Source organism: Equus asinus, chromosome X (assembly GCF_041296235.1).
Source record: "Equus asinus isolate D_3611 breed Donkey chromosome X, EquAss-T2T_v2, whole genome shotgun sequence".
In the NCBI taxonomy this organism is placed as follows: Eukaryota; Metazoa; Chordata; class Mammalia; order Perissodactyla; family Equidae; genus Equus; species Equus asinus.
This window is the reverse complement of record NC_091820.1, coordinates 48,880,245-48,952,333: the sequence shown is the minus strand read 5'-3', so window position 1 is coordinate 48,952,333 and position 72,089 is coordinate 48,880,245. Positions and strand designations below refer to the sequence as shown.

At 37.1% G+C, this 72,089-nt stretch overlaps 3 protein-coding genes across 3 annotated transcripts; all 3 read right to left on the bottom strand.

Moving 5' to 3' along the window:
* Positions 1–2,049: 2,049 nt before the first annotated feature.
* On the bottom strand, positions 2,050–4,328 carry LOC139042773 (ferritin heavy chain-like). Its single transcript, XM_070502930.1, has one exon. The coding sequence runs from the start codon at positions 2,965–2,967 to the stop codon at positions 2,419–2,421; it is 549 nt and encodes a 182-aa protein (XP_070359031.1). The 5' UTR covers positions 2,968–4,328; the 3' UTR covers positions 2,050–2,418.
* Positions 4,329–30,586: 26,258 nt separating this feature from the next.
* Positions 30,587–32,496, bottom strand: LOC139042602 (ferritin heavy chain-like). The gene has a single exon (XM_070501755.1). It carries the CDS (start codon positions 31,133–31,135, stop codon positions 30,587–30,589), a length of 549 nt encoding a protein of 182 aa, XP_070357856.1. The 5' UTR covers positions 31,136–32,496.
* A 25,885-nt stretch (positions 32,497–58,381) lies between these two features.
* LOC139042770 (ferritin heavy chain-like) lies at positions 58,382–60,660 on the bottom strand. The gene has a single exon (XM_070502910.1). It carries the CDS (start codon positions 59,297–59,299, stop codon positions 58,751–58,753), a length of 549 nt encoding a protein of 182 aa, XP_070359011.1. The 5' UTR covers positions 59,300–60,660; the 3' UTR covers positions 58,382–58,750.
* Between the last annotated feature and the right edge of the window lie 11,429 nt (positions 60,661–72,089).

The window sequence follows — 72,089 nt, the reverse complement described above, 5'->3', positions numbered from 1 at the left end:
ATCTGCACCTAATATTGTTTATTTATACCTTCATTTTCTTGTCTTGTCTTTACTTTTTTGAGGACTGATTGGACTAGGGTTTGTCATTTTAATAGTCTTTTCAAAAACTTGAGTTTTGACTTTACTAATCCTAGTGTTCTTTTTCTCTATTTCATTAGTGTTTTCTCTTATTGCAATTATTTCCCTCTTTCTTTTGTCTTCATGTTTAGTCCATTATTATTCTTTTAACTCTTGTTTTGAAAGCTCATTTTATTAAGTTTTAATCCTTCTTATTCTCTAATACATTCATTTAATGCTATAAATTTCTCTCTAAAGACTTGCTTTAACATCATCCTGACATTTAAATATGTATTATTTTTGTTTTTATATTTAGTTCTTAATATTTTATCATTTACCTTAGGGTTTTTATTTTATCCATAAAATATTTATGTGAGTGCTTTTAGTTTCCAAGTGTTTTGGTGTTTGAGACTGTTTTTTGCATATTTATTTTTACTTTTATTGCCTTTTGTTTAGAGAATTTGCCCTGTGTGGGGTTTTTTGTGTTTCTTGTGGCCTAGCACATGGTCAGCTTTTTAAGTGTTCCTTGTATGCTTAATAATAACTTACATCCCCTCAGTTTTGGGGGTTCAGAGTTCTATTTATGTTTTTTAAGGTCAATTTTACTAATTTTATTATTCAAATCATCTTTTTCTATTAAATTTAAGTCTGTCTCATCCGTCAATTTCTGAGAGAAGTATGAATTTATCAATTTCTGTGATCCATTTTTTCAAACTTTGCATTATTTATGTTGAGGCTCCATTATTAGATATACATAGGTTCAGAATAATTTTATTTTCCTAATGAATTATTTATCATTAAGTAAAAACACTTAATACTCCTAAATATGTTTTTGTCTTAAAAATCTCTCGGATAGTAATTTAGTTATACCAGCCTTCTTTGGCTTAGTATTTGCCCCAGTATATCTATTTAGAGTCTTTCATGTTTTTTAATTTTTTTTTATTCTCTAAACGTTAGCTGCCCTACGCTTGGGGGTGGCTGTGCCACAATCTCCCTAAACTCTCTTTCTGGTGAGCTTATCCTGTCACAATGCCTCCCATGTTTCCAAACCTGACATCCCACTTGAACTCCAGATGCATTTTTTTCAGCTATCTGAATGACACTAATAGGCATCTCAGATTTTACATGCCATGCGTTTCCCACCCTTCCTCCCCAGATGTGCCCCTGGCAAAATCCCCAGACTAAGAAATAGCACTACCATCAACCCAGGTGTTCAAGTCCAAACACCAGAACCGAGATTATTTTCATTTCCCATTTCTCACCTCTGGTCCATGAGCAAATCTTCTTGATTCATGCAAATGCATCTGGAATTTGTCTAGGTCTCTTCATTTCCTCTGTCACCACCACAGTTCCAGCTACCGTCATCTCTCTTCTGGACTAGCTACATTATCTCCTAACTTGTCTCCCAGCTTCAACTCTCCTGACCCCTCTACATTCTTCTAAGCAGCCAGAGTCACTGACAACACTCAGGGAGAATTATTGTACGTTATAGTCAATATCACAAATTTGACTTTCAGCCTTGACATTATATTTTTCACTCCTTCTATTGATGTAATTTGGGGTTTTGGGTACCATGGTACTTTAATGGAAGAAAGGGGACAATTGAAGGAAAAAACAATATTTGGATGTTTTGTAAGGGCAATATGCAGGTCCAGCTCGGTGACCTGGGAAGTCACTCCCGTGTCTATGGGAAAGTCAGCCTAAGGCTCAGTTACCATTATCACTGTTGCCCAGGGTGAGCTTGTCAAAGAGATAGTCTGCCAAGCTGGCTTTTGGGGTCTCCACTTTGCTATCTAGTTAACATTAACAAGCAATAATATTTGCATATTTTATTAATCAAAAAAATTTCAGGTAAAATTTAAGAACCCTTTGTTTTAATCCCTGCCCAATCCCATTCCCTTCACTCCTTCCCCAGAGGCAATTGGGGAATCACAATTGTGATTTTCAGGCCACGTCTTTAGGCTTTTACCATGCACAGGTACCCACATTCACCAGGGTCCCAGACCAGCCACCCCACACCCCCACTTTGTTTATGAGGGGAAGATTGATTTTGTGTTTCCCAGGGTCCCATGGAATACCTTCTCCCTCCATCCACAGAGATCCCGAGCTGCATGTGGATGGGACATGGGTGGGCGGAGAGACTCCTGGATACCTGACTTAAAACTTAAAAGATGAGATCTGCACACATGAAATCAAGGACAGAGCTTTATTTATTTAGGAACCACATAACTGTATTGGAAGAAATGGCAAAACTGGAAGAAAAAAAAAGTGAACGTTTTGCAAGGGCAATATTGCAATATGCATGCTCGGTATGGTGATCAGGGGAAGTCACCCTGTGGCTCTGGGGAAAGCAGTCCAAACTCAGTTCTTACTGCCGTCCCCCAGGGTGAGCTTGTCGAAGAGGTACTCTGCCAGGCCGTCTGCTGGGGCCCCCATCTTGAGCAGGTTGGTGAGATGGTCCCCCAACTCCTTCATGGACTTGACTTCCTCGAGCAGGAGGTGACTCTCCAGGAAGTGGCACAGATGGGGATCCGCCTTGTCGGTGGCCAGCTGGTGCAGATCGAGCAGGCTCTGGTTGACGTTCTTCTCCAGCTGGAGCGCACACTCCATGGCCTTCAGGCCGCTCTCCCAGTCGTCGCGGTCTGGCTTCTTGATGTCGCCAAGGCGGAGGCGGCCTCCGCGCTGGTTCTGCAGCTGCATCAGCCTCTCGGCGTGCTCCCTCTTCTGGCGCGACTGCTGCAGGAACAGCTGGAAGAAGTGCTTCAGGGCCACGTCGGCCCTGTCGAAGTAGTAGGCCATCGACATGTACACGTAGGAGGCGTACAGCTCCAGGCAGATCTGGCCGTTGATGGCGGCCTCGCAGTCGGGGTGGTAGTTCTGGAGCACCTGCGAGGGCTGCGCGGTCGCCATGGCTGGAGGCGCGAAGGCGAAGGCGACCTCAAGGTGTTCCCAGAGTAGGTGATGAAGGCGCCGTTGGGTGAGCTCTGGCTCAGTGGCAGTTCTGGCTCGCGACCAAAATGGCGTCACACCAAATTGGGAGTGTCCGTTATTTTACGGAGGTGGGGGAGATCCGTTTTACGTTACGTTACGTTACGTTGCGTCACGTCACATTGTGTCACGTTACGTTATGTTATATTACTTTACGGTGGGCGGGGTAGCTGGGAGGGGCTCAAGCGTGGTGTTCTAGGTTGGATCAGGGCTTGGATGAATCCGGGAGACTGTGTGCTAAGCGTCAGCACTATATGATATTTTAAAACTTTATTCATGAATATAGATGCAAGCATCTTAAGTTAATCATTTGCATGATTTCTTTGAGCAGCTTAATTGAATATTGTCCTAATGTGATTGTTTCATTAAATATAGTGCTTTTGAGGTCTCATTAGTTATGTTTAATATCGCACAGTTTTATTTGAATGTTAGATAAATCAGTGATTTCAACATCCATACTGATGACACTTCTGATAGCCTCCTCACTCGGTTCCTAGACTTAGTAAGTCCAGTGACCTCCGCTTTTCTCTTTCTAGTCATGGTCTAGTTCACGCTCCTCTGACAGGAGAGCACCACCTCTAGAGCCTCAGTGAATCTTTCCACCTCTCCGTCTTTCACTCTTTCTGAGCTTGTTCTTCACTCCCTTTTTTCTCTCATCTCTTAATCTTTCAGCACAGTCCTAGAAGCACGTTCCTTCTGCCCTGTCTGGAGCCCGGTAGGACAGATTCAATGATCTCATCGCTGATATCCTAGATTTGCTCTCCCCCTTCACCTGGCTTGTCAATTACCTTCCTCTTGGCTACGTACACACTTCCCTTTTCTCTGGCAGAAAACAAAAGGTTTAGGTGCATTCTTAGAGAAAGCACTTACCCACGGGGATGTATTCATTCCCTCCAACCTCATTTGTTCTTTCGCTGACACTCAACAAGTCTCTTTGTAAGCCCAATTATGTTGTATGGAATGAGCCACCGTGGTAGGGAATACCACTGATCTCAAATGGCCTTTCCTTCATTCATTAATTCATTCAACAAATACTTATTGATTACCTGCTATGGCCCAGGCGCTGGTCTAGGATTTGGGCATATATGAGTAACAAAGAGAAACAAAGTCTCTGTTTCCTTAGTGTTGTATTCTAGTGGAGAAGCAGACAAAAACAAAACAAAACAAAAAAACTACCATTTTTCCCCCTTATTGTCTCAAGTAAATACATACAAGATATTACACATGTGCATGGAAATAAAAAAGACGAAATATGTTCATAGAATTCAAGGATATTATAGTGGGAGACAGAAGATCAACCTAGGTATTTATAATTAATTTGTGCATTAATTCAACAACCATTCATATACTCCAAATATGTGTCAGACGCTGTGTTTGATTCTTGAGATGTGCAGAAGAATCAAATGTGGTCTGTGTTCTCAAGTTATAAGACAGAATGACAGAATATTATAAGTACTCTCAGGTAAAGTTAGGATAAAATGCCTAATTTCACATAAAGATTTAATCCCATAGCTTTGATTAATGCACCTTTTTTGGTCTCTGTTTCTCTTTTGGAAGCTTATCCTATTTTATGATCAGAGTTTATGAAGAAAGAAAAGGATCACATATCAAATGTCATGATGTAAACTTATTTAAACAGTTCTAGAGACATTTAATTGCTGATTCTGTAAAGAAATAAAATAACAACAGTGTCTATTTCATAAGTTGATTTTAATGATAAAATCACACACTAGAGATGGAAGAGAATTACGTGGTCAGTTTCTGAGTGAGATAATGTTGTGTTCTGTGTTTTCTTAACACCAGTGTTGAGTCTTAATGTAATTGTAGACTTTCAAAGTTTCCTTGGGAGATTTCAATTTAGACTTGATTGTAAGAATCTATTTAAGTAGGAGTCTTGATGTTGTAGAGCATTTTCTCAGTATTTCCCAAGATTATTTAATAATTAATTTCTACCTACAATTTTACACTTCAAATACTTGAAATAATAAGACTATTGAATGGTTATGTGTATACTAAGGAATGATAATGGTGTTTCTCAGATATTTCATCCCTCATCATTACCTCCTAGGGAAGAAAGTAATGGTAAAATATTTATTATAACTGAGAGAAACCCAAGGTTTAAAAACTAACTTTTCTGAGGGAAATCAATAAGCAAGCATGAGCTGGGACCTCAGATTTCCATGAAGAAAATATACATATATATAAGCAAAGCATTCCATTCAGTTTTTCTTTCGTGAGAAATATAAAACTATATATAAACATAGAATGAGAAAACTTCAGAGTAGATCATGTTTTTTAAAAATATGAATATAGGACTATAAGATAAATATTTCTTTGAAATGTTTGTGGTCAATGTTTGTATTATATCAGTGTTAGTCATGGTTCACCAGAATAACAGAACGAACAGGAAGTGAACCATATATACATCTATCTATCTATCTATCTATCTATCTATCTATCTATCTATCTATCTATCTATATGGAATTGGTTCATGTGATTATGAAAGCTGACAAGTCCCCAAATCTGTAAGGAGCAAACTTGAGACCCAGGAATGCCGATGGTGTGGGTCCAGCCCAAAGGCCAGCAGGCTGGAGACCCAGGAAGTTCAAGTTGAAGGCAGGAAAAAACCAGTGTCCCAGCTTGAAGGCAGTCCAGCAGGAAGAGTTCCCTCTTCCTCAGAGGAGGGTCAGCATTTTTGTTCTATTCAGGCCTTCAATTGATTGTGTGACGCTCACCCACATTCAGGAGAGCAGCCTGCTTTACTCAGTCTACTGTTTCAAATGTTAATCTCATGGAAAACCACCCTCACAGGCACACACGGAATAAGATTTGACTAAATATCTGGCTAGCCCCTGGCCCAGTCAAGTTGACATATAAAATTAACCATCACAGTATTATTTATAATAAATTCAGGTCATCAAATAAAAAATCTAGTTATATAATCTGTAAAAACTCTTTTGACTTTCAGTTCCCTTCATCATTTAAACCTGTTACAGAACTAACAGTTACACAACTGATATTAGGCAATAAGTTCTGACTCAGTGTCAGTGATTATCTCTCATTCATTCAGTATATTTCTACGGAACATCTATTATATGCCAGGTATTTTTATTCATCCTAACACAAAAACTTGTTCTATAAACTCCTCACATTTGCATTTTTTTTGCAGCTGAGTGCTGTTCAATGTTCCATGTAATCCCATCTTTAAAAATTAGTGCATGCGCTAGGCTTGATGATGTATTCATAAGGAAGTGGACCATGAGTAGCAGCAGTTGGTGGCTTATCTCACTCTCCATATATGTATGTGTGTGTGTGTGTGTGTGCATGCATATGTATAAATTAATCATTTAATGAGGGGTCATGAAAAGTGATATATCAATCCAAAATCAATATTATCTATCAAGTCAAAATCAATATTATCTGTCTTTGAGCTGTTCACTCTACATTATCTCATTACAGATACCCTCTGAGTTAACTTTTATTGTTATCACCCATATTTTACAGACAAAGAAATTGTAAATTAGAGAGGATGTAACATGCTCAAGTACACATCTTGTAAAGCAGAGAGTGACACTCTGAACAGGATTCCTCTCTAGATAGTTTGGAAAATTTGGCTGGACCATGAGGTCCTTTAGTCCAAAGACTGTTTAACTTGTTTGATGCTAAATTTCACATAGAAGGGGCTCAAAAATATGAATTAAAGTATTGAGTGGTCCATTAAAAGCTTTAGTCTCGTTATTTCTCCAAATTAAAGCAATGAATGGGAGAGATGTTGAATGTGTATTTAAACTGTTTCCTTTAGAAGGAGAAAAAAATCAAAGACACCCAATGGTGACAAATTACTATTATAATTTTACTTAAAATGCATAAACGTAAAGCCAGGTATAAAAATCTCTATGCTTAAGGGCATGCGTTTATAACTGTGAAACTAACAATTTATAAGTATATGCAGATACAACTATAAAACTAATAAAATTAAAATTAAGAAATTCCAATTAGGCATCAGATTACGCTTTTTGCCTTAAACACAATTACTTCTCGCTGAGAATAGATCTAGTTGCCAAGATGCAAGTTTTCTTTTGAGTGTGCCGTGCTCAATATACATTCTTCTTGACTGAAATGATTGACACGCTTTAGCTCATATGATGATTCATATGAAGAGGGTTCATAGGGAAGAGGCTGTTGAAACTGCTTTCAGGTAGTGGAAGCCATCACTTAAATACTGTCTGTCCATGTTCTTTTTTATTAATTTGTGAAAAGTCAAGTGATAATTTATTCTGATGTTGTTTGTTGATTTCGTGAAGTATCATTAAAATCTCAATACCTTTCATAAGTGAAGGTGCTGAAGTGTTGTTCTATCAAACTACTTTTCATATTCCAGTCATCACTTTGAAAGGAAATTTTAGTCTTTGCAGCTGGTAAAATAAATCAATAGGACCATAAGGATGGACATGGGACGATTGTCATTTTTACACCAGGACATGCCAATCTAGCAGCAATCACACTCAGTGTAACTCAAAACCCACATGCAAATGTGGACACTGTATCTGTGTGGTTGTATTGAGCTATAAAGAGATCAAGATAATCCTGAAAATGCGTCCGGTAATTTTTCATTTAGATGTAAACACAAGAACGGATCCATGGAATTCACAGATACAGATAGAGAACATTGAGTTAGAATGGCAGGGACATGCCAAATATTTAATCAATAACTATTTAGGACATGATGCGTGTCCAGCTTTGTGCTGAATGATTGCAACAGACATTGACTTTAATCTCAGGGGCCCAAGAGTCTGTTTAGGTTCACTTTGTTCACTGACAGAATGCTTATATGACCAATGAAAAATTAGCTGCTAATGGGTTGATATTAGAATATATATTAATATCTTTACTTTGAAATATTCATATGTATTCAATGATGTTTTGTTTGAGATCTTTACTTCTGTTGTCACAGATACAGAAATTGCTGGTTCTCACCCCTTTTCCTACATAGCAACTATGTTTAGGGAAAATATATTTGGTGGAATTATGTTAGTTAACCTAAAGATCCAGAATTCCTTGGTTGAAGCTGATATTTTGTTTCACTAAAATCAACTGTAAGTTTTTCCAGTCAAGTTAGGAAAAAAGTATAATCCTTGTAAAATGTTCCTGTGATTCTATACCTTGCTATAACGTTAACCCAGAGTGTTAATAGAATAAACGTATTTAATGTGATCATTATTCTTCATAATTTGACGTGAGTAATGTGCTCTCACTTTTTAATTTTCTAAACTTTTCTTCCACACTCTCAGTGGCTTATTTGCTGATAAGCCTCTTTCATAAAAATATGATAATTACCTCAACCAGCCAGTGTTAAAAAACACAATTTCTCAAGTAGAAGGTTTGTAAAGTGTTTTCTGTGTATTATTCACACTTATTGCCTTCCCTCTGACGTTTTCATTCTCCAATTCTTGCTCATACATTAAAAATAAACAATGTCCTCTTGAGTTATTTTCTTGAAGGCTTTTGCCATTTTCTGAATACATCTCTGAATAGTTAAGGTCAGTTAAACATATTTAGAGAGTTTCAAATTTCTAGGAAATACTGACATTTTGTTGCTTTCTTCCCAAATGATTTTAAACCTCATTTATCATAAAGCGAATCAATGGTTCGGGATATATTCTTTACGTAGAAAGATTATTGCCATTTCACTTTTGCTAATGCAGATGGCACTCTTAAGTTCTGATTTCTTACACGACAAACAACCCATGAGGAAAGGCTCATTAATAATCTGTCAGAATGTCTATCATTAACAAGACAGGAAACAATAAGTGTTGGAGAAGATGTGGAGAGAAGGGAACCCTTATACGCCGCTGGTGGGAGTGCAAAGTGGTCCAGCCACTATGGAAAACAGGATGGAGATTCCTCAAACAATTAAAAATAGATTTACCATATGATCCAGCTATTCCACTGCTGGTTAGTTATCCAAAGAACACGAAAACACGAAGGCGTAAAGATACATGCACCTCCATGTTCATCGCAGTATTATTCACAATAGCCAAGACTTGCAAGCAACCAAGGTCTCCATCAAGGGACAAATGGATAAAGAAGATGTGGTATACATACAGAATAGAATACTACTCAGCCATAAGAAACGATGAAATCCGGCTATTTCTGACAACGTGGATGGACCATGAGGGCACTGTGCAAAGTGAAATAAATCAGAGGAAGAAAGTCAAATACCATATGATCTCACTCATGAGTCGAAGATAAAAACAACAATAAACAAACACACAGAAACAAAGATTGGATTGGTGGTTACCGGGGGGAAAGGGGGGAGGGAGGAGGGCGAAAGGGGTGACTAGGCACATGTCTGTGGTGATGGATTGTAATTAGTCGTTGGGTGGTGAACATGATGTAATCTACACAGAAATCGAAATATATAATGATGTACATCTGAAATTTACATAATGTTATAAACCACTGTTACCGCAATAAAAAAAATAATAATCTGTCAAATGCTGTCGGCTGTATAACTCCATTCTCCATTAGTAATGTTATCCCTTAATTTTCTCCTGCTGGAAAAGTGCTGATTCTTCTAAACAATTGGCAGTAATATGAATGTATCCAGTATATACATATACCTGAAGAGGGATTATGTGCAGATACCTAACCTAGCATTCCTTTACAGGACATGAATTGAAGATGTGTTGTGGAGTGACTGGTGGACTTGATGAGGCCAAAAGCATCCCATTAGAAAGGGAAGAGGCAGTAGAAACTGGAAATTGAGGGGAAGAGAACTACTGGAAAGAATTCTTGAAGGATAATACTCCTCACTTTGATTGTCTATGTGCTCAAGTCGCTGGCTTGGGGAGAGCTGTGCTGAGAGCAACTTCTGGTGGCAGGCAATATTATTATCTAGTACATGCAGCTATTGAAACATTGCTTATCATTCCTCAGATCTTAACTGTCAAGGACTAAAAACAGTAATGGTAACTGGAATTGTCAGTTTTGTGTTCAAAATAGTCTATTTACAATTGCTTTCCTATTTCACTAGATCTCTATCAATTATCAATGCTTTTATTCCCTCCTGCATCATCACTTTGGTCCTTAATCAAATGTATTCCTTAATTATGCTGCAGGGAAATCAATTTTCTCTATGTGGCCCTTCCCCCTTAATTCTTTTTTCTTTTCCACATTAATAATCCCTAATATTTAGAAAAAAGATAATAGTTTATGAATGAATCAAGGTGCTCAACTCCCAAAATTATGAAAATCAACTCCTACATCATTATAGATTGACAAATATATTGATCACATTAATGTAGGTATTTCAGTTAATCAGTTTGTGTATAGAGATTGCAGCTACAAGATGAAAAAACATATTCAGTTTAATCAGTTGTTATCAATGTAGGAGGGGGAAATGGAAATAGGAATAATAAGATTCTGTGCAGAGCCAAGAGTCCGCTTCCTTTTCTCCAGAGACACTGTTTTATAAACCATGGTGGTGATTTTCCTAGCCACGCTATTAAATATATTTGGTTGGGTTACATTCTGAATTAAAGCAGGTCATTGGAGTAAGTGTCTGTATGGGACACCTGGTTTTATAAAACTACTTCATAGCTGGATGATGTAGAGCATCCTCAGATTATCCTGTTGCAAAGGAGAGCTGTTGGGTCAAATGAACACAAGAAAACAGGTAATATAATATTAGAACTTTTTTTAATAAAATAACATCTTAATTCACACTTTGTGATAGCTTCAATAGCATCTTAGAAAGCCATGCAGTGTACATGTGTATTGAATGCATGCGTTTGTATGTACATATCAGGCTTTGATAGCTAATGTTAATGTTAGCTAAAATTTGGACCTTAATTTGGATTGTGGTAATAAGATAGTATAGTAGTAAAGTAGTACATATTTTAAATTATTTAAAGAGTACACATCTTACTTTACTCTATTGAATACAGATCCACTAAACACTGGTACTGGTGTTCTGTACTGTATTGTGAAAAATATGATAGTTCACAAAGCTAAATATATTTTTATTTAAGGCAATGAAGGAAAAACTGTAAATGTGCAATGTCTGGTAGATTTGAGTGAGTTTTAGAAGTTACTACTTCCCCCTGGATGCTAGAAAGAGAGTCTGGTTGGGAGAGTGAAATCAACAAGATAGTTGAATAGGAGGTTCCCAGCATTAGTTTTCCTCACAGAAAGACCAACTAGCAACTATCCACAGACAAGAATGCCTTTGGAAAATCTCAGAACCTGGGAGTGAGGCTGAAGAACCCACCTTGGACCACAAAAACTGAGAAAAACAACATCAGAAGTATAAGAAGAGCAGTTTCACTTTGACCACAGAGCCCCTCCTCCAGGCCGGCAGAAAGTCACACCGAGAGGGTTCTCCAGTGGGGAAGAGAGACCTCAATGTGAACATCCAGGTTCCCCAGCATTCTGGGAAGCTTCTTGCAAGGCCCACTTCTATCCTGTCTCATGGGGAACACTGGAAGAATCAGGAGGGCTAGACCACCTGGGATCAGGTAGAAATCAAGAAGGAGGGTGGGGCTCACAGCAACCAGCAGGTGGATCTTGGTGGACTGTGTACCAGATGGCAGTGGTGCCCTATCAGAGAGCACAGCCAACAGTTCTGCCCACCTGTGGAGTGGAGCCAGTGGTCTCATCTAGCCGGGGAGCACATTGGCAGGTCTACCCAGATTGGATCCTAAGCAAGCAGTCCAGCCCAGCCATGGAGCCCATCCTGTAGCCCTACACAGGCAGAGTGGTGAGCCAGCAGGGCATCCAACTGCAGAACATAGCTTCTGGGCTTGCCCAACCAGGAAGCCCAAACAGTGACCCTGCAAAGTCTTGGAACCCAACCTACCTCCACGTGGCTGTGGAGCCCAGCATATAGCCCTGCTGGATAGCCGAGCACAGCCTGCAGCCTTGCCCAGGCAAGAAGCCCAGACAGCAAAACCCACCCAAATGTAGAGCACAGCCAGTGGCTTGCCCAATTTCAAAGCCCAGCATGCTGCCCTGCCTAAATTCAGAGTCCAGCCAGCAGCACCGCCCAACTGAGGAACACAGCCAGTGACCTTGCTTGACTAGAGGAAATTGCAGAGCCCAGTCACTGGCCCCACCTGGCCGTGGAGACCAGATGACAGACCCACTTGACTATGGAGCCCAGCCAGCGGGCCCTTTGGACCTCAGAGCATGGGCAGTGACCTCATCCAAACAAAGACCCCGACAGTAAGCACCACTTGCCCATGGATGGTACCAGTTGGCCTGTTCAGAACTTCAGGCTGAGATGACTGGTGATGGTCCTTCCTTGCCAAATGAAACTTATAAATCCTGGAAGAAGAGAACACTTGCTCAAATGTGCAGATGCCAGTGTAAGGATATGAGGATCGTGAAGAATCAAAAACATTACATCAACAAAGGAAACTAATAAAGGTCCAAGAACTGATCCTAAAGAAATGTAGATCTGTGAACTGTCTGGACAAAGAATTCAGAATAATCCCAAATAGGGCTACACCAAGACACAATATAATTAAACTGTCAAAAGTCAGAGAAAGAGAATTTTGAAAACGCCAAGAGAAAAGAGATTTGTCACATAAAAAAGTGCCTCCCCTATAATCTTCTGTGAATAGATTTATCAGCAGAAACTTTGCAGTCCAGGAGAGAGTGGGATGATACATTCAAAATATTGGGGAAAAAACCTGCCCAACCACAAATACTATACCTGGCAAAGCTGTCCTATAGAAATTAGGGAGGAGATAAAGAATTTCCCAAAGAAACAAAAGCTGGAAGAGTTCGTCATCACTAGATCTGCCTTACAAGAAATGCTAAAGAGAGTTCTTCAAGATGAAGTGAAAAGATTCTAATTAACAACATAAAAACATGAATATACAAAGCTCACCAGTAAAAGTAAACGTATAGTCAAAGTTAGATCTCTAATATTGTAATGGTGGTATGTAAATCACTTTCAACTCTAATATAAAAGATAGAAAACAAAAGTACTAAAATAACTATAATTACAATAATTTGTTATTAGATGCATAATATAAAAAAGATGTAAATTCTAACATCAATAACTGAAAATGTGAGGGGGAGAGAAGTAAAAGTATAGGGTTTTGGTATGCTATCAAAGTTAAGTTGTTACCAGCTTAAAGTAGGATGTTATAATTAGAAGACCTTTTATGTAAGCTTCATGGTAACCATAAAATCAAAACCTTTAGAGGATATAAAAAAAGATTAGGAGAAAGGAATCAAAGCGTACCACCACAAAAAGTCATCAGATCACAAAGGCAGACAAAAGATGGCAGGTGCTGGCAAGGATTGGAGAAAAGAGAACCCTTGTGCACTGTTGATGGGAATGTAAATTGGTACAGCCGTTATGGAAAAGAGAACGGAGGTTCCAAAAAATTTAAAAATAGAACTACCATATGATTCAGCACTTCTACTTCTTTTAAAGATTTTATTTTTCCTTTTTCTCCCCCAAGCCCCCCGGCGCATAGTTGTGTATTTTTAGTTGTGGGTCCTTCCAGTTGTGTCATGTGGGATGCCGCCTCAGCATGGGTTGATGAGCAGTGCCATGTCCACACCCAGGATTCGAACTGGTGAAACCCTGGGCCGCTGAAGCAGAGTGCACGAACTTAACCACTCGGCTGTGGGGCCAGCCCCTCTACTTCTGCTATATATCTATCTGAAGGAAATGATAGCAATATCTCACCATATGTGCACTCCCATGTTCAATGCATTATTTACAGTAGCCAAGACATGGAGACAACCTAAGTTTCTGTCAATGCATGAATGGATAAATAAATTGTGGTATAAGTATACAATGGAATATTATAGACCCATGAAAAAGAAGGAAATCCTGCCATTTGTGACAACGTGAATAAACCTTGAGGGCATTCTGCTAAGTCAGGCAGAGAAAGACAAATGCTGTACAATCTCACTTATGTGTGGAATCTAAAAAAGTCAAACTCATACAAACAGAATAGAATGGTGGTGGTCAGTGGCTGGGGGTGGGAGAAATGGGGAGATGTTGGTCAAAGGGTGCAAATTTTCAGTTATAAGATGAATAACTTCTGGGAGCCTGATGCATAGCACGGTGACTATGGTTAACAATGCTGTATTACGTACTTGAAATTTGCTAAGACCATAGATCTTAAATGTTCTCACCACACACACACAAAAGTAACTATGTGAGGTGATGGATGTGTTAACTAACTTTATTGTACTAATCATTTTACAATATATATGTATATCGACTCATCACATTGTACACCTTAAATTTATACAATTTTGTTTGTTAATTGTACCTCAATAAAGCTGAGAAAAGTGGATTTTTAAATGTAAAGTTGAATTTCGTTTTGTGATCATTGATGTTACAATTATCATTTGCATTGCATCTCTTGTCATATTTACACATTTAGAAATAAATTGTGAAAATTATACAATACAGAAAACAAAGTCTGGTTGATAAGGTATAATTAGAATTACACGTAGCTGTCAACTGTTCTCATGAAAGAGGATTAGAGATTAAGGTCACAAAATGTTTTTTTTTTAAGCAAATGTTTAAGTAATTTGCAAGCTAGAATCTCCACAAGGGACCAAACCTAAATTATGAATTTAGGGACCAATAAATAATTCTTTTAAAATATTTTCATCTGGTGTTTAGGCAGTTGCTCCGATCCTTACCCCACTCTGCCAGGTGCCTACAATAATATTTACTCCACCTTTCTCATATCAAATTTGTTAATTATATGAGAATTGAGCCTGTTTCTGCAAGTGTTTATTGAGAAAGGAAACCTAACACTGCTGCCTTTGCTGTAGGTATTGTGTCGTCATAAGGAACTCTTCAACTGCCATATATATATGGAGACTAGCTCCTGAAAGCTAATAGAAATGTGACTATTTTCATTGTATTAAATAATCTAATCCTTTATTTTCTCTGGTTAAGAATTTATTTTAGGGTTGAAAAAAGTCATTTTGCATTGTGCCTCTCTAATGCTATAGAATGGATATGTTTCTGCATACATTTAGATCACAAATGCCCTTAACAGGGGTGATGTGTATCCTGTATTTTGATGGCACTCAATAATTGCCAAATATTGTATAATTTATGATAGTCACACCATGTTCTTATTTTCCTCGTTACTCACCCCTGTCAGGAAGAATGTGAAATTGGGAAAGTAAATGGTCACTTTTTAGATTACAATGACACGAAACTGCGATTAAGTTTTTTAACTCCAGGGCCAATACCCAAGAGTATGTATAATTGAATATTAGCAAAGGACATATTTCTGATATCATTTATTTTGTGATGTTCATCAAGGCACACTTCAGTCAGTTCCCATTGAGCTCAGAACTATTGTTACATAGAAGAGTAGTGTTCTTTTCCATGGTGCTTGGGAGCAATTTTCTTTTTCAATATTTTCTACATGTCCTAGTCTAATTTTAAGATATGACTGAATGGGGGGAGGTTATTGATAGAATATTCCAATTCAATCCAGTAGTTCCTTGGTCATACACATTGGGTCTAAACATTATAATTATAGAAATTAATCAAACTTTGCCTGAGGTTTCCTTAAGTTTCCGCTGTACACTTTGGAAATTTCAAGCAAAGAGGTATTGTACATTTGGCACAACATCCCTCTGGTGAAGAGTAAAGAGAGAAAATTGACAACCAAAACTTTTACAAACACATTTACCAAATATAAAATCTTAAATTTTAAAACACATTTACCAAATATAAAATCTTAAAAACCTTTGTCAAATATGTGATGGGGAAGACAGTTGATAACATGTCCCTAAATCTAAATTATAGGCAATATGTCATGCTTTTTTCGAAATTGCTGATGATTTAATTGGATACCTAAATAAATAGATAAATTGATATAGACCTATAAAGAATAATAACATGCAATGTTAATACAATAATATCTAGATCATAATAATACACAATAATAACATATAATAATAATGTAATAATATAACCATTACTACTAATACATAATAATGATATACTATTAACATTTTTAAAGTTTTCAATATTAAAAGACTATCACAGGCTTTTTAGAGTTCTAGATTAGGAGTTTGTAAAGGTGTTAAAGAGTAAATATTCTAGGCTTTGTAGGCCACATGATCTCTGTTCAGTTACTCAGCTCTGCCATTGTAGTATAAAAGCAGCCACAGACAATATGTAAGGAAATGAGAATGGTTGTGTTCCAATAAAATTTTGTTTATGGATGTTGAAATTCTAATTTCATAAAATTTTTACATGTCACGCAATACTACTGTTTAACATTTTTCCAGTCATTTAAAAATGCAAAAGCCATTCTTAGCTTGTGGGCTATACAAAAACAGACGGTGGATCAGATTTGGCTTGTAAGCCATTATTTGCTGACCTCTGTCCTAGATGACATACATACTCTTAAAATTTATAAAAATGAATTACTACCAAGTACATAAAAATTTACAATTGAAATTGACTGATGAACACAGTAAGGAATAACGCATTACATGGAGCATGATCATGCAGCATTAATTTACTGCACACCATTTCAAATACTTATCTGGCTCTCAGTTTATATTTGACTCTGTCCATATTGGTTGCCAGTGGAGAATTTCTTCCCAAATTGAAAATTTGTTAAACATGATTTAAGGTCTACAATATCACGAAAATATAGTCTCACCCAATGGCGATTTCTATAGAATAAGACACAGTTACAAATAAATATTGGGGTTGCTGTAATAAATTTATTTTCCAAGGAAGAATGATGTGTAATTATCTTAAACAAATTACTGTTATAATTAGTTGACATTCTTAATTATTGACTTTACAATTTTGAATTTTGTAATATTTTATGCTCCATAGTTTGATTTGTGAATTTTGTAAAGAATGACTTTTAATTTGTTGTAGATGTTATGTGAGAAATAAACAATATATGACTTAAAAAAATTAACTCAAAACGGATCACAGTCCTAGCTGTAAAGTACAAAACTATAAAACCTTAGAAGAAAACATAAGAGACAACTTAGATGACCTTGGGTGTGGCAATGACTTTTTAGATACAAACCAAAGGCACAATCCATGAAAGAAATCATTGATAAACTGCACTTCATTAAAATTAAAAACTTCTCCTCCGCAAAAGACATTTCCAGAGAATGAGAAGACAAGCCACGGACTGGGAAAAATTTTTTTTTGTTTGTTTGCAAAAGATACATCTGATAAAGAACTGTTATCCAAAATATACAAAGAATTCTTAAAACTCAACAATAAGAAAACAAGCAACCGAATTAAAAAATGAGCCAAAGACCTTAACAGACACATCGCCAAAGAAGATATACAGGTGGCAAATAAGCATATGAAAACATGCTGCACATCATATGTCATCAAGGAAAGGCAAACTAAAACAATGAGATACCGCTACACACCTAAGAATGGCCAAAATCCAGAACGCTGAAAACACCAAGTGCTGACAAGGATTTGGAGCAATAGGAACTCTCGTTTATTGCTGGTAGGAATGCAAAAATGGTACAACCACTTTTTGAAAGACCGTTTGGCAGTTTCTTACAAAACTAACTATGCTCTTCCCAATGTGAGTTAGCAATTGTGCTCCTCAGTATTTACTCAAAGGAGTTGAAATCATAAACAAAAACTTGCATATGGATGTTTATAGCAGCTTTATTCATAATTGCCAAAACTTGGAAGCAATCAAGATGTCCTTCAGTAGGTGAATGGATAAATAAACGGTGGTACCTCCAGACAATGGAATATTATTCAGCACTAAAAAGAATAGAACTATCAAGCCGTGAAAAGACAGGTAGGAACCCTAAATGCATGTTATCTGTGAAAGAAACCAATCTGAAAAGGCTAGATACTGTATGATTTCAATTATATGACATTCTGGAAAAGGAAAAAGTATGGAGAGAGTAGAAAGATCAGTGGTTGCCAGGGGTTAAGGAGGGATAGAGGGATAAATGGATGAATAGGTGGAACACGGAGAATTTTTATGGCAATGAAACTATTCTGTATGATACTATAATGGTGGGTACATGTCATTATGCGTTTGTCCAAACGCATAGAATGTACAACACCAAGAGTGAGACCTAATGTAAATTACGGACTTTGGGTGATAATGATGTGCCAATGTGTTTTCATCAGTTGTAACAAATGTACTAAATGTATCACTCTTTTGGGGGCTGTTGATAATGGAGAAAGCTATGCATGTGTGTGTGCAGAGAGTATATGTGAAATCTATGTACATTCCTCTTAATTTTGCTGTGAAACTGAAACTGCTGTAAAAAGAAAATTGTGTTTAAAAAAATAAGGAAGAAACCAAGACTTGACTTGATGATTTGGGATATTCTTAACCTCTTCACAATGCAAAAGATGCTAAAATTAGGAGATTTACTGTTAGAAAAGCATGCTGTGGAGAGAAAGCCGAGATTGTTCCTGGGCAACCTTTTGCTAGTTCTGAAATTAGATATACAATTCATGGATCCTTCAATCATAGAAGCAGAAGCTAGGAATAGAGATGTGATTTTCCAGGAGGGATCTGTGAATGACCCTCCTGTCTAGTTGAATATATCCCTATGACATACCTCAGAGACCCACAATATTTTTGAGAATGTTATACCAGAAGAAATACTGCCATCTTGGACTGAAAGAGACAGAGAGAGGATGAAACAAAGGAATGCCATCAGGCTTCCAAAATTCGACAGCAGGAAACAGTCTAATACAACTACTCAGATACAAATATATCCTACCTTTCAAGAAAAAATGAAGAATAACTCCTATGGCAGAACCTTGGGTTCAGAGCCTGGAGCCATGAGCCCAGAGGGTGAAATCTCAAGCCACAAAGAATTGCTCCTGGGCCTGGAAACCTAGCGGAATTTTTCCTACTGGGTATCAAAGTCACTTCGGACCGGTGCCCTCTTTGTTCTTTCTATTTTCTCCCTTTTGGAGTGAGAATGGCTAGAACTCTTATAATATGCCTGTACATTATTTTTTGAGAAAAGATAGCTTGTTTTCTAGTTTTACAGGTCCAGAGATGGACAAGAATTTTGTCCTAAGATTGATCATACTCAGAGTCTCACTCACACCTGATTTAGATGACTTTGATGATTAGATCTGGGACTTTTGAGCTGATGATACTTACGTGAGATTTTGGACTTGAATTGATGCTTTAAAGGGTTGAGACTTTGGTGAATGTTGGGATGGATGAATGCATTTTTTATGTGGGATGGATGTGAATATTTTGGGGTCAGAGGGAAGACTGAAGTAAGCTGAAAAATGTACCCCCCCCCCAAAGATATCCACAGGTAAATCCCTGAAACCTGTGAGTGTTATCTGGCAAAAATAAGAGTTTCTTCAGATGTGATTAATTTTAGGATCTTGAGATTGGGACATTATGCTGGATTATCCAGGTGGGCCCTAATGCAATTACATGCGTCCATGTAAGAGGGAGGCAGAGGGAGAGTTCACACTCAGAGGAGAATGTGATATGAAGACTGAACAAAGTGAAATTTGAAGATGCTGGCTCTAAAGATTGGAGGAATGTAGCCACAAGCCAAGGAATGCTGGCCGCCACAAACACTAGAAGAGGAAAGGAAGATTCTCCTCTGGATCCTTCAGAGGGAATATGGCCCTGCTGACATCTTGATTTTGGACCAGTGAAAATATTTTGGTACTTCTGGCCTCCAGACCTCTGAGAGAATATGTGTTGTTTTGAGCAATCAATTCATGGTAATTTTTACAGGAAACTAATCACAAGTGGAAACAACCCAAATGCCCATCAAGTGATGAATGGATGTAGAAAATGTGATATATCCATCTAATGAAATGTTAGTCAGCAATAAGAGGAATAAAGTACTGATGCATTCTGTGACATGAATGGACCTTGAAAGCATCATGCTAAGTGAAAGAATCCAGTCAAAAAGGACCACATATTGTGTGGTTTCATACCTATGAAATATCCAGAATAGACAAATCTATAATACACAGAAAGTAGATTAGCAACTGCCTAGGCTTGGGCAGGTGGGGAGACTGGAAAATGATAGCTAAGTGGAGCAGGGTTTATTTTGGGGGCAATGAAAATATTCCAGAATTTATTGTGGTGATGGATGCAGAACTCTATGAGTATGCTAAAAGCTATTGAATTATAAATTCAAAGGGTAAATTGTACCGTATGTGAATTATATTGCAACATTTATTTTTTTTAAAAAAAAGAAGACTCTAAAGGGTGCTGAGAAAAAAGCAGACCAACTAGAGACCTTGGAATCTGAGGAATGACATAGTAGTGAGTGGGCTTCATCCAATCAATTAAAGGCCCGAATAGAATAAAAGAATGACCTCCGCTGAGCAAGAGGGAATTCTGCCAGCAGACAGCCTTCAGACTTGAACTGCAGCATCAGCTCTTTCCTGGGTCCCCAACCTGATGGCGCTTGGATTTGCCACCCTCTATGATCACATGAACCAATTTCTTAAAATAACTCTCTCTCTCTCTCTCTCTAAACATCCTATTGATTCGCTTTCTTTGGAGAACTATAACGAATACATAGAAGGTCAGGACTTTCACCATAGCCCTGTGGTAACTAGACCACCCTCACTTTGGTATCAGTGGAGAACACACGGGGAACGGGAACTCCAGTCCCCACCCAGTAGCAATAAGGAGCCCAGCCCTCTTTGGATGTCAGTGGTAGTCAACTAGAGAACCTGGACTTCTGCCCACACCTGGCATTAACAAATCAGCAACCCTCTCCTTCCCCTGTCAGAGCAGTGTCAGAAAAAAGCCATTTAAGACAAAGATTATGTAAGATCCAGAGTCTTGTAAGATAATATGAAAATATCTAGATTCAGTCAAAAATCACTCATCCTACAAAGAACCAGAAAAATCCCATTCTGAATGAAAAGCAAAGACAATCAACATGTCCCAACACCGAGATGACATAGATTTTAGAATTATCTCACAAAGATTTTAAACCAGTCATGATAAAAATATGTCAAAGAGCATTACAAACATGCATAAAACAAGTGAAAAAAAAGTAAATCTCAGAAAAGAAATTAAGGTGTCAGCAAATAAACAGAAGATAGGAAGATGGACTAAATGAAAATTTTAAAACTGAAAATTATACTAATTGAAATAAAAAAGCTCAGGGGACAGGCTTAACAGCAGAACGGAAGGAAGAGAGGAAAGTGTCACTGAATTGGAAGACAGAAAAATAGAAATTACCAAATCTGAACAACACAGAGAAAACAGATTGAAAAAAATGAAAACCTAGGGGCTCTATAACACTATAACAAAAGTCCTAACACCCACGTCATCAGAGAACCAGAAGGAAAGCATAAAGAAGGCAGGTCTGAAAAAGTATTTGAAGAAATAATGACTGTACCAAATTTGTCAAGAGACGTAAACTTACAGATTCAAATTGTTGAGCAAATGCTAAACAGGAGAACGCAAAGAAATCAACACCAAGACAAATCATAATTAAACTGCTGGAAACTAAAGACAGGAAAACAATTAGAATGGCAGTGGATTTATCTTCAAAAGCGTGGAAGCCAGAAAGAAGAGGCAAAATATTTTTTTAAGTGCTTGAAAATTACCCCAAAAAACTGTTAACCCACAATCATATATCCAGTGAACATATCCTTCAGGAATGAAGTGGCAATCAAGACATTTTCAGAAGGAAAATTAAGAGAATTTGTGGCTAGCAGATCTACCCTAAAAGAATGGCTAAAGAAGTTTTCTAAATGAATATAAAATAATAAAAGAACAAACCTTAGAACATCAGGATAGAAGAGAGATCAAGGTAAGCAAAAATATAGGCAAACACCAATAGGCTTTCCTTTTCCTCTTGAGTTTTCTAAATTATATTTGATGGTGAAAACCAAAATAATAATACTGCCTGATGTGGTCCTAAATGTATGTATGTAGAGGAAATATTTTAAACAATTATATGATAAGTGGAGGAAGGTAAAGAGATGTAAAGGGAGGTAAGGCTTCTGCATGTCACTAGAACTAGTAAAATAGCATAGGTGGACTGTGAGATGTTATGTATATATAATGTAATACTTAAAGCAATGATTAAAAGAGTCACACAAAGTGACACACTCAAAAGCACTATAGAGAAATCAAAATGGAATTCTGAAAAATGTTCAAGTAACCAACAGGAAAGCAGAAAAGAGAAAACAGCAAAAAAGCAGAATCTCAGACTTAAGCCCTAATATATAAGTAATTACTTTAAATGGAAGCGGTATAAATGTAGCAATTAAAGGCAGGGATTAACAGAATCAATTTAAAAATATGACCCAACTTTTACACTGTCCACAAGAAACTCATTTCAACTACAATGATATAGGCAAGTTGAAAGTAAATTGATGGAAAAAAAGATGTATCATGCAAATCTTAATCACAGGAAAGAAGGAGTGGCTATATTAATATTAGATAAAGTAGATTTCAGAGAAAAGAAATTTTTTAGAGACAGAGAGGGACATTTTATAACGATAAAAGTGTCAATCCACCGGGAAAACATAGAAATCTTAAATGAGTATGCACCAAACAAAGGAGCTACAAAATATGAGAAGCAAAAACAGAACTGAAAGAAGAAATAGAAAAATCCACAATTATAGTTGGAGACTTAAACACCCTTTTCTTAATAGTTGATAGAACAACTAGACAGAAAATCGGCAAGGATATAGAAGGATTTAACAACATCAGCTAAAGTGATCTAATTGACATTTATAGAATACTTTGCCCAACAACATCAGAATACACATTCCTTTTGAATACCCACAGAAGATATGCCAATATAAAGTATATCCTAAACCATAAAGCAAACCTCAACAAATTTAAAAATTTAAATCATATGGAGTATATTGTCTGACCACATGGAATCAAACTACTAATTGATAACAGAAAGATGAGGATAATGTGTAAACATTGAAAAACTAAACAACACACTTCTAAATAATCCATTAGTCAAAGAGAAAGAATCGAGGGAAATAAAAAATATATTTAACAAAATGAAAATACAGTATATCAAAATTTGTGGGGTGCAGCTAACCCAGTGCCGATTAGGAAACTTATAAAGCTAAATGTTTATATAATAAAGAGGAAAAGCTTCAAATCAATAATCCACGTTTCCACCTCAAGAGCCTAGAAAAAGAGGAGCGAAATAAACCCAAAGGAAACAGAATGAAAGAAATAAAAGAAAGGAGGAGAAAACAATGAAATGGAAAACAAAGAAACAATAATGAAAAAAATTAAACAAAGAGCGAGTTCTTTGGTAAGATCAATATTTTTTATTTTATTTCTTCCCTAACTTTATTGAAAGATAACTGACATATAACATCGAGTAAGTTTAAGGTACACAACATTAAGATTTGATAAACGTATATACTGCAAAATGATTACTACAATTAGGCTAGTTAAGACATCTTTCACCTCACAGTTACCATTTTTTTGTGCATGTGGTGAGAACTTTTTTTTTTTTGAGGAAGATTAGCCCTGAGCTAACTACTGCCAAACCTCGTCTCTTTGCTGAGGAAACCTGGCCCTGAGCTAACATCCATGCCCATCTTCCTCTACGTTATTCGTGGGACACCTACCACAGCATGGCTTTTGCCAAGCGGTGCCATGTCTGCACCCGGGACCTGAACTGGCGAACCCCAGGCCAGCGAGAAGCGGAACATGCGAACTTAACCACTGCGCCACTGGGCCAGCCTCGGTGAGAACTTTTAAGATCTACTTTCTTAGCATTCTTCAAGTATACGGTATAATATTGTTGACTATAATCACCGTGCTATACATTAGATCCCCAGAACTTGTTCATCTTATAACTGCAAATTTGTACCTTTTGACCACCTTCACCCATTCCCCCCCACCCCACCCCCACCCCCACCCCTAGCTATCCCCAATCTACTCTCTGTTTCTATGAATTTGGTGGGGTTTTTTTTTTTTTTTTTGGTGAGGAAGATTTGCCCTGAGCTAACATCTTTTGCCAATATTCCTCTTTTTTTTTTTCCTCCCCAAAGCCCCAGTACATAGCTGTATATTCTAGTTGCAAGTCCTTCTAGTTTTTCTATGTGATCCACCACCACAGCATGGCTACTGACAGACGGGTGGTGTGGTTCCGTGCCCAGGAACTGACCTCAGGCCACCGAAGTGGAGCATGCCAAACTTTAACCACTAGGCCATCAGGGATGGCTCTGGTGGGTTTTTTAGGTTCCCCATATAAATGAGATCAGACAGTATTTGTCTTTCTCTGACTTATTTCACTTAGCAAAATGCCCTCAAGGTCCATCTGTGTTGTCACAAATGGAAAGATTTCTTTATGCTTATGGATGAATAATATTCATATATATATATCACACTTTTTAATCTAGTCATCCATAAATAGACACTTAATTTGTTTCCATGTCTTGGCTATTATAAATAATGCTGCAATGAACATGGGGGTGCAGATAGCTCTTTGAGATGATGATTTCATTTCCTTTGGATGGATGTATACCCAGAAGTGGGATTGGTGGATCATATGGTAGTTCTACTTTTGCATTTTTTGAGGAAGCTCCATACTGTTTCTCATAAAGGCTTTACCAATTTACATTCCCATCAACAGTGCCTGAGTTCCCTTTTCTCCAGCACTTGCTATCTCTTGTCTTTTTTATGATAGCCATCTTAACAGGTTTGAGGTGATATCTCATGGTAGTTTTAACTTGCGTTTCCCTGATATCAATTGATGTTGAGCACCTTTTCACGTACCTGTTGGCCATTGCAGATCTTCTTTGGAAAAATATCTGTTAAGGTCCATTTGTACATATCTGTTAGTTCCATTTAGTCTATAGTTCAGATCCATTGTTTCCTTATTGATTCTCTGTCTGGATGGTCTAGCCATTGTTGAAAGTGGGATATTAAAGTTCCCAACTATTATTATATTGCTGTTTATTTCTCCTTTTATTTCTGTTAGCATTTGCTTTTTATATGTGGGTGCCCTGATGTTGGGTTAATAAATATTTACATCTGTTATATCTTTTTGATGAATTGACCCCTTTATCTTTATGTAATGACCTTTTTGTCTCTTGTAACAATTTTAGCTTAAAGCCTGTTTTGTCTGATATAAGTATAGCTACTGCTGCTTTATTTTGTTTACCATTTGCTTGGAATATCTTTCTTTCCCTTCATTCTCAGCCTATGTGTTTCCTTAAAGCTAAAGCGAATCTCTTGTAGGTAGCATATTTTTGAATCTTGTTTTTTTCTCTCGACTCAGCCGTTATATGCCTTTTGATTGGAGAATTTAATCTGTTTATGTTAAAATAATTATTTATAGGTAAAGACCTAGCATTGCCTTATTAATTGTTTTCTGTTTTATAGATCCTTTGTCCCTTGCTTTCTCTCTTGATGTCTTCTTTTGTGATTTAATATCTTTTTGTGGTGGTATACTTTGTCTCTTATAATCTTTTGTGTATCTATTACAGGTTTTTCTTTTGTGGTTACCATGAGGCTTAAATAAAATATCTTATAGTTATATCATACAATTTTAAACATAAGAACAACTTGAAGAGCATACATAAATGTCACTTTTCTTTCTCCCCCCATCACACTTTAGGTTATTTATGACACAATTTACATCATTTTTATATTGTCTATCCAATAACAAATTATTATAGTTATAGTCATTTTTAATACATTTGGTTTTTTTCAACTTTTAAACTACAGTTGTAAGTGATTTACATAGCAGCTTTACAATATTAGAGAATCTGGCTTTGACTATATATTTACTTTTACTGATAAGTTTTAGACATTCATGTTTTTATGATGTTAATTAGCTTCCTTTTATTTCAGTCCGTAAAATGCCCTTTAGCATTTCTCGTAAGGCAGGTCTAGTGGTGATGACCTCCGTCAGTTTTTATTTGTTTGGGAAAGTCTTTATCTCGCCTTCATTTCTGAAGAACAACTTTGCCAGGTATAGTATTCTAGTTTGCCAGTTTTTTTCTTTCAATATTTTGAATATATCATTTCACCCTTTTCAGGCCTGCAGAGTTTCTGCTGAGAAATCTGTTTATAATCTTATGAGTGCTCCCTCATGTTTGATGAGTCTCTTTTCTCTTGATGCTTTCAAAAATCTCTTTGCCATTGACTTTGGACAATTTAATTATAATGTGTCTTGGTGAAGCCCTTTTCAGGTTCAATCTGTTTGGGGTCCCTTGAGCCTCATGTATCTGAATGTCCATTCCTCTCCCAGTGTTTGGGAAGTTTTCAGCCACTATTTCTTTAAATAGATTTTCTGTCCCTTCTCATTCTCTTCTCCTTCTGAGATTCTAATATCGAGTATGTTGTTTCTCTTCATTGTGTCCCATAATTCTGGTAGGCTTTCTTCACTGTTTTTCATTCTTTTTTATTTTAGCTCCCCTAAATGGTTAATTTAACATGACCTGTGTTTGAGTTCAGGTTCTTTTGCTTGGTTGAATATGCTCTTGAAGATTTCTATTGAATTCTTTCGTTCAGTCATTAAATTATTCAGCTCTAGATTTCTGTTAGGCTTTCTTTTTTTTGATGGATTCTATTTCTTTGTTGAACTTCTCATTTTGGTCATGCATTGTTTTCCTAATTTTATTTAGTTTTCTGTCTGTTTGTTCTTTTAGTTTGCCGAAGCTCTTTAACAGTATTATTCTGAATTCTTTGTCAGACAGTTCATAGATCATACGCCACTCATCAAGCCATGTTGTGGTGGTGACCCACATACAAAATAGAGGAAGACTGGCACAGATGTTAGCTCAGGGCTAATCTTCCTCACCAAAAACAAAAAAGTAGCATGAGAGATACTTGTGATATGGAAATGTTCTGTATCTTGAAACTGAGTGTGTATTCATTTGTTTACAGTCAATTCAAGTTTGCCCTTTTGTGAATTTCCTGCTATCATCCTTGCTCATTTTTAATTGGATGATTTGTTTTCTTATTGATTTAATTTGTTGCATATTCAGGATTAATTATTTTATGGTTATAAGCATCAGAAATATCTTACTCTAGTTTTTGGCTTGTTTATAAACTGTCATGTCAAATGTACTAATCTTTTCCTTTTGTGTGTGTATGCTTTTTGTATCTTAAGACATCTTCCCCTGCTGTGATGTCATAGAAGTATTTCTTTTAAATATTTAATTTTTTATATTCAGGTTTTTAATGTATTTGAGCCTAATTTCTGTACATATAACTTTATTTTCTTTCTCCACATGGTGAGCTCTCCATTCTGAGCTGTTCTGTTTCTTTGATCCATTTGTCTATGCCTGTGCCAATACCGCCCTTTTTGAATAGATATCGCTTTATGAGTCTTGATAATGGTAGGACAGATTTTTATCTTGCTGCTCTTGCTAGAATCTTCAGCACTTATAAGAAGTATCCTGTTTTTCTTCCAGGCTGAAGAGGAATGCTTGTAACATTACAGCATTAAGTTTGATGTTTGCTCTGAGTATTTGGAAGGCATTGTTTTTAAAGATACCATGAATGATTAATTGATTGATTTTATCATATGCTTTTCCTGCACTTATCATGGTTATCATATGATACTGTTCTTTTAATTTGTTAATGTGATGAATTCAATTAATAAATTGTCTATTGTTAAATCTTCTGCAAGGTTTTGGGATAAATCTTACTTGATATGACATTATTTTAAAATGCTTCTTTAGATTCAGTTTGCTAATATATTATTTAGGATTTTTGCATCTATATGCATTAGTGACATTTGCCTGTAATTTTTCTGTTTTGTACCATCTTTATGTGGTTTTAATAATCAGGGTTATATTTGCTTCATAAAATGAGTTGGGGAGTCACCCCTCTCTCTTTTCCGGAGGAGTTTTTAATAGATAGGTATTATTTGGTTTTTGAAGTTTTGGCATATTTTAGCTAGCAAGCTGAAAATGTATTTTGGGGAGAGAGTAGGTAGGGAGATGTTTGACTACCAGTGCCATTTTGTCATCATTATAACTCTATTCTGGTTTTTCACCTCATTGAACTTATTCTTCAGTTGTATATGTTTTTCTACAGAATTATCTATTTCATCTACATTGTCAAATTTATTTGAATTGCATTGTTCATAGTATTCACTTATGATTTTTAAAAACTACTTCATCTCTAATTCTGTATCTGCACCTAATATTGTTTATTTATACCTTCATTTTCTTGTCTTGTCTTTACTTTTTTGAGGACTGATTGGACTAGGGTTTGTCATTTTAATAGTCTTTTCAAAAACTTGAGTTTTGACTTTACTAATCCTAGTGTTCTTTTTCTCTATTTCATTAGTGTTTTCTCTTATTGCAATTATTTCCCTCTTTCTTTTGTCTTCATGTTTAGTCCATTATTATTCTTTTAACTCTTGTTTTGAAAGCTCATTTTATTAAGTTTTAATCCTTCTTATTCTCTAATACATTCATTTAATGCTATAAATTTCTCTCTAAAGACTTGCTTTAACATCATCCTGACATTTAAATATGTATTATTTTTGTTTTTATATTTAGTTCTTAATATTTTATCATTTACCTTAGGGTTTTTATTTTATCCATAAAATATTTATGTGAGTGCTTTTAGTTTCCAAGTGTTTTGGTGTTTGAGACTGTTTTTTGCATATTTATTTTTACTTTTATTGCCTTTTGTTTAGAGAATTTGCCCTGTGTGGGGTTTTTTGTGTTTCTTGTGGCCTAGCACATGGTCAGCTTTTTAAGTGTTCCTTGTATGCTTAATAATAACTTACATCCCCTCAGTTTTGGGGGTTCAGAGTTCTATTTATGTTTTTTAAGGTCAATTTTACTAATTTTATTATTCAAATCATCTTTTTCTATTAAATTTAAGTCTGTCTCATCCGTCAATTTCTGAGAGAAGTATGAATTTATCAATTTCTGTGATCCATTTTTTCAAACTTTGCATTATTTATGTTGAGGCTCCATTATTAGATATACATAGGTTCAGAATAATTTTATTTTCCTAATGAATTATTTATCATTAAGTAAAAACACTTAATACTCCTAAATATGTTTTTGTCTTAAAAATCTCTCGGATAGTAATTTAGTTATACCAGCCTTCTTTGGCTTAGTATTTGCCCCAGTATATCTATTTAGAGTCTTTCATGTTTTTTAATTTTTTTTTATTCTCTAAACGTTAGCTGCCCTACGCTTGGGGGTGGCTGTGCCACAATCTCCCTAAACTCTCTTTCTGGTGAGCTTATCCTGTCACAATGCCTCCCATGTTTCCAAACCTGACATCCCACTTGAACTCCAGATGCATTTTTTTCAGCTATCTGAATGACACTAATAGGCATCTCAGATTTTACATGCCATGCGTTTCCCACCCTTCCTCCCCAGATGTGCCCCTGGCAAAATCCCCAGACTAAGAAATAGCACTACCATCAACCCAGGTGTTCAAGTCCAAACACCAGAACCGAGATTATTTTCATTTCCCATTTCTCACCTCTGGTCCATGAGCAAATCTTCTTGATTCATGCAAATGCATCTGGAATTTGTCTAGGTCTCTTCATTTCCTCTGTCACCACCACAGTTCCAGCTACCGTCATCTCTCTTCTGGACTAGCTACATTATCTCCTAACTTGTCTCCCAGCTTCAACTCTCCTGACCCCTCTACATTCTTCTAAGCAGCCAGAGTCACTGACAACACTCAGGGAGAATTATTGTACGTTATAGTCAATATCACAAATTTGACTTTCAGCCTTGACATTATATTTTTCACTCCTTCTATTGATGTAATTTGGGGTTTTGGGTACCATGGTACTTTAATGGAAGAAAGGGGACAATTGAAGGAAAAAACAATATTTGGATGTTTTGTAAGGGCAATATGCAGGTCCAGCTCGGTGACCTGGGAAGTCACTCCCGTGTCTATGGGAAAGTCAGCCTAAGGCTCAGTTACCATTATCACTGTTGCCCAGGGTGAGCTTGTCAAAGAGATAGTCTGCCAAGCTGGCTTTTGGGGTCTCCACTTTGCTATCTAGTTAACATTAACAAGCAATAATATTTGCATATTTTATTAATCAAAAAAATTTCAGGTAAAATTTAAGAACCCTTTGTTTTAATCCCTGCCCAATCCCATTCCCTTCACTCCTTCCCCAGAGGCAATTGGGGAATCACAATTGTGATTTTCAGGCCACGTCTTTAGGCTTTTACCATGCACAGGTACCCACATTCACCAGGGTCCCAGACCAGCCACCCCACACCCCCACTTTGTTTATGAGGGGAAGATTGATTTTGTGTTTCCCAGGGTCCCATGGAATACCTTCTCCCTCCATCCACAGAGATCCCGAGCTGCATGTGGATGGGACATGGGTGGGCGGAGAGACTCCTGGATACCTGACTTAAAACTTAAAAGATGAGATCTGCACACATGAAATCAAGGACAGAGCTTTATTTATTTAGGAACCACATAACTGTATTGGAAGAAATGGCAAAACTGGAAGAAAAAAAAAGTGAACGTTTTGCAAGGGCAATATTGCAATATGCATGCTCGGTATGGTGATCAGGGGAAGTCACCCTGTGGCTCTGGGGAAAGCAGTCCAAACTCAGTTGTTACTGCCGTCCCCCAGGGTGAGCTTGTCGAAGAGGTACTCTGCCAGGCCGTCTGCTGGGGCCCCCATCTTGAGCAGGTTGGTGAGATGGTCCCCCAACTCCTTCATGGACTTGACTTCCTCGAGCAGGAGGTGACTCTCCAGGAAGTGGCACAGATGGGGATCCACCTTGTCGGTGGCCAGCTGGTGCAGATCGAGCAGGCTCTGGTTGACGTTCTTCTCCAGCTGGAGCGCACACTCCATGGCCTTCAGGCCGCTCTCCCAGTCGTCGCGGTCTGGCTTCTTGATGTCGCCAAGGCGGAGGCGGCCTCCGCGCTGGTTCTGCAGCTGCATCAGCCTCTCGGCGTGCTCCCTCTTCTGGCGCGACTGCTGCAGGAACAGCTGGAAGAAGTGCTTCAGGGCCACGTCGGCCCTGTCGAAGTAGTAGGCCATCGACATGTACACGTAGGAGGCGTACAGCTCCAGGCAGATCTGGCCGTTGATGGCGGCCTCGCAGTCGGGGTGGTAGTTCTGGAGCACCTGCGAGGGCTGCGCGGTCGCCATGGCTGGAGGCGCGAAGGCGAAGGCGACCTCAAGGTGTTCCCAGAGTAGGTGATGAAGGCGCCGTTGGGTGAGCTCTGGCTCAGTGGCAGTTCTGGCTCGCGACCAAAATGGCGTCACACCAAATTGGGAGTGTCCGTTATTTTACGGAGGTGGGGGAGATCCGTTTTACGTTACGTTACGTTACGTTGCGTCACGTCACATTGTGTCACGTTACGTTATGTTATATTACTTTACGGTGGGCGGGGTAGCTGGGAGGGGCTCAAGCGTGGTGTTCTAGGTTGGATCAGGGCTTGGATGAATCCGGGAGACTGTGTGCTAAGCGTCAGCACTATATGATATTTTAAAACTTTATTCATGAATATAGATGCAAGCATCTTAAGTTAATCATTTGCATGATTTCTTTGAGCAGCTTAATTGAATATTGTCCTAATGTGATTGTTTCATTAAATATAGTGCTTTTGAGGTCTCATTAGTTATGTTTAATATCGCACAGTTTTATTTGAATGTTAGATAAATCAGTGATTTCAACATCCATACTGATGACACTTCTGATAGCCTCCTCACTCGGTTCCTAGACTTAGTAAGTCCAGTGACCTCCGCTTTTCTCTTTCTAGTCATGGTCTAGTTCACGCTCCTCTGACAGGAGAGCACCACCTCTAGAGCCTCAGTGAATCTTTCCACCTCTCCGTCTTTCACTCTTTCTGAGCTTGTTCTTCACTCCCTTTATTCTCTCATCTCTTAATCTTTCAGCACAGTCCTAGAAGCACGTTCCTTCTGCCCTGTCTGGAGCCCGGTAGGACAGATTCAATGATCTCATCGCTGATATCCTAGATTTGCTCTCCCCCTTCACCTGGCTTGTCAATTACCTTCCTCTTGGCTACGTACACACTTCCCTTTTCTCTGGCAGAAAACAAAAGGTTTAGGTGCATTCTTAGAGAAAGCACTTACCCACGGGGATGTATTCATTCCCTCCAACCTCATTTGTTCTTTCGCTGACACTCAACAAGTCTCTTTGTAAGCCCAATTATGTTGTATGGAATGAGCCACCGTGGTAGGGAATACCACTGATCTCAAATGGCCTTTCCTTCATTCATTAATTCATTCAACAAATACTTATTGATTACCTGCTATGGCCCAGGCGCTGGTCTAGGATTTGGGCATATATGAGTAACAAAGAGAAACAAAGTCTCTGTTTCCTTAGTGTTGTATTCTAGTGGAGAAGCAGACAAAAACAAAACAAAACAAAAAAACTACCATTTTTCCCCCTTATTGTCTCAAGTAAATACATACAAGATATTACACATGTGCATGGAAATAAAAAAGACGAAATATGTTCATAGAATTCAAGGATATTATAGTGGGAGACAGAAGATCAACCTAGGTATTTATAATTAATTTGTGCATTAATTCAACAACCATTCATATACTCCAAATATGTGTCAGACGCTGTGTTTGATTCTTGAGATGTGCAGAAGAATCAAATGTGGTCTGTGTTCTCAAGTTATAAGACAGAATGACAGAATATTATAAGTACTCTCAGGTAAAGTTAGGATAAAATGCCTAATTTCACATAAAGATTTAATCCCATAGCTTTGATTAATGCACCTTTTTTGGTCTCTGTTTCTCTTTTGGAAGCTTATCCTATTTTATGATCAGAGTTTATGAAGAAAGAAAAGGATCACATATCAAATGTCATGATGTAAACTTATTTAAACAGTTCTAGAGACATTTAATTGCTGATTCTGTAAAGAAATAAAATAACAACAGTGTCTATTTCATAAGTTGATTTTAATGATAAAATCACACACTAGAGATGGAAGAGAATTACGTGGTCAGTTTCTGAGTGAGATAATGTTGTGTTCTGTGTTTTCTTAACACCAGTGTTGAGTCTTAATGTAATTGTAGACTTTCAAAGTTTCCTTGGGAGATTTCAATTTAGACTTGATTGTAAGAATCTATTTAAGTAGGAGTCTTGATGTTGTAGAGCATTTTCTCAGTATTTCCCAAGATTATTTAATAATTAATTTCTACCTACAATTTTACACTTCAAATACTTGAAATAATAAGACTATTGAATGGTTATGTGTATACTAAGGAATGATAATGGTGTTTCTCAGATATTTCATCCCTCATCATTACCTCCTAGGGAAGAAAGTAATGGTAAAATATTTATTATAACTGAGAGAAACCCAAGGTTTAAAAACTAACTTTTCTGAGGGAAATCAATAAGCAAGCATGAGCTGGGACCTCAGATTTCCATGAAGAAAATATACATATATATAAGCAAAGCATTCCATTCAGTTTTTCTTTCGTGAGAAATATAAAACTATATATAAACATAGAATGAGAAAACTTCAGAGTAGATCATGTTTTTTAAAAATATGAATATAGGACTATAAGATAAAGATTTCTTTGAAATGTTTGTGGTCAATGTTTGTATTATATCAGTGTTAGTCATGGTTCACCAGAATAACAGAACGAACAGGAAGTGAACCATATATACATCTATCTATCTATCTATCTATCTATCTATCTATCTATCTATCTATCTATATGGAATTGGTTCATGTGATTATGAAAGCTGACAAGTCCCCAAATCTGTAAGGAGCAAACTTGAGACCCAGGAATGCCGATGGTGTGGGTCCAGCCCAAAGGCCAGCAGGCTGGAGACCCAGGAAGTTCAAGTTGAAGGCAGGAAAAAACCAGTGTCCCAGCTTGAAGGCAGTCCAGCAGGAAGAGTTCCCTCTTCCTCAGAGGAGGGTCAGCATTTTTGTTCTATTCAGGCCTTCAATTGATTGTGTGACGCTCACCCACATTCAGGAGAGCAGCCTGCTTTACTCAGTCTACTGTTTCAAATGTTAATCTCATGGAAAACCACCCTCACAGGCACACACGGAATAAGATTTGACTAAATATCTGGCTAGCCCCTGGCCCAGTCAAGTTGACATATAAAATTAACCATCACAGTATTATTTATAATAAATTCAGGTCATCAAATAAAAAATCTAGTTATATAATCTGTAAAAACTCTTTTGACTTTCAGTTCCCTTCATCATTTAAACCTGTTACAGAACTAACAGTTACACAACTGATATTAGGCAATAAGTTCTGACTCAGTGTCAGTGATTATCTCTCATTCATTCAGTATATTTCTACGGAACATCTATTATATGCCAGGTATTTTTATTCATCCTAACACAAAAACTTGTTCTATAAACTCCTCACATTTGCATTTTTTTTGCAGCGGAGTGCTGTTCAATGTTCCATGTAATCCCATCTTTAAAAATTAGTGCATGCGCTAGGCTTGATGATGTATTCATAAGGAAGTGGACCATGAGTAGCAGCAGTTGGTGGCTTATCTCACTCTCCATATATGTATGTGTGTGTGTGTGTGTGTGCATGCATATGTATAAATTAATCATTTAATGAGGGGTCATGAAAAGTGATATATCAATCCAAAATCAATATTATCTATCAAGTCAAAATCAATATTATCTGTCTTTGAGCTGTTCACTCTACATTATCTCATTACAGATACCCTCTGAGTTAACTTTTATTGTTATCACCCATATTTTACAGACAAAGAAATTGTAAATTAGAGAGGATGTAACATGCTCAAGTACACATCTTGTAAAGCAGAGAGTGACACTCTGAACAGGATTCCTCTCTAGATAGTTTGGAAAATTTGGCTGGACCATGAGGTCCTTTAGTCCAAAGACTGTTTAACTTGTTTGATGCTAAATTTCACATAGAAGGGGCTCAAAAATATGAATTAAAGTATTGAGTGGTCCATTAAAAGCTTTAGTCTCGTTATTTCTCCAAATTAAAGCAATGAATGGGAGAGATGTTGAATGTGTATTTAAACTGTTTCCTTTAGAAGGAGAAAAAAATCAAAGACACCCAATGGTGACAAATTACTATCATAATTTTACTTAAAATGCATAAACGTAAAGCCAGGTATAAAAATCTCTATGCTTAAGGGCATGCGTTTATAACTGTGAAACTAACAATTTATAAGTATATGCAGATACAACTATAAAACTAATAAAATTAAAATTAAGAAATTCCAATTAGGCATCAGATTACGCTTTTTGCCTTAAACACAATTACTTCTCGCTGAGAATAGATCTAGTTGCCAAGATGCAAGTTTTCTTTTGAGTGTGCCGTGCTCAATATACATTCTTCTTGACTGAAATGATTGACACGCTTTAGCTCATATGATGATTCATATGAAGAGGGTTCATAGGGAAGAGGCTGTTGAAACTGCTTTCAGGTAGTGGAAGCCATCACTTAAATACTGTCTGTCCATGTTCTTTTTTATTAATTTGTGAAAAGTCAAGTGATAATTTATTCTGATGTTGTTTGTTGATTTCGTGAAGTATCATTAAAATCTCAATACCTTTCATAAGTGAAGGTGCTGAAGTGTTGTTCTATCAAACTACTTTTCATATTCCAGTCATCACTTTGAAAGGAAATTTTAGTCTTTGCAGCTGGTAAAATAAATCAATAGGACCATAAGGATGGACATGGGACGATTGTCATTTTTACACCAGGACATGCCAATCTAGCAGCAATCACACTCAGTGTAACTCAAAACCCACATGCAAATGTGGACACTGTATCTGTGTGGTTGTATTGAGCTATAAAGAGATCAAGATAATCCTGAAAATGCGTCCGGTAATTTTTCATTTAGATGTAAACACAAGAACGGATCCATGGAATTCACAGATACAGATAGAGAACATTGAGTTAGAATGGCAGGGACATGCCAAATATTTAATCAATAACTATTTAGGACATGATGCGTGTCCAGCTTTGTGCTGAATGATTGCAACAGACATTGACTTTAATCTCAGGGGCCCAAGAGTCTGTTTAGGTTCACTTTGTTCACTGACAGAATGCTTATATGACCAATGAAAAATTAGCTGCTAATGGGTTGATATTAGAATATATATTAATATCTTTACTTTGAAATATTCATATGTATTCAATGATGTTTTGTTTGAGATCTTTACTTCTGTTGTCACAGATACAGAAATTGCTGGTTCTCACCCCTTTTCCTACATAGCAACTATGTTTAGGGAAAATATATTTGGTGGAATTATGTTAGTTAACCTAAAGATCCAGAATTCCTTGGTTGAAGCTGATATTTTGTTTCACTAAAATCAACTGTAAGTTTTTCCAGTCAAGTTAGGAAAAAAGTATAATCCTTGTAAAATGTTCCTGTGATTCTATACCTTGCTATAACGTTAACCCAGAGTGTTAATAGAATAAACGTATTTAATGTGATCATTATTCTTCATAATTTGACGTGAGTAATGTGCTCTCACTTTTTAATTTTCTAAACTTTTCTTCCACACTCTCAGTGGCTTATTTGCTGATAAGCCTCTTTCATAAAAATATGATAATTACCTCAACCAGCCAGTGTTAAAAAACACAATTTCTCAAGTAGAAGGTTTGTAAAGTGTTTTCTGTGTATTATTCACACTTATTGCCTTCCCTCTGACGTTTTCATTCTCCAATTCTTGCTCATACATTAAAAATAAACAATGTCCTCTTGAGTTATTTTCTTGAAGGCTTTTGCCATTTTCTGAATACATCTCTGAATATTTAAGGTCAGTTAAACATATTTAGAGAGTTTCAAATTTCTAGGAAATACTGACATTTTGTTGCTTTCTTCCCAAATGATTTTAAACCTCATTTATCATAAAGCGAATCAATGGTTCGGGATATATTCTTTACGTAGAAAGATTATTGCCATTTCACTTTTGCTAATGCAGATGGCACTCTTAAGTTCTGATTTCTTACACGACAAACAACCCATGAGGAAAGGCTCATTAATAATCTGTCAGAATGTCTATCATTAACAAGACAGGAAACAATAAGTGTTGGAGAAGATGTGGAGAGAAGGGAACCCTTATACGCCGCTGGTGGGAGTGCAAAGTGGTCCAGCCACTATGGAAAACAGGATGGAGATTCCTCAAACAATTAAAAATAGATTTACCATATGATCCAGCTATTCCACTGCTGGTTAGTTATCCAAAGAACACGAAAACACGAAGGCGTAAAGATACATGCACCTCCATGTTCATCGCAGTATTATTCACAATAGCCAAGACTTGCAAGCAACCAAGGTCTCCATCAAGGGACAAATGGATAAAGAAGATGTGGTATACATACAGAATAGAATACTACTCAGCCATAAGAAACGATGAAATCCGGCTATTTCTGACAACGTGGATGGACCATGAGGGCACTGTGCAAAGTGAAATAAATCAGAGGAAGAAAGTCAAATACCATATGATCTCACTCATGAGTCGAAGATAAAAACAACAATAAACAAACACACAGAAACAAAGATTGGATTGGTGGTTACCGGGGGGAAAGGGGGGAGGGAGGAGGGCGAAAGGGGTGACTAGGCACATGTCTGTGGTGATGGATTGTAATTAGTCGTTGGGTGGTGAACATGATGTAATCTACACAGAAATCGAAATATATAATGATGTACATCTGAAATTTACATAATGTTATAAACCACTGTTACCGCAATAAAAAAAATAATAATCTGTCAAATGCTGTCGGCTGTATAACTCCATTCTCCATTAGTAATGTTATCCCTTAATTTTCTCCTGCTGGAAAAGTGCTGATTCTTCTAAACAATTGGCAGTAATATGAATGTATCCAGTATATACATATACCTGAAGAGGGATTATGTGCAGATACCTAACCTAGCATTCCTTTACAGGACATGAATTGAAGATGTGTTGTGGAGTGACTGGTGGACTTGATGAGGCCAAAAGCATCCCATTAGAAAGGGAAGAGGCAGTAGAAACTGGAAATTGAGGGGAAGAGAACTACTGGAAAGAATTCTTGAAGGATAATACTCCTCACTTTGATTGTCTATGTGCTCAAGTCGCTGGCTTGGGGAGAGCTGTGCTGAGAGCAACTTCTGGTGGCAGGCAATATTATTTTCTAGTACATGCAGCTATTGAAACATTGCTTATCATTCCTCAGATCTTAACTGTCAAGGACTAAAAACAGTAATGGTAACTGGAATTGTCAGTTTTGTGTTCAAAATAGTCTATTTACAATTGCTTTCCTATTTCACTAGATCTCTATCAATTATCAATGCTTTTATTCCCTCCTGCATCATCACTTTGGTCCTTAATCAAATGTATTCCTTAATTATGCTGCAGGGAAATCAATTTTCTCTATGTGGCCCTTCCCCCTTAATTCTTTTTTCTTTTCCACATTAATAATCCCTAATATTTAGAAAAAAGATAATAGTTTATGAATGAATCAAGGTGCTCAACTCCCAAAATTATGAAAATCAACTCCTACATCATTATAGATTGACAAATATATTGATCACATTAATGTAGGTATTTCAGTTAATCAGTTTGTGTATAGAGATTGCAGCTACAAGATGAAAAAACATATTCAGTTTAATCAGTTGTTATCAATGTAGGAGGGGGAAATGGAAATAGGAATAATAAGATTCTGTGCAGAGCCAAGAGTCCGCTTCCTTTTCTCCAGAGACACTGTTTTATAAACCATGGTGGTGATTTTCCTAGCCACGCTATTAAATATATTTGGTTGGGTTACATTCTGAATTAAAGCAGGTCATTGGAGTAAGTGTCTGTATGGGACACCTGGTTTTATAAAACTACTTCATAGCTGGATGATGTAGAGCATCCTCAGATTATCCTGTTGCAAAGGAGAGCTGTTGGGTCAAATGAACACAAGAAAACAGGTAATATAATATTAGAACTTTTTTTAATAAAATAACATCTTAATTCACACTTTGTGATAGCTTCAATAGCATCTTAGAAAGCCATGCAGTGTACATGTGTATTGAATGCATGCGTTTGTATGTACATATCAGGCTTTGATAGCTAATGTTAATGTTAGCTAAAATTTGGACCTTAATTTGGATTGTGGTAATAAGATAGTATAGTAGTAAAGTAGTACATATTTTAAATTATTTAAAGAGTACACATCTTACTTTACTCTATTGAATACAGATCCACTAAACACTGGTACTGGTGTTCTGTACTGTATTGTGAAAAATATGATAGTTCACAAAGCTAAATATATTTTTATTTAAGGCAATGAAGGAAAAACTGTAAATGTGCAATGTCTGGTAGATTTGAGTGAGTTTTAGAAGTTACTACTTCCCCCTGGATGCTAGAAAGAGAGTCTGGTTGGGAGAGTGAAATCAACAAGATAGTTGAATAGGAGGTTCCCAGCATTAGTTTTCCTCACAGAAAGACCAACTAGCAACTATCCACAGACAAGAATGCCTTTGGAAAATCTCAGAACCTGGGAGTGAGGCTGAAGAACCCACCTTGGACCACAAAAACTGAGAAAAACAACATCAGAAGTATAAGAAGAGCAGTTTCACTTTGACCACAGAGCCCCTCCTCCAGGCCGGCAGAAAGTCACACCGAGAGGGTTCTCCAGTGGGGAAGAGAGACCTCAATGTGAACATCCAGGTTCCCCAGCATTCTGGGAAGCTTCTTGCAAGGCCCACTTCTATCCTGTCTCATGGGGAACACTGGAAGAATCAGGAGGGCTAGACCACCTGGGATCAGGTAGAAATCAAGAAGGAGGGTGGGGCTCACAGCAACCAGCAGGTGGATCTTGGTGGACTGTGTACCAGATGGCAGTGGTGCCCTATCAGAGAGCACAGCCAACAGTTCTGCCCACCTGTGGAGTGGAGCCAGTGGTCTCATCTAGCCGGGGAGCACATTGGCAGGTCTACCCAGATTGGATCCTAAGCAAGCAGTCCAGCCCAGCCATGGAGCCCATCCTGTAGCCCTACACAGGCAGAGTGGTGAGCCAGCAGGGCATCCAACTGCAGAACATAGCTTCTGGGCTTGCCCAACCAGGAAGCCCAAACAGTGACCCTGCAAAGTCTTGGAACCCAACCTACCTCCACGTGGCTGTGGAGCCCAGCATATAGCCCTGCTGGATAGCCGAGCACAGCCTGCAGCCTTGCCCAGGCAAGAAGCCCAGACAGCAAAACCCACCCAAATGTAGAGCACAGCCAGTGGCTTGCCCAATTTCAAAGCCCAGCATGCTGCCCTGCCTAAATTCAGAGTCCAGCCAGCAGCACCGCCCAACTGAGGAACACAGCCAGTGACCTTGCTTGACTAGAGGAAATTGCAGAGCCCAGTCACTGGCCCCACCTGGCCGTGGAGACCAGATGACAGACCCACTTGACTATGGAGCCCAGCCAGCGGGCCCTTTGGACCTCAGAGCATGGGCAGTGACCTCATCCAAACAAAGACCCCGACAGTAAGCACCACTTGCCCATGGATGGTACCAGTTGGCCTGTTCAGAACTTCAGGCTGAGATGACTGGTGATGGTCCTTCCTTGCCAAATGAAACTTATAAATCCTGGAAGAAGAGAACACTTGCTCAAATGTGCAGATGCCAGTGTAAGGATATGAGGATCGTGAAGAATCAAAAACATTACATCAACAAAGGAAACTAATAAAGGTCCAAGAACTGATCCTAAAGAAATGTAGATCTGTGAACTGTCTGGACAAAGAATTCAGAATAATCCCAAATAGGGCTACACCAAGACACAATATAATTAAACTGTCAAAAGTCAGAGAAAGAGAATTTTGAAAACGCCAAGAGAAAAGAGATTTGTCACATAAAAAAGTGCCTCCCCTATAATCTTCTGTGAATAGATTTATCAGCAGAAACTTTGCAGTCCAGGAGAGAGTGGGATGATACATTCAAAATATTGGGGAAAAAACCTGCCCAACCACAAATACTATACCTGGCAAAGCTGTCCTATAGAAATTAGGGAGGAGATAAAGAATTTCCCAAAGAAACAAAAGCTGGAAGAGTTCGTCATCACTAGATCTGCCTTACAAGAAATGCTAAAGAGAGTTCTTCAAGATGAAGTGAAAAGATTCTAATTAACAACATAAAAACATGAATATACAAAGCTCACCAGTAAAAGTAAACGTATAGTCAAAGTTAGATCTCTAATATTGTAATGGTGGTATGTAAATCACTTTCAACTCTAATATAAAAGATAGAAAACAAAAGTACTAAAATAACTATAATTACAATAATTTGTTATTAGATGCATAATATAAAAAAGATGTAAATTCTAACATCAATAACTGAAAATGTGAGGGGGAGAGAAGTAAAAGTATAGGGTTTTGGTATGCTATCAAAGTTAAGTTGTTACCAGCTTAAAGTAGGATGTTATAATTAGAAGACCTTTTATGTAAGCTTCATGGTAACCATAAAATCAAAACCTTTAGAGGATATAAAAAAAGATTAGGAGAAAGGAATCAAAGCGTACCACCACAAAAAGTCATCAGATCACAAAGGCAGACAAAAGATGGCAGGTGCTGGCAAGGATTGGAGAAAAGAGAACCCTTGTGCACTGTTGATGGGAATGTAAATTGGTACAGCCGTTATGGAAAAGAGAACGGAGGTTCCAAAAAATTTAAAAATAGAACTACCATATGATTCAGCACTTCTACTTCTTTTAAAGATTTTATTTTTCCTTTTTCTCCCCCAAGCCCCCCGGCGCATAGTTGTGTATTTTTAGTTGTGGGTCCTTCCAGTTGTGTCATGTGGGATGCCGCCTCAGCATGGGTTGATGAGCAGTGCCATGTCCACACCCAGGATTCGAACTGGTGAAACCCTGGGCCGCTGAAGCAGAGTGCACGAACTTAACCACTCGGCTGTGGGGCCAGCCCCTCTACTTCTGCTATATATCTATCTGAAGGAAATGATAGCAATATCTCACCATATGTGCACTCCCATGTTCAATGCATTATTTACAGTAGCCAAGACATGGAGACAACCTAAGTTTCTGTCAATGCATGAATGGATAAATAAATTGTGGTATAAGTATACAATGGAATATTATAGACCCATGAAAAAGAAGGAAATCCTGCCATTTGTGACAACGTGAATAAACCTTGAGGGCATTCTGCTAAGTCAGGCAGAGAAAGACAAATGCTGTACAATCTCACTTATGTGTGGAATCTAAAAAAGTCAAACTCATACAAACAGAATAGAATGGTGGTGGTCAGTGGCTGGGGGTGGGAGAAATGGGGAGATGTTGGTCAAAGGGTGCAAATTTTCAGTTATAAGATGAATAACTTCTGGGAGCCTGATGTATAGCACGGTGACTATGGTTAACAATGCTGTATTACGTACTTGAAATTTGCTAAGACCATAGATCTTAAATGTTCTCACCACACACACACAAAAGTAACTATGTGAGGTGATGGATGTGTTAACTAACTTTATTGTACTAATCATTTTACAATATATATGTATATCGACTCATCACATTGTACACCTTAAATTTATACAATTTTGTTTGTTAATTGTACCTCAATAAAGCTGAGAAAAGTGGATTTTTAAATGTAAAGTTGAATTTCGTTTTGTGATCATTGATGTTACAATTATCATTTGCATTGCATCTCTTGTCATATTTACACATTTAGAAATAAATTGTGAAAATTATACAATACAGAAAACAAAGTCTGGTTGATAAGGTATAATTAGAATTACACGTAGCTGTCAACTGTTCTCATGAAAGAGGATTAGAGATTAAGGTCACAAAATGTTTTTTTTTTAAGCAAATGTTTAAGTAATTTGCAAGCTAGAATCTCCACAAGGGACCAAACCTAAATTATGAATTTAGGGACCAATAAATAATTCTTTTAAAATATTTTCATCTGGTGTTTAGGCAGTTGCTCCGATCCTTACCCCACTCTGCCAGGTGCCTACAATAATATTTACTCCACCTTTCTCATATCAAATTTGTTAATTATATGAGAATTGAGCCTGTTTCTGCAAGTGTTTATTGAGAAATGAAACCTAACACTGCTGCCTTTGCTGTAGGTATTGTGTCGTCATAAGGAACTCTTCAACTGCCATATATATATGGAGACTAGCTCCTGAAAGCTAATAGAAATGTGACTATTTTCATTGTATTAAATAATCTAATCCTTTATTTTCTCTGGTTAAGAATTTATTTTAGGGTTGAAAAAAGTCATTTTGCATTGTGCCTCTCTAATGCTATAGAATGGATATGTTTCTGCATACATTTAGATCACAAATGCCCTTAACAGGGGTGATGTGTATCCTGTATTTTGATGGCACTCAATAATTGCCAAATATTGTATAATTTATGATAGTCACACCATGTTCTTATTTTCCTCGTTACTCACCCCTGTCAGGAAGAATGTGAAATTGGGAAAGTAAATGGTCACTTTTTAGATTACAATGACACGAAACTGCGATTAAGTTTTTTAACTCCAGGGCCAATGCCCAAGAGTATGTATAATTGAATATTAGCAAAGGACATATTTCTGATATCATTTATTTTGTGATGTTCATCAAGGCACACTTCAGTCAGTTCCCATTGAGCTCAGAACTATTGTTACATAGAAGAGTAGTGTTCTTTTCCATGGTGCTTGGGAGCAATTTTCTTTTTCAATATTTTCTACATGTCCTAGTCTAATTTTAAGATATGACTGAATGGGGGGAGGTTATTGATAGAATATTCCAATTCAATCCAGTAGTTCCTTGGTCATACACATTGGGTCTAAACATTATAATTATAGAAATTAATCAAACTTTGCCTGAGGTTTCCTTAAGTTTCCGCTGTACACTTTGGAAATTTCAAGCAAAGAGGTATTGTACATTTGGCACAACATCCCTCTGGTGAAGAGTAAAGAGAGAAAATTGACAACCAAAACTTTTACAAACACATTTACCAAATATAAAATCTTAAATTTTAAAACACATTTACCAAATATAAAATCTTAAAAACCTTTGTCAAATATGTGATGGGGAAGACAGTTGATAACATGTCCCTAAATCTAAATTATAGGCAATATGTCATGCTTTTTTCGAAATCGCTGATGATTTAATTGGATACCTAAATAAATAGATAAATTGATATAGACCTATAAAGAATAATAACATGCAATGTTAATACAATAATATCTAGATCATAATAATACACAATAATAACATATAATAATAATGTAATAATATAACCATTACTACTAATACATAATAATGATATACTATTAACATTTTTAAAGTTTTCAATATTAAAAGACTATCACAGGCTTTTTAGAGTTCTAGATTAGGAGTTTGTAAAGGTGTTAAAGAGTAAATATTCTAGGCTTTGTAGGCCACATGATCTCTGTTCAGTTACTCAGCTCTGCCATTGTAGTATAAAAGCAGCCACAGACAATATGTAAGGAAATGAGAATGGTTGTGTTCCAATAAAATTTTGTTTATGGATGTTGAAATTCTAATTTCATAAAATTTTTACATGTCACGCAATACTACTGTTTAACATTTTTCCAGTCATTTAAAAATGCAAAAGCCATTCTTAGCTTGTGGGCTATACAAAAACAGACGGTGGATCAGATTTGGCTTGTAAGCCATTATTTGCTGACCTCTGTCCTAGATGACATACATACTCTTAAAATTTATAAAAATGAATTACTACCAAGTACATAAAAATTTACAATTGAAATTGACTGATGAACACAGTAAGGAATAACGCATTACATGGAGCATGATCATGCAGCATTAATTTACTGCACACCATTTCAAATACTTATCTGGCTCTCAGTTTATATTTGACTCTGTCCATATTGGTTGCCAGTGGAGAATTTCTTCCCAAATTGAAAATTTGTTAAACATGATTTAAGGTCTACAATATCACGAAAATATAGTCTCACCCAATGGCGATTTCTATAGAATAAGACACAGTTACAAATAAATATTGGGGTTGCTGTAATAAATTTATTTTCCAAGGAAGAATGATGTGTAATTATCTTAAACAAATTACTGTTATAATTAGTTGACATTCTTAATTATTGACTTTACAATTTTGAATTTTGTAATATTTTATGCTCCATAGTTTGATTTGTGAATTTTGTAAAGAATGACTTTTAATTTGTTGTAGATGTTATGTGAGAAATAAACAATATATGACTTAAAAAAATTAACTCAAAACGGATCACAGTCCTAGCTGTAAAGTACAAAACTATAAAACCTTAGAAGAAAACATAAGAGACAACTTAGATGACCTTGGGTGTGGCAATGACTTTTTAGATACAAACCAAAGGCACAATCCATGAAAGAAATCATTGATAAACTGCACTTCATTAAAATTAAAAACTTCTCCTCCGCAAAAGACATTTCCAGAGAATGAGAAGACAAGCCACGGACTGGGAAAAATTTTTTTTTGTTTGTTTGCAAAAGATACATCTGATAAAGAACTGTTATCCAAAATATACAAAGAATTCTTAAAACTCAACAATAAGAAAACAAGCAACCGAATTAAAAAATGAGCCAAAGACCTTAACAGACACATCGCCAAAGAAGATATACAGGTGGCAAATAAGCATATGAAAACATGCTGCACATCATATGTCATCAAGGAAAGGCAAACTAAAACAATGAGATACCGCTACACACCTAAGAATGGCCAAAATCCAGAACGCTGAAAACACCAAGTGCTGACAAGGATTTGGAGCAATAGGAACTCTCGTTTATTGCTGGTAGGAATGCAAAAATGGTACAACCACTTTTTGAAAGACCGTTTGGCAGTTTCTTACAAAACTAACTATGCTCTTCCCAATGTGAGTTAGCAATTGTGCTCCTCAGTATTTACTCAAAGGAGTTGAAATCATAAACAAAAACTTGCATATGGATGTTTATAGCAGCTTTATTCATAATTGCCAAAACTTGGAAGCAATCAAGATGTCCTTCAGTAGGTGAATGGATAAATAAACGGTGGTACCTCCAGACAATGGAATATTATTCAGCACTAAAAAGAATAGAACTATCAAGCCGTGAAAAGACAGGTAGGAACCCTAAATGCATGTTATCTGTGAAAGAAACCAATCTGAAAAGGCTAGATACTGTATGATTTCAATTATATGACATTCTGGAAAAGGAAAAAGTATGGAGAGAGTAGAAAGATCAGTGGTTGCCAGGGGTTAAGGAGGGATAGAGGGATAAATGGATGAATAGGTGGAACACGGAGAATTTTTATGGCAATGAAACTATTCTGTATGATACTATAATGGTGGGTACATGTCATTATGCGTTTGTCCAAACGCATAGAATGTACAACACCAAGAGTGAGACCTAATGTAAATTACGGACTTTGGGTGATAATGATGTGCCAATGTGTTTTCATCAGTTGTAACAAATGTACTAAATGTATCACTCTTTTGGGGGCTGTTGATAATGGAGAAAGCTATGCATGTGTGTGTGCAGAGAGTATATGTGAAATCTATGTACATTCCTCTTAATTTTGCTGTGAAACTGAAACTGCTGTAAAAAGAAAATTGTGTTTAAAAAAATAAGGAAGAAACCAAGACTTGACTTGATGATTTGGGATATTCTTAACCTCTTCACAATGCAAAAGATGCTAAAATTAGGAGATTTACTGTTAGAAAAGCATGCTGTGGAGAGAAAGCCGAGATTGTTCCTGGGCAACCTTTTGCTAGTTCTGAAATTAGATATACAATTCATGGATCCTTCAATCATAGAAGCAGAAGCTAGGAATAGAGATGTGATTTTCCAGGAGGGATCTGTGAATGACCCTCCTGTCTAGTTGAATATATCCCTATGACATACCTCAGAGACCCACAATATTTTTGAGAATGTTATACCAGAAGAAATACTGCCATCTTGGACTGAAAGAGACAGAGAGAGGATGAAACAAAGGAATGCCATCAGGCTTCCAAAATTCGACAGCAGGAAACAGTCTAATACAACTACTCAGATACAAATATATCCTACCTTTCAAGAAAAAATGAAGAATAACTCCTATGGCAGAACCTTGGGTTCAGAGCCTGGAGCCATGAGCCCAGAGGGTGAAATCTCAAGCCACAAAGAATTGCTCCTGGGCCTGGAAACCTAGCGGAATTTTTCCTACTGGGTATCAAAGTCACTTCGGACCGGTGCCCTCTTTGTTCTTTCTATTTTCTCCCTTTTGGAGTGAGAATGGCTAGAACTCTTATAATATGCCTGTACATTATTTTTTGAGAAAAGATAGCTTGTTTTCTAGTTTTACAGGTCCAGAGATGGACAAGAATTTTGTCCTAAGATTGATCATACTCAGAGTCTCACTCACACCTGATTTAGATGACTTTGATGATTAGATCTGGGACTTTTGAGCTGATGATACTTACGTGAGATTTTGGACTTGAATTGATGCTTTAAAGGGTTGAGACTTTGGTGAATGTTGGGATGGATGAATGCATTTTTTATGTGGGATGGATGTGAATATTTTGGGGTCAGAGGGAAGACTGAAGTAAGCTGAAAAATGTACCCCCCCCCCCCAAAGATATCCACAGGTAAATCCCTGAAACCTGTGAGTGTTATCTGGCAAAAATAAGAGTTTCTTCAGATGTGATTAATTTTAGGATCTTGAGATTGGGACATTATGCTGGATTATCCAGGTGGGCCCTAATGCAATTACATGCGTCCATGTAAGAGGGAGGCAGAGGGAGAGTTCACACTCAGAGGAGAATGTGATATGAAGACTGAACAAAGTGAAATTTGAAGATGCTGGCTCTAAAGATTGGAGGAATGTAGCCACAAGCCAAGGAATGCTGGCCGCCACAAACACTAGAAGAGGAAAGGAAGATTCTCCTCTGGATCCTTCAGAGGGAATATGGCCCTGCTGACATCTTGATTTTGGACCAGTGAAAATATTTTGGTACTTCTGGCCTCCAGACCTCTGAGAGAATATGTGTTGTTTTGAGCAATCAATTCATGGTAATTTTTACAGGAAACTAATCACAAGTGGAAACAACCCAAATGCCCATCAAGTGATGAATGGATGTAGAAAATGTGATATATCCATCTAATGAAATGTTAGTCAGCAATAAGAGGAATAAAGTACTGATGCATTCTGTGACATGAATGGACCTTGAAAGCATCATGCTAAGTGAAAGAATCCAGTCAAAAAGGACCACATATTGTGTGGTTTCATACCTATGAAATATCCAGAATAGACAAATCTATAATACACAGAAAGTAGATTAGCAACTGCCTAGGCTTGGGCAGGTGGGGAGACTGGAAAATGATAGCTAAGTGGAGCAGGGTTTATTTTGGGGGCAATGAAAATATTCCAGAATTTATTGTGGTGATGGATGCAGAACTCTATGAGTATGCTAAAAGCTATTGAATTATAAATTCAAAGGGTAAATTGTACCGTATGTGAATTATATTGCAACATTTATTTTTTTTTAAAAAAAGAAGACTCTAAAGGGTGCTGAGAAAAAAGCAGACCAACTAGAGACCTTGGAATCTGAGGAATGACATAGTAGTGAGTGGGCTTCATCCAATCAATTAAAGGCCCGAATAGAATAAAAGAATGACCTCCGCTGAGCAAGAGGGAATTCTGCCAGCAGACAGCCTTCAGACTTGAACTGCAGCATCAGCTCTTTCCTGGGTCCCCAACCTGATGGCGCTTGGATTTGCCACCCTCTATGATCACATGAACCAATTTCTTAAAATAACTCTCTCTCTCTCTCTCTCTAAACATCCTATTGATTCGCTTTCTTTGGAGAACTATAACGAATACATAGAAGGTCAGGACTTTCACCATAGCCCTGTGGTAACTAGACCACCCTCACTTTGGTATCAGTGGAGAACACACGGGGAACGGGAACTCCAGTCCCCACCCAGTAGCAATATGGAGCCCAGCCCTCTTTGGATGTCAGTGGTAGTCAACTAGAGAACCTGGACTTCTGCCCACACCTGGCATTAACAAATCAGCAACCCTCTCCTTCCCCTGTCAGAGCAGTGTCAGAAAAAAGCCATTTAAGACAAAGATTATGTAAGATCCAGAGTCTTGTAAGATAATATGAAAATATCTAGATTCAGTCAAAAATCACTCATCCTACAAAGAACCAGAAAAATCCCATTCTGAATGAAAAGCAAAGACAATCAACATGTCCCAACACCGAGATGACATAGATTTTAGAATTATCTCACAAAGATTTTAAACCAGTCATGATAAAAATATGTCAAAGAGCATTACAAACATGCATAAAACAAGTGAAAAAAAAGTAAATCTCAGAAAAGAAATTAAGGTGTCAGCAAATAAACAGAAGATAGGAAGATGGACTAAATGAAAATTTTAAAACTGAAAATTATACTAATTGAAATAAAAAAGCTCAGGGGACAGGCTTAACAGCAGAACGGAAGGAAGAGAGGAAAGTGTCACTGAATTGGAAGACAGAAAAATAGAAATTACCAAATCTGAACAACACAGAGAAAACAGATTGAAAAAAATGAAAACCTAGGGGCTCTATAACACTATAACAAAAGTCCTAACACCCACGTCATCAGAGAACCAGAAGGAAAGCATAAAGAAGGCAGGTCTGAAAAAGTATTTGAAGAAATAATGACTGTACCAAATTTGTCAAGAGACGTAAACTTACAGATTCAAATTGTTGAGCAAATGCTAAACAGGAGAACGCAAAGAAATCAACACCAAGACAAATCATAATTAAACTGCTGGAAACTAAAGACAGGAAAACAATTAGAATGGCAGTGGATTTATCTTCAAAAGCGTGGAAGCCAGAAAGAAGAGGCAAAATATTTTTTTAAGTGCTTGAAAATTACCCCAAAAAACTGTTAACCCACAATCATATATCCAGTGAACATATCCTTCAGGAATGAAGTGGCAATCAAGACATTTTCAGAAGGAAAATTAAGAGAATTTGTGGCTAGCAGATCTACCCTAAAAGAATGGCTAAAGAAGTTTTCTAAATGAATATAAAATAATAAAAGAACAAACCTTAGAACATCAGGATAGAAGAGAGATCAAGGTAAGCAAAAATATAGGCAAACACCAATAGGCTTTCCTTTTCCTCTTGAGTTTTCTAAATTATATTTGATGGTGAAAACCAAAATAATAATACTGCCTGATGTGGTCCTAAATGTATGTATGTAGAGGAAATATTTTAAACAATTATATGATAAGTGGAGGAAGGTAAAGAGATGTAAAGGGAGGTAAGGCTTCTGCATGTCACTAGAACTAGTAAAATAGCATAGGTGGACTGTGAGATGTTATGTATATATAATGTAATACTTAAAGCAATGATTAAAAGAGTCACACAAGGTGACACACTCAAAAGCACTATAGAGAAATCAAAATGGAATTCTGAAAAATGTTCAAGTAACCAACAGGAAAGCAGAAAAGAGAAAACAGCAAAAAAGCAGAATCTCAGACTTAAGCCCTAATATATAAGTAATTACTTTAAATGGAAGCGGTATAAATGTAGCAATTAAAGGCAGGGATTAACAGAATCAATTTAAAAATATGACCCAACTTTTACACTGTCCACAAGAAACTCATTTCAACTACAATGATATAGGCAAGTTGAAAGTAAATTGATGGAAAAAAAGATGTATCATGCAAATCTTAATCACAGGAAAGAAGGAGTGGCTATATTAATATTAGATAAAGTAGATTTCAGAGAAAAGAAATTTTTTAGAGACAGAGAGGGACATTTTATAACGATAAAAGTGTCAATCCACCAGGAAAACATAGAAATCTTAAATGAGTATGCACCAAACAAAGGAGCTACAAAATATGAGAAGCAAAAACAGAACTGAAAGAAGAAATAGAAAAATCCACAATTATAGTTGGAGACTTAAACACCCTTTTCTTAATAGTTGATAGAACAACTAGACAGAAAATCGGCAAGGATATAGAAGGATTTAACAACATCAGCTAAAGTGATCTAATTGACATTTATAGAATACTTTGCCCAACAACATCAGAATACACATTCCTTTTGAATACCCACAGAAGATATGCCAATATAAAGTATATCCTAAACCATAAAGCAAACCTCAACAAATTTAAAAATTTAAATCATATGGAGTATATTGTCTGACCACATGGAATCAAACTACTAATTGATAACAGAAAGATGAGGATAATGTGTAAACATTGAAAAACTAAACAACACACTTCTAAATAATCCATTAGTCAAAGAGAAAGAATCGAGGGAAATAAAAAATATATTTAACAAAATGAAAATACAGTATATCAAAATTTGTGGGGTGCAGCTAACCCAGTGCCGATTAGGAAACTTATAAAGCTAAATGTTTATATAATAAAGAGGAAAAGCTTCAAATCAATAATCCACGTTTCCACCTCAAGAGCCTAGAAAAAGAGGAGCGAAATAAACCCAAAGGAAACAGAATGAAAGAAATAAAAGAAAGGAGGAGAAAACAATGAAATGGAAAACAAAGAAACAATAATGAAAAAATTAAACAAAGAGCGAGTTCTTTGGTAAGATCAATATTTTTTATTTTATTTCTTCCCTAACTTTATTGAAAGATAACTGACATATAACATCGAGTAAGTTTAAGGTACACAACATTAAGATTTGATAAACGTATATACTGCAAAATGATTACTACAATTAGGCTAGTTAAGACATCTTTCACCTCACAGTTACCATTTTTTTGTGCATGTGGTGAGAACTTTTTTTTTTTTGAGGAAGATTAGCCCTGAGCTAACTACTGCCAAACCTCGTCTCTTTGCTGAGGAAACCTGGCCCTGAGCTAACATCCATGCCCATCTTCCTCTACGTTATTCGTGGGACACCTACCACAGCATGGCTTTTGCCAAGCGGTGCCATGTCTGCACCCGGGACCTGAACTGGCGAACCCCAGGCCAGCGAGAAGCGGAACATGCGAACTTAACCACTGCGCCACTGGGCCAGCCTCGGTGAGAACTTTTAAGATCTACTTTCTTAGCATTCTTCAAGTATACGGTATAATATTGTTGACTATAATCACCGTGCTATACATTAGATCCCCAGAACTTGTTCATCTTATAACTGCAAATTTGTACCTTTTGACCACCTTCACCCATTCCCCCCCACCCCACCCCCACCCCCACCCCTAGCTATCCCCAATCTACTCTCTGTTTCTATGAATTTGGTGGGGTTTTTTTTTTTTTTTTGGTGAGGAAGATTTGCCCTGAGCTAACATCTTTTGCCAATATTCCTCTTTTTTTTTTTCCTCCCCAAAGCCCCAGTACATAGCTGTATATTCTAGTTGCAAGTCCTTCTAGTTTTTCTATGTGATCCACCACCACAGCATGGCTACTGACAGACGGGTGGTGTGGTTCCGTGCCCAGGAACTGACCTCAGGCCACCGAAGTGGAGCATGCCAAACTTTAACCACTAGGCCATCAGGGATGGCTCTGGTGGGTTTTTTAGGTTCCCCATATAAATGAGATCAGACAGTATTTGTCTTTCTCTGACTTATTTCACTTAGCAAAATGCCCTCAAGGTCCATCTGTGTTGTCACAAATGGAAAGATTTCTTTATGCTTATGGATGAATAATATTCATATATATATATCACACTTTTTAATCTAGTCATCCATAAATAGACACTTAATTTGTTTCCATGTCTTGGCTATTATAAATAATGCTGCAATGAACATGGGGGTGCAGATAGCTCTTTGAGATGATGATTTCATTTCCTTTGGATGGATGTATACCCAGAAGTGGGATTGGTGGATCATATGGTAGTTCTACTTTTGCATTTTTTGAGGAAGCTCCATACTGTTTCTCATAAAGGCTTTACCAATTTACATTCCCATCAACAGTGCCTGAGTTCCCTTTTCTCCAGCACTTGCTATCTCTTGTCTTTTTTATGATAGCCATCTTAACAGGTTTGAGGTGATATCTCATGGTAGTTTTAACTTGCGTTTCCCTGATATCAATTGATGTTGAGCACCTTTGCACGTACCTGTTGGCCATTGCAGATCTTCTTTGGAAAAATATCTGTTAAGGTCCATTTGTACATATCTGTTAGTTCCATTTAGTCTATAGTTCAGATCCATTGTTTCCTTATTGATTCTCTGTCTGGATGGTCTAGCCATTGTTGAAAGTGGGATATTAAAGTTCCCAACTATTATTATATTGCTGTTTATTTCTCCTTTTATTTCTGTTAGCATTTGCTTTTTATATGTGGGTGCCCTGATGTTGGGTTAATAAATATTTACATCTGTTATATCTTTTTGATGAATTGACCCCTTTATCTTTATGTAATGACCTTTTTGTCTCTTGTAACAATTTTAGCTTAAAGCCTGTTTTGTCTGATATAAGTATAGCTACTGCTGCTTTATTTTGTTTACCATTTGCTTGGAATATCTTTCTTTCCCTTCATTCTCAGCCTATGTGTTTCCTTAAAGCTAAAGCGAATCTCTTGTAGGTAGCATATTTTTGAATCTTGTTTTTTTCTCTCGACTCAGCCGTTATATGCCTTTTGATTGGAGAATTTAATCTGTTTATGTTAAAATAATTATTTATAGGTAAAGACCTAGCATTGCCTTATTAATTGTTTTCTGTTTTATAGATCCTTTGTCCCTTGCTTTCTCTCTTGATGTCTTCTTTTGTGATTTAATATCTTTTTGTGGTGGTATACTTTGTCTCTTATAATCTTTTGTGTATCTATTACAGGTTTTTCTTTTGTGGTTACCATGAGGCTTAAATAAAATATCTTATAGTTATATCATACAATTTTAAACATAAGAACAACTTGAAGAGCATACATAAATGTCACTTTTCTTTCTCCCCCCATCACACTTTAGGTTATTTATGACACAATTTACATCATTTTTATATTGTCTATCCAATAACAAATTATTATAGTTATAGTCATTTTTAATACATTTGGTTTTTTTCAACTTTTAAACTACAGTTGTAAGTGATTTACATAGCAGCTTTACAATATTAGAGAATCTGGCTTTGACTATATATTTACTTTTACTGATAAGTTTTAGACATTCATGTTTTTATGATGTTAATTAGCTTCCTTTTATTTCAGTCCGTAAAATGCCCTTTAGCATTTCTCGTAAGGCAGGTCTAGTGGTGATGACCTCCGTCAGTTTTTATTTGTTTGGGAAAGTCTTTATCTCGCCTTCATTTCTGAAGAACAACTTTGCCAGGTATAGTATTCTAGTTTGCCAGTTTTTTTCTTTCAATATTTTGAATATATCATTTCACCCTTTTCAGGCCTGCAGAGTTTCTGCTGAGAAATCTGTTTATAATCTTATGAGTGCTCCCTCATGTTTGATGAGTCTCTTTTCTCTTGATGCTTTCAAAAATCTCTTTGCCATTGACTTTGGACAATTTAATTATAATGTGTCTTGGTGAAGCCCTTTTCAGGTTCAATCTGTTTGGGGTCCCTTGAGCCTCATGTATCTGAATGTCCATTCCTCTCCCAGTGTTTGGGAAGTTTTCAGCCACTATTTCTTTAAATAGATTTTCTGTCCCTTCTCATTCTCTTCTCCTTCTGAGATTCTAATATCGAGTATGTTGTTTCTCTTCATTGTGTCCCATAATTCTGGTAGGCTTTCTTCACTGTTTTTCATTCTTTTTTATTTTAGCTCCCCTAAATGGTTAATTTAACATGACCTGTGTTTGAGTTCAGGTTCTTTTGCTTGGTTGAATATGCTCTTGAAGATTTCTATTGAATTCTTTCGTTCAGTCATTAAATTATTCAGCTCTAGATTTCTGTTAGGCTTTCTTTTTTTTGATGGATTCTATTTCTTTGTTGAACTTCTCATTTTGGTCATGCATTGTTTTCCTAATTTTATTTAGTTTTCTGTCTGTTTGTTCTTTTAGTTTGCCGAAGCTCTTTAACAGTATTATTCTGAATTCTTTGTCAGACAGTTCATAGATCATACGCCACTCATCAAGCCATGTTGTGGTGGTGACCCACATACAAAATAGAGGAAGACTGGCACAGATGTTAGCTCAGGGCTAATCTTCCTCACCAAAAACAAAAAAGTAGCATGAGAGATACTTGTGATATGGAAATGTTCTGTATCTTGAAACTGAGTGTGTATTCATTTGTTTACAGTCAATTCAAGTTTGCCCTTTTGTGAATTTCCTGCTATCATCCTTGCTCATTTTTAATTGGATGATTTGTTTTCTTATTGATTTAATTTGTTGCATATTCAGGATTAATTATTTTATGGTTATAAGCATCAGAAATATCTTACTCTAGTTTTTGGCTTGTTTATAAACTGTCATGTCAAATGTACTAATCTTTTCCTTTTGTGTGTGTATGCTTTTTGTATCTTAAGACATCTTCCCCTGCTGTGATGTCATAGAAGTATTTCTTTTAAATATTTAATTTTTTATATTCAGGTTTTTAATGTATTTGAGCCTAATTTCTGTACATATAACTTTATTTTCTTTCTCCACATGGTGAGCTCTCCATTCTGAGCTGTTCTGTTTCTTTGATCCATTTGTCTATGCCTGTGCCAATACCGCCCTTTTTGAATAGATATCGCTTTATGAGTCTTGATAATGGTAGGACAGATTTTTATCTTGCTGCTCTTGCTAGAATCTTCAGCACTTATAAGAAGTATCCTGTTTTTCTTCCAGGCTGAAGAGGAATGCTTGTAACATTACAGCATTAAGTTTGATGTTTGCTCTGAGTATTTGGAAGGCATTGTTTTTAAAGATACCATGAATGATTAATTGATTGATTTTATCATATGCTTTTCCTGCACTTATCATGGTTATCATATGATACTGTTCTTTTAATTTGTTAATGTGATGAATTCAATTAATAAATTGTCTATTGTTAAATCTTCTGCAAGGTTTTGGGATAAATCTTACTTGATATGACATTATTTTAAAATGCTTCTTTAGATTCAGTTTGCTAATATATTATTTAGGATTTTTGCATCTATATGCATTAGTGACATTTGCCTGTAATTTTTCTGTTTTGTACCATCTTTATGTGGTTTTAATAATCAGGGTTATATTTGCTTCATAAAATGAGTTGGGGAGTCACCCCTCTCTCTTTTCCGGAGGAGTTTTTAATAGATAGGTATTATTTGGTTTTTGAAGTTTTGGCATATTTTAGCTAGCAAGCTGAAAATGTATTTTGGGGAGAGAGTAGGTAGGGAGATGTTTGACTACCAGTGCCATTTTGTCATCATTATAACTCTATTCTGGTTTTTCACCTCATTGAACTTATTCTTCAGTTGTATATGTTTTTCTACAGAATTATCTATTTCATCTACATTGTCAAATTTATTTGAATTGCATTGTTCATAGTATTCACTTATGATTTTTAAAAACTACTTCATCTCTAATTCTGTATCTGCACCTAATATTGTTTATTTATACCTTCATTTTCTTGTCTTGTCTTTACTTTTTTGAGGACTGATTGGACTAGGGTTTGTCATTTTAATAGTCTTTTCAAAAACTTGAGTTTTGACTTTACTAATCCTAGTGTTCTTTTTCTCTATTTCATTAGTGTTTTCTCTTATTGCAATTATTTCCCTCTTTCTTTTGTCTTCATGTTTAGTCCATTATTATTCTTTTAACTCTTGTTTTGAAAGCTCATTTTATTAAGTTTTAATCCTTCTTATTCTCTAATACATTCATTTAATGCTATAAATTTCTCTCTAAAGACTTGCTTTAACATCATCCTGACATTTAAATATGTATTATTTTTGTTTTTATATTTAGTTCTTAATATTTTATCATTTACCTTAGGGTTTTTATTTTATCCATAAAATATTTATGTGAGTGCTTTTAGTTTCCAAGTGTTTTGGTGTTTGAGACTGTTTTTTGCATATTTATTTTTACTTTTATTGCCTTTTGTTTAGAGAATTTGCCCTGTGTGGGGTTTTTTGTGTTTCTTGTGGCCTAGCACATGGTCAGCTTTTTAAGTGTTCCTTGTATGCTTAATAATAACTTACATCCCCTCAGTTTTGGGGGTTCAGAGTTCTATTTATGTTTTTTAAGGTCAATTTTACTAATTTTATTATTCAAATCATCTTTTTCTATTAAATTTAAGTCTGTCTCATCCGTCAATTTCTGAGAGAAGTATGAATTTATCAATTTCTGTGATCCATTTTTTCAAACTTTGCATTATTTATGTTGAGGCTCCATTATTAGATATACATAGGTTCAGAATAATTTTATTTTCCTAATGAATTATTTATCATTAAGTAAAAACACTTAATACTCCTAAATATGTTTTTGTCTTAAAAATCTCTCGGATAGTAATTTAGTTATACCAGCCTTCTTTGGCTTAGTATTTGCCCCAGTATATCTATTTAGAGTCTTTCATGTTTTTTAATTTTTTTTTATTCTCTAAACGTTAGCTGCCCTACGCTTGGGGGTGGCTGTGCCACAATCTCCCTAAACTCTCTTTCTGGTGAGCTTATCCTGTCACAATGCCTCCCATGTTTCCAAACCTGACATCCCACTTGAACTCCAGATGCATTTTTTTCAGCTATCTGAATGACACTAATAGGCATCTCAGATTTTACATGCCATGCGTTTCCCACCCTTCCTCCCCAGATGTGCCCCTGGCAAAATCCCCAGACTAAGAAATAGCACTACCATCAACCCAGGTGTTCAAGTCCAAACACCAGAACCGAGATTATTTTCATTTCCCATTTCTCACCTCTGGTCCATGAGCAAATCTTCTTGATTCATGCAAATGCATCTGGAATTTGTCTAGGTCTCTTCATTTCCTCTGTCACCACCACAGTTCCAGCTACCGTCATCTCTCTTCTGGACTAGCTACATTATCTCCTAACTTGTCTCCCAGCTTCAACTCTCCTGACCCCTCTACATTCTTCTAAGCAGCCAGAGTCACTGACAACACTCAGGGAGAATTATTGTACGTTATAGTCAATATCACAAATTTGACTTTCAGCCTTGACATTATATTTTTCACTCCTTCTATTGATGTAATTTGGGGTTTTGGGTACCATGGTACTTTAATGGAAGAAAGGGGACAATTGAAGGAAAAAACAATATTTGGATGTTTTGTAAGGGCAATATGCAGGTCCAGCTCGGTGACCTGGGAAGTCACTCCCGTGTCTATGGGAAAGTCAGCCTAAGGCTCAGTTACCATTATCACTGTTGCCCAGGGTGAGCTTGTCAAAGAGATAGTCTGCCAAGCTGGCTTTTGGGGTCTCCACTTTGCTATCTAGTTAACATTAACAAGCAATAATATTTGCATATTTTATTAATCAAAAAAATTTCAGGTAAAATTTAAGAACCCTTTGTTTTAATCCCTGCCCAATCCCATTCCCTTCACTCCTTCCCCAGAGGCAATTGGGGAATCACAATTGTGATTTTCAGGCCACGTCTTTAGGCTTTTACCATGCACAGGTACCCACATTCACCAGGGTCCCAGACCAGCCACCCCACACCCCCACTTTGTTTATGAGGGGAAGATTGATTTTGTGTTTCCCAGGGTCCCATGGAATACCTTCTCCCTCCATCCACAGAGATCCCGAGCTGCATGTGGATGGGACATGGGTGGGCGGAGAGACTCCTGGATACCTGACTTAAAACTTAAAAGATGAGATCTGCACACATGAAATCAAGGACAGAGCTTTATTTATTTAGGAACCACATAACTGTATTGGAAGAAATGGCAAAACTGGAAGAAAAAAAAAGTGAACGTTTTGCAAGGGCAATATTGCAATATGCATGCTCGGTATGGTGATCAGGGGAAGTCACCCTGTGGCTCTGGGGAAAGCAGTCCAAACTCAGTTCTTACTGCCGTCCCCCAGGGTGAGCTTGTCGAAGAGGTACTCTGCCAGGCCGTCTGCTGGGGCCCCCATCTTGAGCAGGTTGGTGAGATGGTCCCCCAACTCCTTCATGGACTTGACTTCCTCGAGCAGGAGGTGACTCTCCAGGAAGTGGCACAGATGGGGATCCGCCTTGTCGGTGGCCAGCTGGTGCAGATCGAGCAGGCTCTGGTTGACGTTCTTCTCCAGCTGGAGCGCACACTCCATGGCCTTCAGGCCGCTCTCCCAGTCGTCGCGGTCTGGCTTCTTGATGTCGCCAAGGCGGAGGCGGCCTCCGCGCTGGTTCTGCAGCTGCATCAGCCTCTCGGCGTGCTCCCTCTTCTGGCGCGACTGCTGCAGGAACAGCTGGAAGAAGTGCTTCAGGGCCACGTCGGCCCTGTCGAAGTAGTAGGCCATCGACATGTACACGTAGGAGGCGTACAGCTCCAGGCAGATCTGGCCGTTGATGGCGGCCTCGCAGTCGGGGTGGTAGTTCTGGAGCACCTGCGAGGGCTGCGCGGTCGCCATGGCTGGAGGCGCGAAGGCGAAGGCGACCTCAAGGTGTTCCCAGAGTAGGTGATGAAGGCGCCGTTGGGTGAGCTCTGGCTCAGTGGCAGTTCTGGCTCGCGACCAAAATGGCGTCACACCAAATTGGGAGTGTCCGTTATTTTACGGAGGTGGGGGAGATCCGTTTTACGTTACGTTACGTTACGTTGCGTCACGTCACATTGTGTCACGTTACGTTATGTTATATTACTTTACGGTGGGCGGGGTAGCTGGGAGGGGCTCAAGCGTGGTGTTCTAGGTTGGATCAGGGCTTGGATGAATCCGGGAGACTGTGTGCTAAGCGTCAGCACTATATGATATTTTAAAACTTTATTCATGAATATAGATGCAAGCATCTTAAGTTAATCATTTGCATGATTTCTTTGAGCAGCTTAATTGAATATTGTCCTAATGTGATTGTTTCATTAAATATAGTGCTTTTGAGGTCTCATTAGTTATGTTTAATATCGCACAGTTTTATTTGAATGTTAGATAAATCAGTGATTTCAACATCCATACTGATGACACTTCTGATAGCCTCCTCACTCGGTTCCTAGACTTAGTAAGTCCAGTGACCTCCGCTTTTCTCTTTCTAGTCATGGTCTAGTTCACGCTCCTCTGACAGGAGAGCACCACCTCTAGAGCCTCAGTGAATCTTTCCACCTCTCCGTCTTTCACTCTTTCTGAGCTTGTTCTTCACTCCCTTTATTCTCTCATCTCTTAATCTTTCAGCACAGTCCTAGAAGCACGTTCCTTCTGCCCTGTCTGGAGCCCGGTAGGACAGATTCAATGATCTCATCGCTGATATCCTAGATTTGCTCTCCCCCTTCACCTGGCTTGTCAATTACCTTCCTCTTGGCTACGTACACACTTCCCTTTTCTCTGGCAGAAAACAAAAGGTTTAGGTGCATTCTTAGAGAAAGCACTTACCCACGGGGATGTATTCATTCCCTCCAACCTCATTTGTTCTTTCGCTGACACTCAACAAGTCTCTTTGTAAGCCCAATTATGTTGTATGGAATGAGCCACCGTGGTAGGGAATACCACTGATCTCAAATGGCCTTTCCTTCATTCATTAATTCATTCAACAAATACTTATTGATTACCTGCTATGGCCCAGGCGCTGGTCTAGGATTTGGGCATATATGAGTAACAAAGAGAAACAAAGTCTCTGTTTCCTTAGTGTTGTATTCTAGTGGAGAAGCAGACAAAAACAAAACAAAACAAAAAAACTACCATTTTTCCCCCTTATTGTCTCAAGTAAATACATACAAGATATTACACATGTGCATGGAAATAAAAAAGACGAAATATGTTCATAGAATTCAAGGATATTATAGTGGGAGACAGAAGATCAACCTAGGTATTTATAATTAATTTGTGCATTAATTCAACAACCATTCATATACTCCAAATATGTGTCAGACGCTGTGTTTGATTCTTGAGATGTGCAGAAGAATCAAATGTGGTCTGTGTTCTCAAGTTATAAGACAGAATGACAGAATATTATAAGTACTCTCAGGTAAAGTTAGGATAAAATGCCTAATTTCACATAAAGATTTAATCCCATAGCTTTGATTAATGCACCTTTTTTGGTCTCTGTTTCTCTTTTGGAAGCTTATCCTATTTTATGATCAGAGTTTATGAAGAAAGAAAAGGATCACATATCAAATGTCATGATGTAAACTTATTTAAACAGTTCTAGAGACATTTAATTGCTGATTCTGTAAAGAAATAAAATAACAACAGTGTCTATTTCATAAGTTGATTTTAATGATAAAATCACACACTAGAGATGGAAGAGAATTACGTGGTCAGTTTCTGAGTGAGATAATGTTGTGTTCTGTGTTTTCTTAACACCAGTGTTGAGTCTTAATGTAATTGTAGACTTTCAAAGTTTCCTTGGGAGATTTCAATTTAGACTTGATTGTAAGAATCTATTTAAGTAGGAGTCTTGATGTTGTAGAGCATTTTCTCAGTATTTCCCAAGATTATTTAATAATTAATTTCTACCTACAATTTTACACTTCAAATACTTGAAATAATAAGACTATTGAATGGTTATGTGTATACTAAGGAATGATAATGGTGTTTCTCAGATATTTCATCCCTCATCATTACCTCCTAGGGAAGAAAGTAATGGTAAAATATTTATTATAACTGAGAGAAACCCAAGGTTTAAAAACTAACTTTTCTGAGGGAAATCAATAAGCAAGCATGAGCTGGGACCTCAGATTTCCATGAAGAAAATATACATATATATAAGCAAAGCATTCCATTCAGTTTTTCTTTCGTGAGAAATATAAAACTATATATAAACATAGAATGAGAAAACTTCAGAGTAGATCATGTTTTTTAAAAATATGAATATAGGACTATAAGATAAAGATTTCTTTGAAATGTTTGTGGTCAATGTTTGTATTATATCAGTGTTAGTCATGGTTCACCAGAATAACAGAACGAACAGGAAGTGAACCATATATACATCTATCTATCTATCTATCTATCTATCTATCTATCTATCTATCTATCTATATGGAATTGGTTCATGTGATTATGAAAGCTGACAAGTCCCCAAATCTGTAAGGAGCAAACTTGAGACCCAGGAATGCCGATGGTGTGGGTCCAGCCCAAAGGCCAGCAGGCTGGAGACCCAGGAAGTTCAAGTTGAAGGCAGGAAAAAACCAGTGTCCCAGCTTGAAGGCAGTCCAGCAGGAAGAGTTCCCTCTTCCTCAGAGGAGGGTCAGCATTTTTGTTCTATTCAGGCCTTCAATTGATTGTGTGACGCTCACCCACATTCAGGAGAGCAGCCTGCTTTACTCAGTCTACTGTTTCAAATGTTAATCTCATGGAAAACCACCCTCACAGGCACACACGGAATAAGATTTGACTAAATATCTGGCTAGCCCCTGGCCCAGTCAAGTTGACATATAAAATTAACCATCACAGTATTATTTATAATAAATTCAGGTCATCAAATAAAAAATCTAGTTATATAATCTGTAAAAACTCTTTTGACTTTCAGTTCCCTTCATCATTTAAACCTGTTACAGAACTAACAGTTACACAACTGATATTAGGCAATAAGTTCTGACTCAGTGTCAGTGATTATCTCTCATTCATTCAGTATATTTCTACGGAACATCTATTATATGCCAGGTATTTTTATTCATCCTAACACAAAAACTTGTTCTATAAACTCCTCACATTTGCATTTTTTTTGCAGCTGAGTGCTGTTCAATGTTCCATGTAATCCCATCTTTAAAAATTAGTGCATGCGCTAGGCTTGATGATGTATTCATAAGGAAGTGGACCATGAGTAGCAGCAGTTGGTGGCTTATCTCACTCTCCATATATGTATGTGTGTGTGTGTGTGTGTGCATGCATATGTATAAATTAATCATTTAATGAGGGGTCATGAAAAGTGATATATCAATCCAAAATCAATATTATCTATCAAGTCAAAATCAATATTATCTGTCTTTGAGCTGTTCACTCTACATTATCTCATTACAGATACCCTCTGAGTTAACTTTTATTGTTATCACCCATATTTTACAGACAAAGAAATTGTAAATTAGAGAGGATGTAACATGCTCAAGTACACATCTTGTAAAGCAGAGAGTGACACTCTGAACAGGATTCCTCTCTAGATAGTTTGGAAAATTTGGCTGGACCATGAGGTCCTTTAGTCCAAAGACTGTTTAACTTGTTTGATGCTAAATTTCACATAGAAGGGGCTCAAAAATATGAATTAAAGTATTGAGTGGTCCATTAAAAGCTTTAGTCTCGTTATTTCTCCAAATTAAAGCAATGAATGGGAGAGATGTTGAATGTGTATTTAAACTGTTTCCTTTAGAAGGAGAAAAAAATCAAAGACACCCAATGGTGACAAATTACTATCATAATTTTACTTAAAATGCATAAACGTAAAGCCAGGTATAAAAATCTCTATGCTTAAGGGCATGCGTTTATAACTGTGAAACTAACAATTTATAAGTATATGCAGATACAACTATAAAACTAATAAAATTAAAATTAAGAAATTCCAATTAGGCATCAGATTACGCTTTTTGCCTTAAACACAATTACTTCTCGCTGAGAATAGATCTAGTTGCCAAGATGCAAGTTTTCTTTTGAGTGTGCCGTGCTCAATATACATTCTTCTTGACTGAAATGATTGACACGCTTTAGCTCATATGATGATTCATATGAAGAGGGTTCATAGGGAAGAGGCTGTTGAAACTGCTTTCAGGTAGTGGAAGCCATCACTTAAATACTGTCTGTCCATGTTCTTTTTTATTAATTTGTGAAAAGTCAAGTGATAATTTATTCTGATGTTGTTTGTTGATTTCGTGAAGTATCATTAAAATCTCAATACCTTTCATAAGTGAAGGTGCTGAAGTGTTGTTCTATCAAACTACTTTTCATATTCCAGTCATCACTTTGAAAGGAAATTTTAGTCTTTGCAGCTGGTAAAATAAATCAATAGGACCATAAGGATGGACATGGGACGATTGTCATTTTTACACCAGGACATGCCAATCTAGCAGCAATCACACTCAGTGTAACTCAAAACCCACATGCAAATGTGGACACTGTATCTGTGTGGTTGTATTGAGCTATAAAGAGATCAAGATAATCCTGAAAATGCGTCCGGTAATTTTTCATTTAGATGTAAACACAAGAACGGATCCATGGAATTCACAGATACAGATAGAGAACATTGAGTTAGAATGGCAGGGACATGCCAAATATTTAATCAATAACTATTTAGGACATGATGCGTGTCCAGCTTTGTGCTGAATGATTGCAACAGACATTGACTTTAATCTCAGGGGCCCAAGAGTCTGTTTAGGTTCACTTTGTTCACTGACAGAATGCTTATATGACCAATGAAAAATTAGCTGCTAATGGGTTGATATTAGAATATATATTAATATCTTTACTTTGAAATATTCATATGTATTCAATGATGTTTTGTTTGAGATCTTTACTTCTGTTGTCACAGATACAGAAATTGCTGGTTCTCACCCCTTTTCCTACATAGCAACTATGTTTAGGGAAAATATATTTGGTGGAATTATGTTAGTTAACCTAAAGATCCAGAATTCCTTGGTTGAAGCTGATATTTTGTTTCACTAAAATCAACTGTAAGTTTTTCCAGTCAAGTTAGGAAAAAAGTATAATCCTTGTAAAATGTTCCTGTGATTCTATACCTTGCTATAACGTTAACCCAGAGTGTTAATAGAATAAACGTATTTAATGTGATCATTATTCTTCATAATTTGACGTGAGTAATGTGCTCTCACTTTTTAATTTTCTAAACTTTTCTTCCACACTCTCAGTGGCTTATTTGCTGATAAGCCTCTTTCATAAAAATATGATAATTACCTCAACCAGCCAGTGTTAAAAAACACAATTTCTCAAGTAGAAGGTTTGTAAAGTGTTTTCTGTGTATTATTCACACTTATTGCCTTCCCTCTGACGTTTTCATTCTCCAATTCTTGCTCATACATTAAAAATAAACAATGTCCTCTTGAGTTATTTTCTTGAAGGCTTTTGCCATTTTCTGAATACATCTCTGAATATTTAAGGTCAGTTAAACATATTTAGAGAGTTTCAAATTTCTAGGAAATACTGACATTTTGTTGCTTTCTTCCCAAATGATTTTAAACCTCATTTATCATAAAGCGAATCAATGGTTCGGGATATATTCTTTACGTAGAAAGATTATTGCCATTTCACTTTTGCTAATGCAGATGGCACTCTTAAGTTCTGATTTCTTACACGACAAACAACCCATGAGGAAAGGCTCATTAATAATCTGTCAGAATGTCTATCATTAACAAGACAGGAAACAATAAGTGTTGGAGAAGATGTGGAGAGAAGGGAACCCTTATACGCCGCTGGTGGGAGTGCAAAGTGGTCCAGCCACTATGGAAAACAGGATGGAGATTCCTCAAACAATTAAAAATAGATTTACCATATGATCCAGCTATTCCACTGCTGGTTAGTTATCCAAAGAACACGAAAACACGAAGGCGTAAAGATACATGCACCTCCATGTTCATCGCAGTATTATTCACAATAGCCAAGACTTGCAAGCAACCAAGGTCTCCATCAAGGGACAAATGGATAAAGAAGATGTGGTATACATACAGAATAGAATACTACTCAGCCATAAGAAACGATGAAATCCGGCTATTTCTGACAACGTGGATGGACCATGAGGGCACTGTGCAAAGTGAAATAAATCAGAGGAAGAAAGTCAAATACCATATGATCTCACTCATGAGTCGAAGATAAAAACAACAATAAACAAACACACAGAAACAAAGATTGGATTGGTGGTTACCGGGGGGAAAGGGGGGAGGGAGGAGGGCGAAAGGGGTGACTAGGCACATGTCTGTGGTGATGGATTGTAATTAGTCGTTGGGTGGTGAACATGATGTAATCTACACAGAAATCGAAATATATAATGATGTACATCTGAAATTTACATAATGTTATAAACCACTGTTACCGCAATAAAAAAAATAATAATCTGTCAAATGCTGTCGGCTGTATAACTCCATTCTCCATTAGTAATGTTATCCCTTAATTTTCTCCTGCTGGAAAAGTGCTGATTCTTCTAAACAATTGGCAGTAATATGAATGTATCCAGTATATACATATACCTGAAGAGGGATTATGTGCAGATACCTAACCTAGCATTCCTTTACAGGACATGAATTGAAGATGTGTTGTGGAGTGACTGGTGGACTTGATGAGGCCAAAAGCATCCCATTAGAAAGGGAAGAGGCAGTAGAAACTGGAAATTGAGGGGAAGAGAACTACTGGAAAGAATTCTTGAAGGATAATACTCCTCACTTTGATTGTCTATGTGCTCAAGTCGCTGGCTTGGGGAGAGCTGTGCTGAGAGCAACTTCTGGTGGCAGGCAATATTATTTTCTAGTACATGCAGCTATTGAAACATTGCTTATCATTCCTCAGATCTTAACTGTCAAGGACTAAAAACAGTAATGGTAACTGGAATTGTCAGTTTTGTGTTCAAAATAGTCTATTTACAATTGCTTTCCTATTTCACTAGATCTCTATCAATTATCAATGCTTTTATTCCCTCCTGCATCATCACTTTGGTCCTTAATCAAATGTATTCCTTAATTATGCTGCAGGGAAATCAATTTTCTCTATGTGGCCCTTCCCCCTTAATTCTTTTTTCTTTTCCACATTAATAATCCCTAATATTTAGAAAAAAGATAATAGTTTATGAATGAATCAAGGTGCTCAACTCCCAAAATTATGAAAATCAACTCCTACATCATTATAGATTGACAAATATATTGATCACATTAATGTAGGTATTTCAGTTAATCAGTTTGTGTATAGAGATTGCAGCTACAAGATGAAAAAACATATTCAGTTTAATCAGTTGTTATCAATGTAGGAGGGGGAAATGGAAATAGGAATAATAAGATTCTGTGCAGAGCCAAGAGTCCGCTTCCTTTTCTCCAGAGACACTGTTTTATAAACCATGGTGGTGATTTTCCTAGCCACGCTATTAAATATATTTGGTTGGGTTACATTCTGAATTAAAGCAGGTCATTGGAGTAAGTGTCTGTATGGGACACCTGGTTTTATAAAACTACTTCATAGCTGGATGATGTAGAGCATCCTCAGATTATCCTGTTGCAAAGGAGAGCTGTTGGGTCAAATGAACACAAGAAAACAGGTAATATAATATTAGAACTTTTTTTAATAAAATAACATCTTAATTCACACTTTGTGATAGCTTCAATAGCATCTTAGAAAGCCATGCAGTGTACATGTGTATTGAATGCATGCGTTTGTATGTACATATCAGGCTTTGATAGCTAATGTTAATGTTAGCTAAAATTTGGACCTTAATTTGGATTGTGGTAATAAGATAGTATAGTAGTAAAGTAGTACATATTTTAAATTATTTAAAGAGTACACATCTTACTTTACTCTATTGAATACAGATCCACTAAACACTGGTACTGGTGTTCTGTACTGTATTGTGAAAAATATGATAGTTCACAAAGCTAAATATATTTTTATTTAAGGCAATGAAGGAAAAACTGTAAATGTGCAATGTCTGGTAGATTTGAGTGAGTTTTAGAAGTTACTACTTCCCCCTGGATGCTAGAAAGAGAGTCTGGTTGGGAGAGTGAAATCAACAAGATAGTTGAATAGGAGGTTCCCAGCATTAGTTTTCCTCACAGAAAGACCAACTAGCAACTATCCACAGACAAGAATGCCTTTGGAAAATCTCAGAACCTGGGAGTGAGGCTGAAGAACCCACCTTGGACCACAAAAACTGAGAAAAACAACATCAGAAGTATAAGAAGAGCAGTTTCACTTTGACCACAGAGCCCCTCCTCCAGGCCGGCAGAAAGTCACACCGAGAGGGTTCTCCAGTGGGGAAGAGAGACCTCAATGTGAACATCCAGGTTCCCCAGCATTCTGGGAAGCTTCTTGCAAGGCCCACTTCTATCCTGTCTCATGGGGAACACTGGAAGAATCAGGAGGGCTAGACCACCTGGGATCAGGTAGAAATCAAGAAGGAGGGTGGGGCTCACAGCAACCAGCAGGTGGATCTTGGTGGACTGTGTACCAGATGGCAGTGGTGCCCTATCAGAGAGCACAGCCAACAGTTCTGCCCACCTGTGGAGTGGAGCCAGTGGTCTCATCTAGCCGGGGAGCACATTGGCAGGTCTACCCAGATTGGATCCTAAGCAAGCAGTCCAGCCCAGCCATGGAGCCCATCCTGTAGCCCTACACAGGCAGAGTGGTGAGCCAGCAGGGCATCCAACTGCAGAACATAGCTTCTGGGCTTGCCCAACCAGGAAGCCCAAACAGTGACCCTGCAAAGTCTTGGAACCCAACCTACCTCCACGTGGCTGTGGAGCCCAGCATATAGCCCTGCTGGATAGCCGAGCACAGCCTGCAGCCTTGCCCAGGCAAGAAGCCCAGACAGCAAAACCCACCCAAATGTAGAGCACAGCCAGTGGCTTGCCCAATTTCAAAGCCCAGCATGCTGCCCTGCCTAAATTCAGAGTCCAGCCAGCAGCACCGCCCAACTGAGGAACACAGCCAGTGACCTTGCTTGACTAGAGGAAATTGCAGAGCCCAGTCACTGGCCCCACCTGGCCGTGGAGACCAGATGACAGACCCACTTGACTATGGAGCCCAGCCAGCGGGCCCTTTGGACCTCAGAGCATGGGCAGTGACCTCATCCAAACAAAGACCCCGACAGTAAGCACCACTTGCCCATGGATGGTACCAGTTGGCCTGTTCAGAACTTCAGGCTGAGATGACTGGTGATGGTCCTTCCTTGCCAAATGAAACTTATAAATCCTGGAAGAAGAGAACACTTGCTCAAATGTGCAGATGCCAGTGTAAGGATATGAGGATCGTGAAGAATCAAAAACATTACATCAACAAAGGAAACTAATAAAGGTCCAAGAACTGATCCTAAAGAAATGTAGATCTGTGAACTGTCTGGACAAAGAATTCAGAATAATCCCAAATAGGGCTACACCAAGACACAATATAATTAAACTGTCAAAAGTCAGAGAAAGAGAATTTTGAAAACGCCAAGAGAAAAGAGATTTGTCACATAAAAAAGTGCCTCCCCTATAATCTTCTGTGAATAGATTTATCAGCAGAAACTTTGCAGTCCAGGAGAGAGTGGGATGATACATTCAAAATATTGGGGAAAAAACCTGCCCAACCACAAATACTATACCTGGCAAAGCTGTCCTATAGAAATTAGGGAGGAGATAAAGAATTTCCCAAAGAAACAAAAGCTGGAAGAGTTCGTCATCACTAGATCTGCCTTACAAGAAATGCTAAAGAGAGTTCTTCAAGATGAAGTGAAAAGATTCTAATTAACAACATAAAAACATGAATATACAAAGCTCACCAGTAAAAGTAAACGTATAGTCAAAGTTAGATCTCTAATATTGTAATGGTGGTATGTAAATCACTTTCAACTCTAATATAAAAGATAGAAAACAAAAGTACTAAAATAACTATAATTACAATAATTTGTTATTAGATGCATAATATAAAAAAGATGTAAATTCTAACATCAATAACTGAAAATGTGAGGGGGAGAGAAGTAAAAGTATAGGGTTTTGGTATGCTATCAAAGTTAAGTTGTTACCAGCTTAAAGTAGGATGTTATAATTAGAAGACCTTTTATGTAAGCTTCATGGTAACCATAAAATCAAAACCTTTAGAGGATATAAAAAAAGATTAGGAGAAAGGAATCAAAGCGTACCACCACAAAAAGTCATCAGATCACAAAGGCAGACAAAAGATGGCAGGTGCTGGCAAGGATTGGAGAAAAGAGAACCCTTGTGCACTGTTGATGGGAATGTAAATTGGTACAGCCGTTATGGAAAAGAGAACGGAGGTTCCAAAAAATTTAAAAATAGAACTACCATATGATTCAGCACTTCTACTTCTTTTAAAGATTTTATTTTTCCTTTTTCTCCCCCAAGCCCCCCGGCGCATAGTTGTGTATTTTTAGTTGTGGGTCCTTCCAGTTGTGTCATGTGGGATGCCGCCTCAGCATGGGTTGATGAGCAGTGCCATGTCCACACCCAGGATTCGAACTGGTGAAACCCTGGGCCGCTGAAGCAGAGTGCACGAACTTAACCACTCGGCTGTGGGGCCAGCCCCTCTACTTCTGCTATATATCTATCTGAAGGAAATGATAGCAATATCTCACCATATGTGCACTCCCATGTTCAATGCATTATTTACAGTAGCCAAGACATGGAGACAACCTAAGTTTCTGTCAATGCATGAATGGATAAATAAATTGTGGTATAAGTATACAATGGAATATTATAGACCCATGAAAAAGAAGGAAATCCTGCCATTTGTGACAACGTGAATAAACCTTGAGGGCATTCTGCTAAGTCAGGCAGAGAAAGACAAATGCTGTACAATCTCACTTATGTGTGGAATCTAAAAAAGTCAAACTCATACAAACAGAATAGAATGGTGGTGGTCAGTGGCTGGGGGTGGGAGAAATGGGGAGATGTTGGTCAAAGGGTGCAAATTTTCAGTTATAAGATGAATAACTTCTGGGAGCCTGATGTATAGCACGGTGACTATGGTTAACAATGCTGTATTACGTACTTGAAATTTGCTAAGACCATAGATCTTAAATGTTCTCACCACACACACACAAAAGTAACTATGTGAGGTGATGGATGTGTTAACTAACTTTATTGTACTAATCATTTTACAATATATATGTATATCGACTCATCACATTGTACACCTTAAATTTATACAATTTTGTTTGTTAATTGTACCTCAATAAAGCTGAGAAAAGTGGATTTTTAAATGTAAAGTTGAATTTCGTTTTGTGATCATTGATGTTACAATTATCATTTGCATTGCATCTCTTGTCATATTTACACATTTAGAAATAAATTGTGAAAATTATACAATACAGAAAACAAAGTCTGGTTGATAAGGTATAATTAGAATTACACGTAGCTGTCAACTGTTCTCATGAAAGAGGATTAGAGATTAAGGTCACAAAATGTTTTTTTTTTAAGCAAATGTTTAAGTAATTTGCAAGCTAGAATCTCCACAAGGGACCAAACCTAAATTATGAATTTAGGGACCAATAAATAATTCTTTTAAGATATTTTCATCTGGTGTTTAGGCAGTTGCTCCGATCCTTACCCCACTCTGCCAGGTGCCTACAATAATATTTACTCCACCTTTCTCATATCAAATTTGTTAATTATATGAGAATTGAGCCTGTTTCTGCAAGTGTTTATTGAGAAAGGAAACCTAACACTGCTGCCTTTGCTGTAGGTATTGTGTCGTCATAAGGAACTCTTCAACTGCCATATATATATGGAGACTAGCTCCTGAAAGCTAATAGAAATGTGACTATTTTCATTGTATTAAATAATCTAATCCTTTATTTTCTCTGGTTAAGAATTTATTTTAGGGTTGAAAAAAGTCATTTTGCATTGTGCCTCTCTAATGCTATAGAATGGATATGTTTCTGCATACATTTAGATCACAAATGCCCTTAACAGGGGTGATGTGTATCCTGTATTTTGATGGCACTCAATAATTGCCAAATATTGTATAATTTATGATAGTCACACCATGTTCTTATTTTCCTCGTTACTCACCCCTGTCAGGAAGAATGTGAAATTGGGAAAGTAAATGGTCACTTTTTAGATTACAATGACACGAAACTGCGATTAAGTTTTTTAACTCCAGGGCCAATGCCCAAGAGTATGTATAATTGAATATTAGCAAAGGACATATTTCTGATATCATTTATTTTGTGATGTTCATCAAGGCACACTTCAGTCAGTTCCCATTGAGCTCAGAACTATTGTTACATAGAAGAGTAGTGTTCTTTTCCATGGTGCTTGGGAGCAATTTTCTTTTTCAATATTTTCTACATGTCCTAGTCTAATTTTAAGATATGACTGAATGGGGGGAGGTTATTGATAGAATATTCCAATTCAATCCAGTAGTTCCTTGGTCATACACATTGGGTCTAAACATTATAATTATAGAAATTAATCAAACTTTGCCTGAGGTTTCCTTAAGTTTCCGCTGTACACTTTGGAAATTTCAAGCAAAGAGGTATTGTACATTTGGCACAACATCCCTCTGGTGAAGAGTAAAGAGAGAAAATTGACAACCAAAACTTTTACAAACACATTTACCAAATATAAAATCTTAAATT

Bases quoted from the DNA above. Each gene is read 5' to 3' on its own strand.
- LOC139042770 (XM_070502910.1), bottom strand. From the start codon at position 59,299: ATGGCGACCGCGCAGCCCTCGCAGGTGCTCCAGAACTACCACCCCGAC.
- LOC139042602 (XM_070501755.1), bottom strand. From the start codon at position 31,135: ATGGCGACCGCGCAGCCCTCGCAGGTGCTCCAGAACTACCACCCCGAC.
- LOC139042773 (XM_070502930.1), bottom strand. From the start codon at position 2,967: ATGGCGACCGCGCAGCCCTCGCAGGTGCTCCAGAACTACCACCCCGAC.